Source organism: Eleutherodactylus coqui, chromosome 12, assembly GCF_035609145.1.
Source record: "Eleutherodactylus coqui strain aEleCoq1 chromosome 12, aEleCoq1.hap1, whole genome shotgun sequence".
NCBI lineage: Eukaryota > Metazoa > Chordata > Amphibia > Anura > Eleutherodactylidae > Eleutherodactylus > Eleutherodactylus coqui.
In genome coordinates, this window is record NC_089848.1 from 39,045,199 (window position 1) to 39,117,287 (window position 72,089).

At 46.9% G+C, this 72,089-nt stretch overlaps 1 protein-coding gene across 1 annotated transcript; it reads right to left on the bottom strand.

Annotated features, from left to right (window-relative positions):
• Positions 1-7,731: 7,731 nt before the first annotated feature.
• On the bottom strand, positions 7,732-37,224 carry UPP1 (uridine phosphorylase 1). Its single transcript, XM_066584786.1, has 8 exons — positions 37,108-37,224; positions 35,146-35,206; positions 26,626-26,746; positions 18,940-19,098; positions 16,102-16,216; positions 14,191-14,400; positions 10,830-10,976; positions 7,732-8,898 (listed from the first exon to the last, which is right to left on the bottom strand). Exons 2-8 carry the CDS (start codon positions 35,196-35,198, stop codon positions 8,759-8,761), a joined length of 945 nt encoding a protein of 314 aa, XP_066440883.1. The 5' UTR covers positions 35,199-35,206; positions 37,108-37,224; the 3' UTR covers positions 7,732-8,758.
• Positions 37,225-72,089: the final 34,865 nt, after the last annotated feature.

Consider the following 72,089-nt stretch of genomic DNA (forward strand, 5'->3'; position numbering starts at 1 on the left):
CCAGCTTCCTCTTCCAGAGCGACTGGTGTATGTATATAGTGGTACCTCCGCTTGCGAGTTTTTTTTTTTTTGTTTGTTTTTTTTTCGGGTAGAGTTGGAAGGGTCCTTCCAGGGTCATCGGGTCCAACCCCCTGCTCAGTGCAGGATTTACTAAATCATCCCAGGCGGATATTTGTCCACCAGCCTTTGTTTGAACACTTCCATTGAAGGAGAACTCACTACCTCCCGTGGTAACCTGTTCCACTCATTGATCCCCCTCACTGTCTAATCCGTGTCTCCTCCCTTTCAGTTTCATCCCATTGCTTCTAGTCTTTCCTTGTCCAGATGAGAATAGGGCTGATCCCTCTGCACTGTGACAGCCCTTCAGATATTTGTAGACCGCTATTAAGTCTCCTCTCAGCCTTTTTTGCAAGCAGGCTCTCTCCCGAATTTTTGCTCTAATTTACAAGCAAAAATTGGGGTTACAAGCCTGCTTGCAAGTCACAAAAATTGCAAGCTGAGGCTCAGGGAGGGTCTATACTCGCCTTTCGCTGGCGTTTCGTCCTCATGATGGTTTGTGGCGCTGCTGCAGGCTGTCGCAGCCTCCTCCACGCCGACAGAGCATTGCTTTCTGGATGCGGTGCTTGAAGTCATTGAATAGCTGTGATTGGTTAACCTAGCGCTGGCCTTCATTGGCTGATGCAGCACTGAGTTAACCAATCAGAGCATTAGCTTGCTGGAGGCGGGGCATTCAAGCCCCGAATCCAGAAAGCAATGCTCTGTCGGCATAGAGGAGGATGCAACAGCCTGCAGCAGCTCTGCAGACCATAGCGGAACGCCGGCGGTAGGTGAGTATTGATCTCTTTTTTTTTTACTTATAGTTAGTTTCCACATTGCAATGAATTGGGACGCATTAATGGTGTTTCAATTCATTTCAATGGGGAAAAGTGCTTTGACATACGAGTTTTTGGCTTAAGAACTCGGAATGGATTACACTCGTATGTCAGGGCACCGCTGTATGTATATATTTGTAATACACACACACAGACCCGTGGAGATTGGCTGGCTGGAGAACACCACACACAGCCAGCACAAACATGGAAATGTCCTCCTGAAAACCCGTAGCACTACAAGTCCAAGAAGCAAAACAGAAGCAGGATACCAGGCTGTATTGTCACAGCCATGGCACATGTGCACCTGCAGTTATGTGTTGGAGGTGCTGACTTTGTTTCTTATTGTGGAGTGAGGAAGAGTGACTGCCTCCACTTCTGCTATGCACTCCAATCACCCATCTGTCCCAGGCCTATATATACATACATATACATATATATATATATATATATATATATATGTGTGTATAGGTATGTATAAGCCCTCATCGACTGACTGACTCACCACTAATTCTCTAACTTCCCGGTGTGGTACAAGCGTGAAATTTGGCACAACTATTCTTTAGGTCCTAAATAGGAAACATAAAGGGGTCACAACATGAGAATTCAATGCTAATTGCAAAAGTAAGCACCCCCAATGTACCTACCCAGAGTCTAGATCTACCAAAGACAATATTTCCTGCCTCTAGTGATGTCATCTTCTTTATAATAGCACCAATCATAAACTGTTCGTTAGCCTTAATTATGTTAGGAATGAAGGCTTATCTAAAGCAGCGCTCATTAATAATACAGATCCAATCAGTAAGGAGATCCTTTCCTCTGTGGCGCTATTATTAACACTAGAGGAATACTTAAATGATAGGAGCATTGTGGGAATCTATTGTACCCCACTGCCCAATACATAGCTTTATATCTGTTCATTGATCTGGCTCTTATTAGGAGACATTATTAACCATTCGTTTGGGCATTATCGATGCCGGATAAGGTTTATGTTTGTTCGTCTATGTTTATTACAGTGGGTCCCACCATTTTAATGTAAGAAATAAAGGCTATATTTTAGCTTTATCATTTTGGAAGGTTCTATACAGCGATCTGCCTCTGTGATTAAAGTAGTAATATCGATCCTTATTACCAGTAGTAATAGGGCCCCCCATTGTAGTCCCTACATTGGCCACAGTAGTAAAGAGTGACCCCCACACATTTTTTATATATATATATATATATATATATATATATATATATATATATATATATATATATATACACACACTTTTGTATTTTTATACACAATGCAAACACATATGTGTGTATAACAGACAGACCAATCTGTATCCTCACCTGCATCCAATGTAGTCCCAATGGCAGGCATACTGGCTGGCTCTCAGTTCTTTTTGGGGCCCTCCCACATACTTGGGCCCCTGATATCTCCCCAGATCTGCTGCCATGAACCGAGGGAGGGCCAGTGAGAGCTCTCCTCCTGCAGCTCCTCCTCCTCAGTCCTGCTCTCCTTGCACCAGAGATAACGCTATCTGCAAGCTTCGTCCCTCCTCCGCGGTCGTTGTCAGTGTGCTATTAGCACTCCTCTATTACTGTCTGCTCTGCTAGACAGAACAAGTCGAGAGAAGATCACATACTGACAGCAGCACGGAGGGTGAGGGAACTTGCTGCACAGCAAGCGGGCCACAGAAAATGAGGTGGCGGTCTGGGTTCGGCCTGCCGGCCTTGTGTTTGACATGTGTGCTATAGTGCAATGCTCTGTTTCTATGGCTTTTTTTTCTAGTGCTTTTCCCACAGACTTCTCTATAGGATTTGAAACATGCCACAAAAGATGGCTGCAATTGTAAAAAAAATCATCAAAGAAGGTTTGTAAAAAATGCAATGAAAAACACTTGAAATCCATATTTTTTTAAGTGGAAAAAAAAGCATGTCAAGATGTCAAATTGGAATCTTACATGCAGGTTTGAGGCTGATTTTTAATTTTTTGGGCTCAAAAAACTGCTTTTACAAGTCCAATCTAAGGGCTTTTTTTTTTACAATTTGCTCAGTCTTTGGCTACTTACAAACAGATAAGATGACTGGCTGGGGTACGCGGGGTCCCACACATCAGGACCGCTCTATGATATGAATCTCAGGAGCAACTTTTTTTCAGTCCGTGTGCAAGTAGCCTTAGTTTGTGTGTTGTATCCGTTTTTGTTCCATATTGTTTTTCGTCTGTTTTTCATCCGTAATTGTTCCTTTTTTAGATGTAGCGCAAAAATTATTTTCATTGTAGTTTTTTTTTCAAATTTTGCTAAAATTCAATAACAAAAAGGGAACAAAGATGCATGTGAACTATGGAAAGGTGAGCTCTTATGGGCTAACATGGCAGCTATGCCGATCCGCTGGAACAGGGTGAGGAAAGTCGTGTATAAAGGAAAGAAAACAGAACGGGAAAGAAAATCATTTTAATGGATTGGGAACATTTCTTCAATGAAAAAATCTGAATGAGAATTTTTGATGTTCTTCCATCTTTCTCTGTAAGGGGCGACTGTTCATGGGAATAAACAGACTGAAATCTATCAGCTGCTCGCGATATGGACAGTATTATCCTGAATCTGCAGTTTTTAGTAATCTGGCACATGTGGCCTTAGTGCGCAGCATGACACAAACACAGGCCTCAAGCACAGGGGGGCACCTTGTTTATTTGGGGTCCTTTTTATTAGGATGGTTTGTAGGCACCATTAGCATTTCTGGCTTGCAGAGACCTTCCTGTTCTAAGACATAACACCCCACCCCCCATAGGACCCCATTAAAGAGGTTGTCCCGCGCCGAAACGGGGTTTTTTGTTTTTTTTGCATAGGCCCCCCGTTCAGCGCAGGACAAACCCAAGGGATGTGTTGAAATTAAAAAAAAAATTTTACTTACCCGAATCCCCTCTCTGCAACTTCTTCCTTCTTTTCCTCCTAGATTGCCGCCAGGATCTTCACCCACGATGCACTGCAGGTCTTCTCCCATGGTGCACCGTGGGCTCTGTGCGGTCCATTGCCGATTCCAGCCTCCTGATTGGCTGGAATCGGCACACATGACGGGGTGGAGCTACGCCATGACGCGTAGAAGGGGGCGGAGCCAGAACGCCGCTCGTGCCCGGACCGACCAGAAGGGAGAAGACCCTCTGCGCAAGTGCGTCTAATCGGGCGATTAGACGCTGAAATTAGACGGCACCATGGAGACGGGGACGCCAGCGCAGGGAAGGTAAGTATATAACTTCTGTATGGCACATATTTAATGCTCGATGTATATTACAAAGTGCATGTATATGGCCATACAGAAGTGTTTAACTTAACTTGTCATAGCAGGACAACCCCTTTAAGCAACAGAAGAAAAAGCTTCCCATAATTTCCGGCACAATTTCGAGCATAAACAGTGGGTAATGCCCACATATGGTTGAAGATTGCTGTTTGGACTCGCAGCAGGGTTCACAAGGGAAGGACTACAGAGTCTGCTAGAACATTTTTCAGAGTCCCTGAGGTACCACCACCATAGAAAGCTCCCAAATGACTACTTTCCTCAAGGAGTTCATCGAGGAGTATGGTGAGTGTTTGACCCCCCCCCCCCCCAGGTGGGGGGGCCATGGAAAAGAAAAAAAAATATTTTTTAAAAAATAGGTTGTTTTAGCCCCCAATGTTTCAGTTTCACAAGATGATATTGGAGAAGCAGCCTCCACAATTAGCTACAGAATTTCTATCCAGTACATAAATGCCCCATATGGGGTCAACAATTACTATCTGAACACAGAGCAGGGCTGAGAAAGGAGGAAGTGACATTTTGGATTAGCAGAGCCCCTGAGGTACCAGTAAACTGCAAACTACTACCCTCATTCAGTAATTCGGCTAGGAGTGTAGCGGTCGTAGATTTTATTAGAATTGCTCTGTAAAAATGAAGAATTAAAATATTTCCAATATGCTGTTTTAGCCCCAAATTTGCAGAGTATGGAAATGCCCATATATGGTCACACAATGCTATTTGGACCCAGGTCTCAGAAGGGAAGTAGTGCTATTTGGCTTTTGATGTGTATTTTGACACATTTCACCCCATAAACTGAAGGGGTTGTGGGGTGTAGTTTGATTAATGTCCAGGTCAAAATTCACATTAATTATTACAGATTTTACTGCAGATTTTTGTGCCGATTTTTGTATTATTGAAAATTCACCCCAAATCTGCTACATGTGAACCTTAAGGGGAAGCCCAGACCGGGCGAATTTGCTGTAGAATCCCGTGTGGAGGGTTCGCATGGAAGTCCTGCTGCATTTACAGTAGCAGCAAAGCAGATGCGATTGTGAGACTCTCATCCACAAGCTGCAGGAATAATCAGCACAAACCCTATTCGGTATCGGACCTGCGGGGCGGAATTCAATTCAAATTTGTCATAGAATTTGTTGCAGAAATGCTGTGGATTTGCACAGATTTCACCATTTGTACTACAAAGAGTGGAATCTACTGTAAAAACATGCGGCACAGATTGACCCGTTGGGTTTAACACCCGCACCGCACGCCAATTTCCACCTGAATTGTGTTTGCATTCTTTGCTGCTAGTGTAAACCACGCAGATTCCACATGGAGTATCCTCAGTGGACCCGCCTCGTGGGACAAACCCCAATGATGTTTAACTTTACAAAAATTGCTTACCTTTCTAATATACAATGAAAACTAAAACCCCAGCAGCCCCACAGAGCGCAACGCAGTTTAAGATGATTTCTAAAATATACCAAGTTCTCCTGACCCTCATTTGCTGCTGTTTTCAGACCATCTTCAGGGCGCCCGCGTGTAACAAGCCTCCATCCTTCCACTAGTTCACTGGCCTTCCTTGGTCTTACTTCCCATGTTTCCTTGCACAGTCTCTGGGCCAATCAGCAGGGAGGCAGGATGTGAATACTTTCCCAGTGTGATTTAGGCCTCATGTCCACAGGTACACACTGTTCCAAGTTTGAAATCCCGCAGCCATGAGGCCTGAAAAGACATTTAATCACCTGTCCGGCTGCCATGCGGGTCTTCTCCGTCGCAGCTGCATCTTCTTTCTTCTGCACTGCTATCATCCGCAATTCAATTTCACCCGCGGACATGAGGCCTAAGGCATTCAGAGAGCTTCTGGCCAAATGGTTAGTAAACCCACTATATTGTGTGCGCAGACACACAGATGCAGCCGGAGAGGCAGAGATTGTGGACATCATTGTTACAGTGTCTGCAGATCTGTCAGCCTGCAAGTGCAGGGGAGCTGCCTAAGAAGATAGCATCTCTCCCGGTTGCTATAGAAACGCCCCTGTCCTTGTTACTAAGGAAGCTCAGCATTTAACAACAGAGTGGATTGCAGAAAAGCTAGAAGGAAGCCCCCTAGTGGCAGCCACTTCAAACGTTTTACATCAACAACATTTTAAATAAAAGTATATTACAGAAATGATGAAACGAACACAAACTAGTAAATAAGCATACATTGCCAGAAAAGTCAGTGCCATTCTAATGCTAAAGAGTGCATAATCTAACTTAAGCCAATAATTAGTCAATATCCAAAGCTAACATTTTTCATCAGGAAGTGTCTTATTCAAAAGATACTAATTAACAAACATACTTAGAGCATACCGAACTTTTCAGATGGCTTTACTAAATAAGCTGCCGTGTGTAATAACACTATCCCTGGCCATTATAGGACTTGTATCCTGTACCGGGTGCATATCTGGTTCTCAATTCAGGCAGGGCTGGTGGGAGGACCTTGATGCTGTAATGCAGTGTGTGCGCTGTACTCTACAGACAGAACACAGAGAACTTTAGATTCTGGCCTCTAAATGTCTGTACCACACAGACATAACATCCTCATGTAGATCATCATCAGTGTACAGCATGGCTGAGCAGTGGAGATGTGATTTCATTAGATAAAACAAAGTAAACAGTGACTTACTATTAGTTTGCAGCGAGTATCTGTGTGATTCTCTCCTCCCCCTCCCCTCTGCTCTCAATGAGCATGAAGACTCATCCCTCGCCCCTACATCCTGTTCTGACATCCAGGGGTCTCCTGTAAATCATTTGACAGCAGACAGGGGACAGCAAGTTAGAAAGAAGACACCCCCTCCCCCACACACCACCCCCCTAGTGGCCAGCACTTTAGAGTGATTTTTTTTTAGCAGAAAAACATAATTTTAGGTACAGGTGGTAGAAAAAAAATGTACAAAATGCATGGGATCTAATCATTAGCACTGGGCTGCCCTTTTGACGCCTGCTTGTCTGAGAGCTTTCTGGACAAATTTGTGTTTACTTCACCTCTTGCTCTGCTCTGGGTGGCTTTCAGAGTCGGCTGGTTACAGCATCTTAGTGGCTCAAACCCCTGACCAATGGAACCTCGTTGCTCAGCTGATCACGTCTGACCGGCAGCATCTGTGTCATATTACCTCCACTTAAAATCCGTTGGAGTGGGGAGGGGGGAGGGGGGGAGAGAGGGAGGAGAGAGGGAGGGAGGAGAGAGGGAGGGAGGAGAGGGGGAGGGAGGGGGGAAGAGAGAGAGATATCCCCCCTGTTCCCCACTGCTACCCCCAGTCCACCCCGGCGCCCCCCGAATCTTTTCGGCCAAGTAGTCAGTTACTCGGAAAAAGCAGTGCTCGGGTCCAAAAACACCTGAACTGAGTACGTTCGCTCATCTCTATTTATAATCCCATGTAATGGAAGGCATTTCCATATTTTTGTCCGCCCCTGTAAATAGCAGTTTTTTTAGTCATCACACTGGCTAGAATATAAGCCCAAGTGGTTTGAAAAGTGAACGACCCTTTAGTTACTGTATTTGGGGGTTTGTATCATTATGTGATGGATTGCAAACAAAAGACACAAAAGACTATTCTGATGACATTTTGTGACCCGTTAGTTTATAGTCTCTTTAGATATAGTATAAATGATACACCATATATACCGCCGGCAGAGCAACGGAGCTACAGACAAATCCGTGTGGAACAGACAATAAAGTGATGAGAAAAAAATGAAATAAATAAAATATCACACTAAACGCAATAATACAATTAAAATGACAGACGGGTAACATAAAACCATGTCGATGTCTGACGGTAAGGGAGAACTACAGTTTTCATTCATTCATTTTATTTCTCCAGCCGATCTAAAAATTTAAAAAAGGGACTTTGCAAAAAAGTCATCATTAAAAAATAAAATCCTCCCTTTTGTGCATGCAGCTCCCATGCGGACATATGTGTCCTTCACAGTTAGTCTCCTTTCACTCAGGCGAGTGCAATATGGGGCCGTTAATCCCACCCCGTATCATGTTCACATCCATCATGTGATAACAGCCTCACATCTCTTAGGGGGTGAAGGGATCCTCCGACACGGCCGGCACAGCCGCAGCGGAGGATCGACCAGTTCTCCCATTGCTTTCAATGGCACCAGCGCCGCTGCCACCGGCCCCATTGAAAGCAGTAGGGCTGCGATGCGAGATCATGGAACATGCCGAGAGTCGTCTTTCGTATTGCATTGCATCACAATGCCATGCAGGAAAATATCGCTCATGTGTATGACCCCATTCAGAAGAATGGGGTTCACAGCTGGTAATGAGGCAGATCCTGCAGTCCTGTGTTACTACCCTCCACCGCCGGCTCCTCTACTGTTTGTAGATGGAAAGCAGTAACACATGATACAAAGTTTGTAGTCATGGAGACACATAAGTAGGCACTGGCGCCGCAACACATTCTGTCAATCATTAGTAATTGCAAAATTACATAGTTACTTTAGATATAATACCATTTGACCAATTAAAAAGCTGTAAAAGCAAACATCGCATCTAGAAGTGTGTGCATAACATGTAGACGCCGAGCTCCACAACATCCCGGGCGTCTAACATATCATGTGACAATCATCATCCAGACCTAAACTAGAGACATGTGCTTCTTTATAAAGTATCCGACCAACTTCTGGGGTCTCTGCTGATACTCGACCAGAACATCGTGAGGACTGCTGATCTGGTCTCCATCCAGACGGTTTAAGAGTGTGACACAAACCACTGCGGCTGAAATGACATGACGGTTAGCGATAGCGGCTCTACATGCAGATTGTGCGGCATTATATATGGATTTGTGAAGCATTGCAGAACATGTTGGCGCTACATATAGAAAGATTATTAGTAAATATGCTTCACTGTTTAACCCTTTCCAATCCACTGTCTGACATCTTCCTACGTTTTGCTTGAAGCTTGTACAGCTACAATGTCAGAAGACGTCCGACAGGGTATTCTTACCATCCATTGCCAGCCACTCCGCTGTCAGGAGCCTCTCTGGCGTGCACACACTGGCTTTAGCCAGCAGATGGCACCGATGTATAACCGCAAAAAGAGAAAGCCTTTTAGGAAACCCTGAATCCAAAATTGGATTGGAAAGGATTAACCCTGGTACCCAGGCTGGGAACCCCTTCACTGCTGTGGGGTTATGGACACTTGTACCTCAAGTAAACACTTTTGACATGTATAAATAAAACCTAATCTAAAAAAAAAACAAAAAAAACTAAACCTCCTTAGTCTGGGTTCACATCTGTGCTGCAGCCTCCGATCAGAGATTCTGTCGCAGATCCGGCACAAAATACCAGAAGAAATCACCCTGCATGCAGCGCTTCTTCCGGTAAAATGCCGGGCGGAAACCAATCGGATGCCATTCTAGGTAATGGCATTCATTCGGCACAAGACGGGCCGGTTCGGCCAGGGGATTCCACCTATACACATGTATTTTCTGAAAGCAGACACCTGGCATATTGTCAAAATCGCAAACCAGAACTTGTTGGGACAGCGCCTCACGGACAGTAGTCATCTTCCTACTACACACCAGCTGCCCCCACCCAGTCACAGGGCGGTGTCTCCCCAGCGGGACTGAAGAAAAGGCAAAGTGCATAGAAATTTTTTTGGGCATTTCATGTTGGTTTTTTTCTAAATAAAAGAACGACACCTGTAATCAAATATGTGCATGATTCCTAAAATAGGTTGCTCCGCCCTATCAGTTTTTTCCCCTATTCCTTCAACTTTTTTTTACATTTTTTAGTGCCTATAGGGGACAAGAACTTTCAATCATTTGCTCGCTCATACAGTATAATGCAATACCATAATATTGTACTATATTGTGTTCTAACAGCCACAGGCATGTCTTAATAGGCAACCAATCATGGCAGCCCTAGAGGTCTTAAGGCGGCCCAAACTGCTATGGCAACCAGACGGCACCTCACGATATCATGCGTGGAAGTCATTTTGGACCCCCGAACACAGATCAGGGCGTTTAAAAGGGTTAACAGCTGCGATCAGCGTTCAGGCTGATGGGGACTGTTGTGGGTGGGTGTCGGCTGTCTGACTGATTAAAATCTTTTCCTTCTTTCAGAAATGTAGTGGACCTTTCAATCCCCCGACATTCGTTACCGCTATGACTGTAGTATGTGATGGGTGCTGCTAGAGAAGCAGTCAGCATGTTTTACATTGAATATGGGCAGGATTGGGCAATTTAAAACGTCTACATTTTTGAGGTCTGTGGTGCGAGTTCACTTGGCGCCCTGATGTGAATGCTGGTAAACGTCTTGCACGTGGAGTCAGGATCTAGTATCTGCATATCTTGTAGTTATTATTTTACAATTATCCCCACAGACTTAGGTTTGATCCGTGGGGGTCTGACCTCTAGAGCCCTCACTACTTGTATGAATGGAGCAGTGGTCAAGCATGCGCACTGTTGCACCAATCATCTCTACGGGACTGTTGGACCTGGCTATCTCAGTCAGTCCCTCACAGATGAACGGAGAGGCTGCATGCATGCTCTACTGCTGCTCTATGGGGACAAGGGATCCCTATGATCATGGGTTCTCAGCAGTCGGACCCCCACTGATCATACATAGTCCCTACCCTGAGGAGAACTGTATAACTTGGCACAACCGCCTTAAAATCAATCTTCTAAGTAAATGAATGGACCTCACCTCTCAGACCACTTAAATTGCACATGGCTGCGAATACTGATGACTCCATCTCTATGTTCCTTATCCCAGCCTCATATGCGGCTTTCAGGTACTGGGTTTTCTCCTCTTTCGTGTAGGAACAGATTGCCCCATCAAGACGTGCTTGACCTGTTGAAAAATATTTAAAGACCAAAGTTGAGGTTCTCATCTGATAACGAACATCCTGATTGTAGGGCCGCCCCCCCGTATCAGGTAGGCTCCGATCTCCAAATATATTTATTACAGCTGCAGCCATTTTATTAGCATAAACCTCAAGCAGGAGAGGCAGCCGAGTGACCAAGGGGTCTACTTCCCACAACCAGCAGAAGTCGCTGGAGCCTCTCCTGTAATGGTACTATTATGCAGGTGGATAGGAACAATCCCGCACCAAGAAGGAGTTGTTGTTTTGCTGCAAAACTCGGCATGCAGTTCCATCTCAGGTATATATGCAAATATGTGTGTAGTGACCTCTTCTTCCGCTTGAAGAGCTTGTTGGCCACAAGACGCCTCTACGACGTAGAGAAGAGATTCCACCCCGTTACCAGAGTGGGGCGCATTATGGGGATGTGAGAAGCTGGATAGTCGTTTCGATGAATAAACCCCGCACCCGGACCGTTCTGACCAGACTGTTAGTGGGTGTTGGGACCAGTGGATGTGTGAGGGCACACAAAGTGACCAGGCTCAGGACGCCCCCTACAGACCACCAGTAGAGAGGGGCGTCTGACCAGACTGTTACAGGGTGTTGGGACTAGTGGATGGGGGGAAAACAAGGTGACCGGGCTCAGGACGCCCCCTAGAGACCACCAGTAGAGAGGGGCGTCTGACCAGACTGTTAGGGGGTGTTGGGACCAGTGGATGGGGGCACACAAGGTGATCGGGCTCAGGATGCCCGACAGACCACCAGTAGAGAGGAGCGTCTGACCAGACTGTTAGGGGAGGTTGGGACCAGTGGATGTGTGAGGGCACACAAGGGGACTGGGCTCAGGACGCCCTCTACAGACCACCAGTAGAGAGGGGCGTCTGACCAGACTGTTAGGGGATGCTGGGACCACTGGAAGGGGGCACACAAGGTGACCGGACTCAGGACCCCCTACAGACCACCAGTACAGAGGAGCATCTGACCAGACTGTTAGGGAATGTTGGGACCAGTAGGTGGGGGCACACAAGCTGACTGGGTTCAGGACGCCCCCTACAGACCACCAGTAAAGAGGACCGTCTGATAGCCCGACAAGCACCAGCAGCTCCAACCGTTTTGTTGTGAGCCTCCATGCCCACCTGTATTGCATCTTGTATCCAAGCTAGTGGTGGTACAATAGGGCACTAGAGCCTCCATGCCTGCCTGTTTCACATCTTGTATCCAAACTAGAGGTGGTACAACAGGGTACTAGAACCTCCATGCCCACCCATATCACATTTTATATCCAAGCTAGAGGTGATACAACAGGGTACTAGAGCCTCCATGCCCGTCTGTATCACATCTTATATCCAAGCTAGAGGCAGTACAAGAGGGTACTAGAGCCTCCATGCCCCCCATAACACATCCTGTATCCAAGCTAGAGGCGGTACAACAGGGTACTAGAGCCTCCATGCCCCCCATATCACATCTTGTATCCAAGCTAGAGGTGGTACAACAGGGCACTAGAGTCTTCATGCCCGTCTGTATCACATCTTATATCCAAGCTAGAGGCAGTACAACAGGGTACTAGAGCCTCCATGCCCACTCGTATCACATCTTGTATCCAAGCTAGAGGCGGTACAACAGGGTACTAGAGCCTCCATGCCCACTCGTATCACATCTTGTATCCAAGCTAGAGGCGGTACAACAGGGTACTAGAGCCTCCATGCCCCCCATATCACATCTTGTATCCAAGCTAGAGGCGGTACAACAGGGTACTAGAGCCTCCATGCCCCCTGTATCACATTCTGTATCCAAGATAGAGGCAGTACAACAGGGTACTAGAGCCTCCATGCCCCCCCATAACACATCCTGTATCCAAGCTAGAGGTGGTACAACAGGGCACTAGAGTCTCCATGCCCGTCTGTATCACATCTTATATCCAAGCTAGAGGCAATACAACAGGGTACTAGAGCCTCCATGCCCCCCTGTATCACATCTTGTATCCAAGCTAGAGGCGGTACAACAGGGTACTAGAGCCTCCTTACAAGGGGTCGTTTTCCACAATAAATGACCCTTTTGCTCCGATAGTGTAATTACTTATATCAGTGTTACAATCACAGACAGAAAGTTTCATTAAATTCTGACAACTCCTTCTGAGCTCCTGATTATGTTGACACTTAGTGTATATAACGCCCACTACACCCGGCTACTATGCCGGGTCTGAATCTCAGAATGCACTATACGGTTTATAGAAATACAATGCAGTAGTTTATTCACCTCGGATGTTCACTGGTGCAGGTGGTAAAAAATGCCAAACCCAGAGTGCGCCAAACTGATTTTGCATGCCAATTCAATTGGGGGTAATATGGGTAAATAATTCTCCATTCCGCTATACAAACTGTACAATCCTGAAATTCTCTGCACCTAATCTAATGCTTTACCCAAGACAAGATAAAGCAAGTGCTCCCAAATTATGGACATAACACTCAGGTCTCCAGTGTCGGGGCACGTTACAGAGTACATCCACTCTTCAAGAACTTCAACACGTCCAATGTTAAGCTGAGTGGGGGTCCGGGTGCTGAGACCCCCCTGATCGCTGAAATGAAGGGGCTCATATGAGGGCTTTGTCTGTTCAACTGTGATCGTTACTTGTCGGCTCTTCTTGGCAGCCCAAGACAAGCAAATAGATTTCTGTGCATTTATCTCTGGCTGCCGAGAAGAACCGACAAGTAACGATCAAAGCCCAAGGGGCACAGCCTTGATTGTATTAATGGCGGGCTCGCACGGGCGGACTGGATTCCGCATGCATGCCTGAATTTCTTGTATTGCGTATGACCGTGGCGGCTCGCCATCGGTCATGTGCGGTACAGTTTGTATTTCCCTCACCATTGCTAAGCAATGACGTGGGTACCCACAGCCCATAAGCAGTGTTGATTGTGTATGGGCTGCGGGTTGGACGGTCTCAAGTGATGTCAATGGAAGTCGTCTGCGGCAAAAAAGAGCACGCTGCGATTTTTCTAACGCTCACAGAATACACAATTTGTATCCACGAGTGTGAATGAAAAAGGGAAAGTACATGCTTTCCAATGCCTGTGTGATCCTCCGCCGATTGTGAATGCCCCGAATGGAATCCGCCCGTTTGAGCTTGGGCGAAGGGTCCATAGAACATATGTTTTACCAATGTATCAGATTAGTAATAATAAATAACAGGAATCTTCTGCAAACCTTCATAGAAGTCCAATGTGCACATAGTACGCCCAATGACTGTAGTGAACTCATCGATCTCTTGGCTGCACTGGGCCAGCTCTTGTGCCAACGGACCGTCCAACTCCGTACTACGGATGATGGTCTTCCCAAGGACTATCTGTTCAAACTCAGGCTTAAAACAAGGATTTACAGACTGGCTGGTAATCACCACAGATCCTGGATCAATACCTACAGAAGAACGCAAAACACACAAGGTGAGACAGAAAGGTCTGAAAGTCTGTAGGTAAAACCAAGAAATCTCACAATAATTGTGAAACATTTACTGGGATGAACTGATGACAAAAAGCCTAATAATAGCATAAAAAACCACCCAAAAGTAACATTGGTGGATGCAAGAAGCAGCAAAGGCCAAGAAAGTAGAGAATACTACAGCTGAGGAGAATCATCCCCATTATCAACATAATGCCTACGAGATGTCACAGGCAATGCACCTCTCCCGGCTCTAGTTGTGTCCTGCCCCCTGACGTGAGGTCTATGGGGTATGACAGGCACTGCGCCTCTCCCCGCTGCCGTTGTGTCCTGCCCCCTGACGTGAGGTCTATGGGGTATGACAGGCACTGCACCTCTCCCGGCTCTAGTTGTGTCCTGCCCCCTGACGTGAGGTCTATGGGGTATGACAGGCACTGCACCTCTCCCCGCTCCCGTTGTGTCCTGCCCCCTGACGTGAGGTCTACGGGGTATGACAGGCACTGCGCCTCTCCCCGCTCCCGTTGTGTCCTGCCCCCTGACGTGAGGTCTATGGGGTATGACAGGCACTGCACCTCTCCCCGCTCCCATTGTGTCCTGCCCCCTGACGTGAGGTCTATGGGGTATGACAGGCACTGCGCCTCTCCCCGCTCCCGTTGTGTCCTGCCCCCTGACGTGAGGTCTATGGGGTATGACAGGCACTGCGCCTCTCCCCGCTCCCGTTGTGTCCTGCCCCCTGACGTGAGGTCTATGGGGTATGACAGGCACTGCGCCTCTCCCCGCTCCCGTTGTGTCCTGCCCCCTGACGTGAGGTCTATGGGGTATGACAGGCACTGCACCTCTCCCGGCTCTAGTTGTGTCCTGCCCCCTGACGTGAGGTCTATGGGGTATGACAGGCACTGCACCTCTCCTGGCTCTAGTTGTATCCTGCCCCCTGACGTGAGGTCTACGGGGTGTGACAGGGTGTGTCGTACCCGTTGCTCCAGTCCGTCCCACAAGGGCTCGATCAGATGAATGAACAGTTATTACAAAATGAGCAGCTTTTTATCTTACTCATACTCTTCCCAGCATGCCGTTCGGCAAACTCAGGATTTGTATATTTGCAGATTTTCTGCAGCGTACAAATACTTTTGTCCTATAGTGTAAATGCATTCAGGACACCTTGAACCCCGTATCAGGCACATAAAGGTCATCCTAATGGGAATCTGTCCACTCAGATATGCTGTCCAATCTGAAGGCACGATGTTATAGAGCCGGAGGAGCCGAGCGGGCTGATATATAGCTTTACGGGGAAAGATTCAGCAGAACTTGTAGTTTATTAATTTAAACCTTTGCTCATTCTGAGCTGACTAGTCCAGTGGGCGGAGCTATCAGTGATTGACAGCTACCCCAGCATGTACACTCATACACAGATAGCTGTCAATCACTGATAGCTCCGCCCACTGGACTGTTCAGCTTAGAATAAGCAGAGATATAAATTAATAAACTACAAGTTCTGCTGAATCTTTCCCCGTAAAACTATATATCAGCCCGCTCGGCTCCTCCGGCTCTATAACATCGTGCCGGCAGGACAGACAGCTGATTCGAGCTGACAGAATCACATTACAAAGACTGAGACAGATTACATGTTTTTCAAAAGTACTTAGAGTGAAGGTTTTCTAAAAATGACAAAAATAACTTTACCTACTCCTCCTGATGTACCAATACGAATAACAGTGACATCACTGCATCTGGAATGATACAGTAATTTGATCAGTTCATGCAGCATAATGGAAATAGACGGAATACCCATGCCATGCTGGAAAAGAGCCAAAAGGAAAGTTACAATTAAGTTGGTTTAATCTGTAGAGGTTTTAGTAAAAGAGAAGAAAAGTAAAAACCAAAACTAAAGAACAGCAGAAGATTGGGAAAAGAAGAGTTAACAAGGAGATTAAGGAGTTACTGCATTTTTCTGACTATAAGTGCCAACAGTCTGCCCCTCTCCTGCCTGCTCCTTGTAAAGCCAAGCACAAAGCAGTGGTCCCCCTAACAGAGAAGAGTCATAGTCTTTATGCCCAGCGCGTTATTCACCGGCGGTTACCAAGGAACCAGGGAGAGGCTCATTATAAAACCTCCCAACACCTAGAGGGACAGCACTAGAACTTAGTTTATGGTGCTGTTCCAATGCGACGGCTTCCCTTTGAGTCATGGCAGGAAGCCCTGCTGTTTAGTAATGAGCAGTTATTGGGGCTGAAGCATTACTGAGGAGGGGGGTAAGCACTGGGAGATGATGTACAAGTGAATGGAGAGGACATGGACACAGGCCATCACTGCTACAATATGTCAGGAATGCAGGTGTTCACGTTTACAGTGACCTCTCAGTGCGCAGAGATGGCATAAGTGAACATACAAGTGTGCAGGAGGATATAGAGCAGTATGTGGTCCTCATGTATCAGGGAAAACTAAAAACAAGCATTTATTGGAACATCTGAAAACATAGAATTCAAAGAGAACATCCATGTGTAGACGTCATCAGTGCTGGAGAACTACATGGGGCTCATTCAGATAGTTGTGCCCCTTCCACCCCCTTTATTACTGAAGATTATAATACATGAACCCTCTTTCTACCCTACAACACAAAAAAACTGACACTACTGTGGGCAAGTTGGGGATAGGAGTCTAAAACATATTGTCCCTATTGCCTCTTGTTTTAAGCCTGGGTGGATCCTACAGTCAGGTCTGCCTTATAGTCCGAAAAATGCAGTACCTACCCCTCCATAGCCCATATTAAATAAGATTTGTTACATGGTCAAGTTCCCTTGTCGGACAAAAAAAAAAATGTACAAATGTTGTAAAAAAAATGTAAAAAAAACAAAAAAAACTTTGCTATAAAAAATGCTCTATTATGTTAAAAAAAATATTTAAAAAAATCAAAGAGTATGCATAATTGGTAACTTGACAACTAGAGATGAGCGAGTATACTCGTTTCGAGTAATTACTCGATTGAGCACTGCGATTTTCGAGTACTTCTGTACTCGAGTGAAAAGATTCGGGGGGCGCCGGGGGGCAGGGGGAGGCGTGGCAGAGCAGGGGGTAGCAGCGGGGAACAGGGGGCAGCCCTCTCTCTCTCTCCCCCCCCCACTCCCCGCTGCAACCCCCCGCTCACCCACGGCGCCCCACGAATCTTTTCACCCGAGTACGGAAGAACTCGAAAATCGCGGCGCTCGGGTGAAAAAGGGGCGTGGCCGAGTAGGTTCGCTCATCTCTATTGACAACCTCAACAACCAATGCCATAAAAATACATCCCGCAGGCTGAACACTGTAAATAAAAAAAAAAACGTAAATCACAGAATTCCTTTTTTCTTGTTTATCCTGCCTCCAGAAAACAGAATAAAAGGTGATCAATAAGAAGCCGGAGAACCCATCCTACAAGAACAGGCCTGCAGACAACTGCATCATGGGAAAAACAATCTTACGGGTCCTGCAAAGCGGTGACACAAAAACTGATCTTTTAAGGGGTTTTCATTTTGCAAAAGCAGTAAAACTCCATTCATTTGGTATCACTGGGATCGTAGTGACTCGCATGTAATTTATGGGTAGACACTAGAGATGAGCGAGTATACTCGTTTCTAGTAATTACTCGATCGAGCACCGCGATTTTCAAGTACTTCCGTACTTGGGTGAAAAGATTCGGGGGGCGCCGGGGGGCGTGGCAGAGCGGGGGTAGCAGCGGGGAACAGGGGGGAGCCCTCTCTCTCTCCCTCTCCCCCCCACTCCCCGCTGCAACCCCCCACTCACCCACGGCGCCCCCCGAATCTTTTCGCCCGAGTACAGAAGTACTCGACAATCGCGGCGCTCAGGCGAAAAAAGGGCGTGGCCGAGTAGGTTCGCTCATCTCTACTAGACACAGCAGGACATGATGAACATCGTAAAAAATGGTCGAATTGATGCTTTTTTTCCACCCTTGAAAAAAAATAAACTTGTGTAATACATATGTACCCCTAAATGGTGCCATTAACAACACAACTCACCCTGCGAGGGTCCGCATACGGCGCTGTCATTTGGCATGTAAAGATGAAAACCAAGAGGTCAGCGGCCCCCGTCAGCGGTTCAGGCGTATAGAGGCATTAGCCGGGGCGGTTATCGTCTCCCGCTATGTATGGCTCACTACTGCTGTGTGTCTACCCATCCTGTAACCCACTCATGTAGGTGTAAGTGGGCAGATCCTTCGTTTAGAACCATCTATCGGGTACAATGACATATAAACACTTTCTGCGCCGCGGTAAAATCTGCAGCACAATCCAAGAGTTACAGAAGGATTTGTCAAGGACTTTGCACAATGAGATTCCGCACGGCGGGCCCCGTTCTGCAGCATGTGGATGAGATTTGTTAAAGTGTCCTTCGGCTCGTTGCTACTGTAATAAACGGCCGATTTTCGGTCTGCAAATCTGAATGGGAACACGGCCATGTATCTGCCCCATGTGAAGACGCCTGGATTGTTGGAGATAACCCATGTACACGCGTGTATTGACGATAACTTACACTGATTGCCAGTACTGGTCCAACTTTGTACATGGCATAGCGGTCAGTTCCTGCACATATATTGGCAATATCATCCTTAGGGTCTCCCAATTTCAATTCTCCAGCAATGTACTGAGCGAAAGCCTTCATCCTCCATGCGCTTCCCCCGACACACACAAACTGAAGGTAGAAACATCAAGGTATTTAATCATTAAGTATATTTTGGAATCTAGCATTGCAAAGTTTAATTTGAGACTTAACACCTTAACCCCTTAAGTGACGCATTTTTCGTTATTTACAGGTTAAACGACGTCACTTTTTAATTAGCATTTTAAATTCTATGATTTTTTTCTGTACTTGTAATGTTTTTAAAAATATTTAGTGTAGTTTAGATTTGATGCAGGCAATCCCAGCAGTGATTTTTGGGGAAGGGCTTGAAATATAAGCCCTTCCCTGAAAATCATCCATATCTGGTGTAAAAAATAAAAAAATATATACTCACCTCTCCAAATGGTACCCTAAAAATCATCCCTAGCTTGTGTTAAAAATATATACTCACGGGGGGGGGGCGTGGCCAAGCAGCCGAACAGATCGGCCGCATGTAGCAGGAGCTCCCGCTAAAGCCGGTGGAAAACATCATCCTGCACTGATCCTGAGAGCCCTTTGAGCCGACCATACCTTCCCGAGGCGGGGAGAGAGGGAACAGAATCCTCTGCAGCGCTTCCGCGGCATCTCCGACGGGGATAGCATCGGCGGCGGACCCGCGGCACTGTGGACGCCGCCATCCTGCAGCAGCGCGGACCGGCATTGGTGGGAGTGGGAACGAGAGGAGAGGGCACAGAGAGGCTCCCCTAAACGGAGAAGAGAACGGCAGCGACGGCATAAGTACAGGCGAGTACACAGAGAAGGAGATCTGTGGGGCTGAAACTCCTGTACAGCTCTAATCACCAGAGCCGAACTTTCCAGCCATAGCCGGGGGGGACAGTCATAATAATCCACATCATAGATAGGAGTCATTTATAGGCCCCATACGTGGTACCTGCATAACCAACAGAACTCTCTACAAAGCAAAATATACAACGACTTTGCCATGGGTCCCACTAGGCAGAATTCATCCGTCGACAAGCTCAAAGCATTCGCTAGAGGGATAACACGTAAAGACCCTGGCCCTGAATCCACGCTATCCGCTTCAGCAGCAACATCAGCAGTGAAAGATACAAGCCAGGGCCCCCCTGAAGGTCTGGTCCAAACCCTACAACAGCTATCTGAACAGCTCCTGACGGCAATACAAACGTCCATGGCTACTCTCACTGGGAAAATAGATGAGGTCAAGATGGACGTAAGTCTACTGAGACAAGATCTCCAAAACCTGGGAGAACGAGTCACTAACACAGAAGAAAGAATCTCTACCTTAGATGACACTGTCTCACCAATGTCGGCTACAGTAAGAGAACTCACACAGAAAGCCGAATACTGGAGACAAAAGGCGGACGACCTTGAAAACCGTTCGCGACTAAATAATTTACGCATAGTGGGACTGCCAGAACGTGCGGAGGGACAAAGGCCTGAAGAATTCGTGGAACGGTGGCTGCGCGAACTTTTCCCCAATGCCAACCTATTGCAAGTCTTCGTGGTGGAGAGAGCCCACAGAGTGCCTACGAAACCACCTATACCAGGTGCCCCACCTAGACCTCTACTAGCAAAACTACTGAACTCCCGCTACAGAGATACGATCCTACAAGCTGCCAGAAAGGGAGGACCTCTACGACACGACAACGCTACAGTATCCATTTCCCCAGATTTCTCAGCGGATCTTCAAAAGCAAAGGGCTTCATTCTTCGGCATTAAACGACAACTCCGAGACCTGCAGCTCCCATACTCCATGGCCTATCCGTCGCGCCTGCGAGTGGTGGATGGAGATGGCACCCGCTTCTTTTCTTCACCGTCGGAGGCAGAAGAATGGCTGAATACCAGGCGTCGACCAGAATGACTGTAATGTATACATAACCACCCTATTATTTCCCTTTAGGTACTGGGACTCCGGCGCAACAAACGCACATATCCTTAAACCACCTAAACACAACCCAGAAACCTTATTATAGACATAACTCGACCACAGATGAACCTGAGGTTGACCGCTGGGATCGCTGTTATCTGTTAGAGGTCACCGCGCCTCTTCTCTCTCTCTCAAGTATACATTGAGATACTATTGCATGGTGTATGATAAAAACAATGTCTGGTGTTGTGGGGGGTCGCCTGGCAAACAAAAGCATATAGGAAAATCCATCTGGACTCGATTGCCTATGGCGGGGATAATTATGGTGTCCTGGAATGTCAGAGGCATGGGATCAGCCAGAAAGAGATCCATAATAAATTCCCTAGTACGCTCCTGGAGACCACATATATTATGCCTGCAGGAGACCCACCTCACACCCGATACTACGAGAGTACTGTCCAAACCATGGGTCCAGTGGTCTGCCCATTCATGCCACACGTCATACTCCAGAGGGGTATCCTTACTGATAGGGAGAGCTCTCAGATGGGAGGTGGAACAGCTAAAAAAAGACCCAGAGGGTAGATATATATTTGTGAGAGCCAAAATTAACAATGAACCCTATTGTTCTCCTATGCTACTATAACCCACCATCTACATCGACAACACTCCTAGCTGACGGTATCCTATTCGCCTCATTCTCGCTAGATGCAGTTGCCATCTGCATGGGTGATATGAACACGATAATGGACCCCCTCCTAGACAGATTTGGAGGTAGCGCCCAAAGGGAGAGAGACCCGAATACAACCTGACTGGCCTCCATGATCTCAGTGACAGGATGGCTAGATTTATGGCGGGTATTTCACCCACAACAACAAGAATTTTCCTGCCACGCAGCCCACAACCACGCTCTCAGTCGCATAGACTATATGTTCGGATCCCCCTCATTATTCCCAAAAATTAACTCTATAGAATTCCTGCCCCGAGGGATTTCAGATCACTCACCGATCCGTATGGAACTGAGAAACCCAGGCCCAACCGCCATTAAGAGAGTGAAGATACACCCATTCTGGCTCTCGCTGTTCGGCCCCAATGACCGAATACAGGACCAGATTCAAATATACTATGAAGCACATGAGGAACACTCCGATAAGATATTGGTATGGGAGGCGTTTAAACCCTACCTTAGAGGCTGCTTCAGGTCCTCAATCTCTCTTATTAAAAAGTCACAGCGCGAGAAGGAGAACACTTAGCGGAACAATGTCAGTCATTGGAAAAAGAATGTATTGCTGACCCCTCGGACGCTAAGAGAGACAGATGGCTACAGATAGGCAGAGGGTACCTGCTATGCTTAAGAGGAAAGGCCCAAAGGAACCTATTTTTCACCCGACAGTCATTCTTCGAATTGGGCAACCAATCTAGCAAATTACTTGCTTTTATGGCCAGACAGGAGACCGCTCCCCCATCAGTACTTCGGATCAAATCAGCCGAAGGAATAACACTTACAGACCCCCAAGATATTCTAGATAGATTCAAACTATTTTATAGTGATCTATACCAATCCCAAACAAACTATTCCCCTATAGAATTAGAAAACTACTTAACCGGCACAAAATTCCCAGTACTGCAAGAGACCCACAAATCCTTACTAGACTCCCCTATTACAGTAGAAGAGGCAATGGGAGACATGGCGAAAGGCAAGACCCCAGGACCAGACGGCCTGCCAATAGAGGCTTACCTACAGTACAAAGACAAAATTATACCAAACCTACTTACTTTGTATAGACATATATTCGAGGAAAGCCGCCTCCCAGAATCAATGTTGGAAGCTAACATAAGTCTTATACTAAAACCAGATAAAGACCCGCAGGACTGCGGATCATACAGACCCATTACTAAATACTGACTATAAAATCCTTACTAAAATACTAGCTACCCGTTTAAACCAGGTCATAAAGGACATCATACACCCAGATCAGGCCGGCTTCATCCCTGGAATGTCCACATCGGATAACATCAGAAGGACACAGGTGATCACGCAGGTGGGATGAAGGTGGAGGGCAGATTGGGCCTTGGCCTCGCTAGATGCTGCTAAGGCATTCGACTCTGTGGAATGGCCATACTTGATGGGAACCCTCAGAAGATTTGGATTTGGAGACTCATTTATTAAGTGGATCTCTATCCTATACAGATCTCCGACAGCCAGAGTAGTGGTGAACGGTCTGACCTCCACCTCCTTCCTACTTCACAGGGGGACTCAACAGGGTTGCCCGATTTCCCCCCTTCTATTTGCAATTGCAATAGAACCATTGGCTCTGAGAGTTCGGCAACATCCATTGTACAAGGGCATTCAGATAGGACCCAGAGAAGATAGGATAGGATTATACGCTGATGACATAATATTATACATGTCAGACCCTAGAGACACCCTACCATTGGCCATCTCTCTAATAGACGACTTTGGGAATTACTCAGGATTACGCATAAACTGGCAAAAATCTGCCTTTATGCCACTAAGACCAGAGAAATGGCGGACGGAGGAAGTATTTTGCAAACTACAAATTACCCCCCAATTTAAATACCTCGGGATCCACATTACCAGAGATCACACCCTAAGCCTCGACCTGAATATTACCCCGCTACAATCCAAACTAAAGACCTTACCGCTGTCTGTGGCTGGCAGAATAAACCTCATTAAAATGATGATTCTGCCCAAATATCTATACAGTCTAGAACATGCGGAAATAACCGTACCGCAGAAATTCTTCAAAAAAACAAACTCGCTGATAGTATCATTCCTCTGGGGGAAATCTAGAGCCAAGCTCCGTATGAGCACCTTACAACGACCTAAAGAGATGGCAGGAATGGCACTACCTGATTTTAAGATCTACTACTTGGCAGGACAGGTCAGATATATCCGTCACTGGCTGTCGGGCGCCCCCCTCCCAAACTCCGAACACCATCTGATGACTTTTCTCTCAGAGGTATCACTATGGATCCTCCTGGAAAAACCAGCACTACTGACCAGACAGATGCTACCCATCCATAAGCTTGTGGTTAATGTATGGCAAGCATGTAAACTACTAACTAAACAGGAGGGCACCCCACTGGAAACCCCCTTATGGGACAATAGAGCGCTACCACATCTGATGAATCTGCCAGACAAACAGTTCTGGCTGAATTTGGGAGTCACTACATTGGAGCACTTGTATATTGACGGGGTACTGGCCTCCTTTGAGCAACTACAGCAGGTATACCAAATCCCAAGAACAGGCTTCTTCAGATACTTGCAACTTAGACACGCCCTTACAACACAATTCCCGGAACCCAGGCGCCCCTTCTCCCTACACCCACTGATAGGTATACTGCGTACTCAAGGACCGAAAGGCCTGATATCGGTGCTATACACCCATTTATTACACGCCAAGATCCCTGATACACCAATGGCAGCAGTAGAAAGATGGAGAGAGCTTATTCCCTCCCTCACAATAGAGGACTGGTAATCTGCAATGGCCACATACACCACGGTATCACCAGCCGCAAACAATAAATTAACTCAATTATATATTTTACACCAATGTTACCTGACACCGACCAGGCTGCATAAAATGAATAGGGCAGTGACTAACCAATGTCATCGCTGCCGAACACCCAATGCAAACTTTAATATGGAACTGCCCAGACATTTACGCATACTGGGGAGAAATCACAGAATTCTTGAGTCAACTACTGGAGCTGCTGGTGCCACTTGAACCAGCCATGTGTTTATTGGGCATATTGGATGAAGAGCAGTGGCAGTTCCACGATAAAATTTTCCTTACCAAGGCATTATTCTATGCCCGCAAAGTGATAGCGCTACGGTGGATGGATAGGCGCCCTCCGACGGTGCTGAAATGGCAGAACATTATCAACTCTACCTTACCATACGAAAGAATAGTCTACAAAAACAGGAAATGCCCAGAAAAGTTTAATAAGGTATGGGGGAGATGGTGAGGGTCAACAAACACAATCTTTACACCAGGAATGTTCCAAAACTTATTAGCGGGAGCCATGTCCAGATCTACCCCCTAAAGAGAGTACTAAATACTGAATCATATCAACACCATGGATAGATGTATCAATACACAAAGCATGTATATATACATGATATGCAATGTACCTTGTTTTCATTACCTGACTTCAAAGAGCTTACGATGTATGCAATATTGTTTTATTATATATTGTACGAAACATAATTGTTCAATAAAACGAGTTTTAAATTATATATATATATATATATATATATATATATATATATATACACACACACACACACTCACCTCTGCGCCATTGTCGGGGTCCAACAGCTGAAAAGGCTGTCTCTGATTGGCTGAACGCTCTAAGGTCATTCCTTCTGTGACAGCTGAGCGCTGCCTGTGATTGGGCACAGCGCTCAGCCAATCACAGGCAGTGCTCAGTCCATTCATTGAATTCTATGAATGGACTGAGCGCTGCCTGTGATTGGCTGAGCGCTGTGACCAATCACAGGCAGCGCTCAGCTATCAGTCAAGGAATGGCTGAGGGCTGCCTGTGATTGGCTGAGCGCTCAGCCAATCAGAGACAGCGCTTTCAGCCGACAAGGATTTTTAAATCACCACCGCGGGGTGTCCCCTCCTCAGTGAACATTGTGGCAGCACTGTCAGAGTGTCCAGCGATGAGTGGACTGCAGCGGGGATGAAGGAATCCTCTGTCACTGCTGTTACATCGTCAGGCATGCGTCCGAGACAAATTTACAATTTTTCTCCCAAACGCATGTGTGATGACGGAGTCAGGCAAGGGGTTACGATAACTCGGTTTATTTGTCCTTTCAATCGTTTTTCAATTAATTTTGTCATGTAAGACAAGAGAACAAGAGCTTCTCACTGGCTTCAGATAAAATAACTTGTAGCAGAAAGTTATCAAACTCAAGTAAAACTTTGCTACATCTTGTGTGCTCAATGTTGCATTTGGCTGTGATTTGCCCACCTTTTTTTTACCACATTGCTTCTTACTGCAGTACTGCCACCATAACTTGTCCATCACAGCAGTTCTAAATGATTTCTTATAGCTGACTTTTTAAAACCTTCGTGTCCATTACGCTCTATTGCGTCATTGGCAGGCCTAAAAGTGAAATGCTGTACTATTGAGGCTTGCGGTGCGGGCTACGAGGTGCGGGCCTCGTAGCGGAGCTACGAGGAGCAGCTCTCCGGCACGAGCGGCCCCATTCAGAAGGGAGAAGACCGGACTGCGCAAGCGCATCTAATCGGGCGATTAGACGCTGAAATTAGACGGCACCATGGAGACGGGGACGCTAGCAACGGAACAGGTAAGTGAATAACTTCTGTATGGCTCATAATTAATGCACAATGTACATTACAAAGTGCATTAATATGGCCATACAGAAGTGTATACCCCCACTTGCTTTCGTGGGACAACCCCTTTAAGGCTTAAACAGGCCACGTCCTTAAGAAGTTGAACAGAAACCACAGCCACCAGTTTCAGACAAACCACAAAAGGCCCCGGATTTCTGAAGTTTTTTCTGTAGTCGTGTTGAGAACAACTTTATAGCTGTAGAATTTCATACTTTTAACGTTAATTTCCGAAATAAACTACGGATTACAAATATCAGAGGCCTGAAGAAAGAGAGGGTTACTTTATGTCTTTAATATGATGTTCGTTTACTTATCCCTTCTCACCTTAACGTCACCAAACAGAGCAGGAAAGTCATGTGTATTGGTTCCAAGATCAAAGTGGTATAAGATGTCTTCTTCCATCTTCTCCAGGTGTGGGTTGGACAGGTGAATGCGCCCGGGTTCTCTAGGAAACCAAACAAAAATATCAGTATTATTCAAAGGGTTTCCTCATCTTGGGTCAATAATTATTCAGAGTATAATGAACTCTTATGTGTCATTTGGGTATCAATTCCTCATCATTGTTACCTTCCAGAGAATGATCGCCTGATCTTGTGTGCTGCTCTCATATACCAGTATGTGCAGCTCACTACTCTGATGCAGTTAGAGGGGTTGTCTGCTTAGTGTATGGAATTATACGTTTTCACCCATCCACTGGATAATGGATCGGTGGGGGGCTAAAGTGTATGGGCCGCCACCGCGCATGTACCTGTTGCTCCATTCACTTCAATGGGACAGAAAGATATGGCTGAGCATAGCGCTTCCAACAGCGCCACTCAAATAAATGGAACGACACCGCTCCTCTCATTTCAATAGGGCTGACAAGAATAGCTGAGCATAGACTCGACTACTTTTCCGAGCCATTGAGATGAATGAAGAGTTGAGAAATTGGATCCCTAACTAGGAACGCTACTGGTGCATTATGTCTCCACCGGATGTATGGGTGGACACATGGGATAGCTGCTGTCTGTGAGAGGTAACTCCCAGGGCACTCAGGTTGGTCGGTGTTACTGACAGGGAAATTGCAGAGGATGCCCCACCCTCAGCTCCCGCATTCCCCGTGACATGGCCCTGGGCAGCTCATACATGTCCCTGGTAGACTGCCATATGAGCTTGCCTCCCCCCCTGCACTGCACTCAGACCTCTCCTCCGCTCCCGTTCCCCATGTAGCCGCTGCTGCTGTAGCTGGCCCCACTGTCACTCTCCCTATTTCCGCTGTGGCTGCTGCAGCCGGCCCTGCTGTGACTCTTGTCTGCGCTCCAGCGCGTTCCTCATACCTGGCCTCCGCTATGGTTCCCCCTGTGGTAGCTGCAGAGAGGACCACTGTCCCCATCCATGGCGCGTCGGTAGAAGGTGGGGGGGGGGGGGCTTTGATACAGTTGCTGACCAGCATCAGTAACGGCCGCATCTTCAGGGCTGGTACACAGAGGGTAGATTTATGGAGCAAAATGGCTAGAAATCTACCACAAATTGCACCAAAAGACTCTTTCACTCTGCAGAAGTTTGCACCAGTATTTATAATTCCAGAACAATGTAGAGATGCAAGTCTCACCGATATATGAATATACACTACCGTTCAAAAGTTTGGGGCCACCCAAACAATTTTGTGTTTTCCATGAAAAGTCACACTTATTCACCACCATGCGTTGTGAAATGAATAGAAAATAGAGCCAAGACATTGACAAGGTTAGAAATAATGATTTGTATTTGAAATAACATTGTTTTTACATCAAACTTTGCTTTCGTCAAAGAATCCTCCTTTTGCAGCAATTACAGCATTGCACACCTTTGACATTCTAGCTGTTACTTTGTTGAGGTAAGCTTGTGAAATTGCACCCCACGCTTCTAGAAGCATCTCCCACAAGTTGGATTGGTTGGATGGGCACTTCTGGCGTACCATACGGTCAAGCTGCTCCCACAACAGCTCAATGGGGTTCAGATCTGGTGACTGCGCTGGCCACTCCATTACCGATAGAATACCAGCTGCCTGCTTCTGCTGTAAATAGTTCTTGCACAATTTGGAGGTGTGTTTAGGGTCATTGTCCTGTTGTAGGATGAAATTGGTTCCAATCAAGCGCTGTCCACTGGGTATGGCATGGCGTTGCAAAATGGAGTGATAGCCTTCCATATTCAGAATCCCTTTTACCCTGTACAAATCTCCTTACCAGCACCAAAGCAACCCCAGACCGTCACATTACCTCCACCATGCTTAACAGATGGCGTCAGGCATTCTTCCAGCATCTTTTCATTTGTTCTGCGTCTCACAAACGTTCTTCTTTGTGATCCAAACACCTCAAACTTGGATTCATCCGTCCACAACACTTTTTTCCAGTCTTCCTCTGTCCAATGTCTGTGTTCTTTTGCCCATCTTAATCTTTTTCTTTTATTGGCCAGTCTCAGATATGGCTTTTTCTTTGCCACTCTGCCCTGAAGCCCAAAATCCCGCAGCCGCCTCTTCACTGTAGATGTTGACACTGGTGTTTTGCGGGTACTATTTAATGAAGATGCCAGTTGGGTACCTGTGAGGCGTCTGTTTCTCAAACTAGAGACTCTAATGTGCTTATCTTCTTGCTTAGTTGTGCAACGCGGCCTCCCACTTCTTTTTCTACTCTGGTTAGAGCCTGTTTGTGCTGTCCTCTGAAGGGAGTAGTACACACCGTTGTAGGAAATCTTCAATTTCTTAGCAATTTCTCGCATGGAATAGCCTTCATTTCTAAGAACAAGAATAGACTGTCGAGTTTCAGATGAAAGTTCTCTTTTTCTGGCCATTTTGAGCGTTTAATTAACCCCACAAATGTGATGCTCCAGAAACTCAATCTGCTCACAGGAAGGTCAGTTTTGTAGCTTCTGTAACGAGCTAGACTGTTTTCAGATGTGTGAACATGATTGCACAAGGGTTTTCTAATCATCAATTAGCCTTCTGAGCCAATGAGCAAACACATTGTACCATTAGAACACTGGAGTGATAGTTGCTGGAAATGGGCCTCTATTCACCTTTGTAGATATTGCACAAAAAACCAGACATTTGCAGCTAGAATAGTCATTTACCACATTAGCAATGTATAGAGTGCATTTGTTTAAAGTTAGGACTAGTTTAAAGTTATCTTCATTGAAAAGTACAGTGCTTTTCCTTCAAAAATAAGGACATTTCAATGTGACCCCAAACTTTTGAACGGTAGTGTATATATAGTCCCTCTGTGTTGAATCCACTGCTGGTTTGGGTTTAAAACCAGAACACTGCTGTGTGTACGTAGCCGTAGAGTGCTAGCAGTGTGCCAAGTTTATCAGAGGAGTTGTGTCAAGATGGCATCCTTATTCATGTGCCGTATTAGGGCACAGAGTGGTGCCCTCTGCCTCTATGACCCTAAGTTAGAGCGCTCCTGTCCTGACTGACCTTCTACCGTAATGATATCACCGTCATTCATGAGAATGGCTGTCCACATAAGGGAGATGGAACAATACCTCTGTAGCGCCACTTACTGGATACCAGCTTTGCTGCAAATCAATGTCCGACCCTTTATACAGGTCTTTAAAACAATGAACGGGAATTGAAAACCAAAGCAGAATCCATACACAGACAGCAGTTTCGAGGATTTTGCCCCTCAGCTGTGTGCAGTTAGATTCTGGCTTAGCTAGTTAGAGGCCTATGACGTCAGTCGAGAGGGGTATCATTACTCCTTAAGATCTCCTTTAAGTCTACTCACTCACCTTCTAGGTGCTCTCCTTAAGGAGTGATGATACCCCTCCCGACCCACATCATAGGCCTCTCACTAGCCAAGCCAAAACTTACTGCACATTGATGAGGAGCAAAAACCCTGAAACAGCTGCCTGTGTATGGATTTCTGGCTTGTTTTCAATTCCCAATCATTGTTCCAAAGACAGGTATAAGGCCTCCTGTCCACAGGCGATATGTCACTGCGTAATCCGCGGCGGTAATCCGGCTGCGGGTAACACAGTGAATGCTTCCCATAGATTTAACTATGGAAAGCACAGCCCGACGTTCACGAGCGGAGCATCATTCTCCGCGGTGAGCTATCAGTTCTCCCGCCTGCTCCCCCGCGGCAGAATATCACTAGCGATATTCCATCATGGCCGTGGACAGGGGGCCTAGAGGGTTGGACATTGATTAGCAGGAATGCCGCCATCCAATAGGTGGCGCTGCAGAGGTATTGTTCCATCTTTCTTATTTGCATATAACAGTTGTCCTGTAATACGACATTTGAGAAATGTTAGGCGGCCGTGGCTGTTTGTCGGGGAGGTGGAGAGCAGCAAGTGTCTAGGAAAGCAGCGTGGCCATCAGGAGTCCTAGAACGCACGGGACTAATTGTGTCCACCATGATTGGTGTAAAACCTGCCAGCCAAGAGGTGCTGTAAAGGAGAAGGAACGTGTCTTGCAGGATGCAACAAATGTATCACTCTGTGTTCACTTCTCTGATGGCGTCGCTTCTGCCTGTCCGGTCACGTTTTATCCTAACGTTTCCCAGTATTACGCCCCACAGTACGGTAACACGTTGCAGAACTTCTCCTTGTTAAGGCGAGGGCTGCTTCGCAAAATAGAACTGCCGAAACCTGTGGGTTTACTTCCATTGTGGAAGAGAAAGTTGTAAACGACCTCGTAAAAAGGTCACAAAAAATAGTCGTTTTCAGAGCTGCCATAATTGTACGGACTGGTAGAACATCATTACAATCTTCAGACTTGGCAGAGTGAAATGTGCTGAGGACATCTCCATCTACTCCCTGAGCTACAAGTCCACAGCGGAGCGACCCGTGATAGCGGCTGATTCTACCCCTGCTCTATCCGTCACTCACACCGCTGTCCCATACCCCTGATGACGCTGCTATGGATGGCATGGGGGGGGCATCACTGTTTGAGCCCACTTACTGGAGATCATGTGTCCAGAGGCTGCTCTCCTCAACGTTACAGTCAGCGACCGACTGTCCAGCCCATTCATCAATATGGAAGCAGCGCTGGGAGTTTGTACTATATGTCAGTTTCTACCAGTTTTCTAGACCCATTTCTATTTGAATCTGACATAGATAAATGGTTTTCTAGCCGGTTAGTGGAAGGCGGGTCACTAGCGGGGCATTGTGCCCTACTGTAACCCTTTCCTCCCACAGGCCAGCTCTTTCCATCTTGTATCTTCAACTATTAGGAGTATTTCTACAATGAAAAAAGGCAACAGGTCTGACATCCGAGCCTGAGGACACCGTGCGGACTCTCTGTGTCAACAGGTTCTCTTTAAGGGCTCACACCCACTTCTGCGATATCGTTGCTTTTTTTTTTTAAACGAGATTGTCAATGGGACTTTCTAATGTTAAACGCATCGCACAAAAATCACAAAGCGCAAACCAGCGATGCGTTTTTAAGGCCTCATGTCCACGGGGAAAATTAGGCCCACTATGGATTCCCCATGGAGAATCCGTAGCGGGTTCCTCCTGCCCCGCGGACATGAGCGCTTAAAATAAGAATTAACTCACCTCTCGCCCGCTCCGGATCTTCCCTTCGCCGCGGCTTCATCTTCTCTCCGTCGCGGCCGGATCTTCTTTCTTCGGCCCGGCGGATGTGCATGGCACATCGGTTGCGTACCGCGTGCATGCGCCGGCCGCGACGGAGACAAGATAAAGCCGCGGTGAAGGGAAGATCCGGGGCAGGTGAATATATCATTATTTTTGGTCTCACGCGAATCCGGACGGCTTCCATAGAAGCCCGTGGGAGACCCGCACGAAAATGGAGCATGGTCCAGATTTTTTCATGCTCCTTTTTTTTTAAAATCACTTTTATTGACCATCCGCGGGTATTTATCTACCCGCAGGGGGTCAATGCATCCCTATGGGGTGCGGATCCGCAGGCAGGCAGAAGAGTTAAAATCCGCTGCGGATTTTCATCCTTCTTTTGCCCGTGGACATGAGGCCTAAGGCCTCCTTCCCACGAGCGTGACGGGCTCCGCAGCGTAATATTACGCTGTGAAGCCCGTCACGGCGCCCCCCAGAGCCCCTATACTTACCTGCGGGAGATAGCGTGAAATCGCTTCCCCGCCCACCGCCGCCCGTCACCGCCCGTCACCGCCCACCGCCGCGCGTCACCGGCCGTGTCACGTGACGCGGCCGGCCGTGTCACGTGACGCGGCCGTGCGCGTCATATGGCGTCATATGACGCGCGGCGGTGGGCGGGAAAGCGTTTTTTCACGCTATCTCCCGCTGGTGACAGCGGGAGATAGCGTGAACGGACGGCTTCCATTGACTGCAATGGAAGCCGTCAGTGCGTACAGCCCGTCCTCACCCGCAGAAAATAGAGCATGCTGCGGGTGAGGACGGGAGAAATCGCGGTGCGTAATTCCGCGGTGGAATTACGCATCGTGAGCATTGTGCTATTAGGTTCAATAGAACCTAATAGCTGCGGGCAACGCAGCGGATTTTCGCCGCGAATTACGCGGCGGAAATCCGTTCGTGGGAAGGAGGCCTAACACTGCAAAGTCCCAATGACAATCACCTTAAAAAAAACGCAGCGATATCGCAGTGTTAAAAAAACCCACAGGTGGGTGTCCGCCCTAACTTAGATCACAAAGTGAGACAAGTTCACACCAGCGCTGCAGAGTCCTGTTTTACTTCTTCGTTATGGAAGGAGGAAAAAGGCGGCCATTGGCTGTAGGGAACCGTCATACGATGGAACCGAGGACCACCGAATGCAGCTCAATGACTATAACCGGCTCCGTTTGGTTCCCGGATGGCTTCCAGTATTCTACAGGAGGGGTCTGCATCGTGTTCTGAGGGAAGGTCTGACTGAAGTGAACTCGCCCTAAGATACGCAATATGTAGTCACGGGTACAATATTGTCGCTGTAAACCGTTAATGTGGACTTTAGTAGGCGTCCGCAGCAGATTTCACCCTTCGGAGGAAAACTCTGCCAAGTGTGAACGCACCCAAAGCAAACAGTGGAGTCTACCAGGGAAAGGCTAGGTGATAAGAGTCTGATGGGTGGGGGTCTAACTGCTGCGATGCCCACCTCTGAGAAAGAGGGTCCCGTGTGCCGTGATAAGAAGATGGGGACCCCTGTTCTCGGGATTGAAGGGGGGTTTAACTGCTAGACCCCCCTGATCAGACTTCTCCCCGATCCCTAAGTCTATGGTGGTGCGAGCTTTAAGTTCTCTTACTCCAACAATATAGAAACACAACAGAAGCACGTCGTACAGTAACTCCTTGGCTTGGATGCAGACGTGAGGCTCCAGGACATGACACAGCTTAACCTCTGACTTGTACTACTTGGAAACCGCTTCACAGGAAGAAGGAGTTCAGACATTTCCCATGCTTAACATCCACAGTCAAGGAATCTATTAAAAGCGGCAGAGCTCATTGGCGCAACCCATGTCCTGTGGAGACGTCCGGCACTGCAGAGCCAACTACTTTGTTTCCACTCAAGGTCTTGTTTGGTTCCTGTTAAGACTTTGAGTTTTCTTCAATGTCTATATCCATAAGATATACAATGTTAAAGAGCACCGCAGATCTTGGTGACACCTTGACCGCCCTCTACTGGACACCCCAGCCACTGTTTCCAACCAGGTTCGTAACGAGCCCTCCTGGTGTCCTAAGGTTTCCAGCATGTACTCCTCCGACCTCAGTCACTGAAATCAGCCGAACCGTTGGCTGATGGGCAATCATTTATTTAATGGGAATCCCCTCGTAGCTTACAGCATCACCCGCCGTCCAGACACGGGGTCCGAGGAGCTGTACGAAGACATTCAGAGGTAGAGGGCTCTTGGTTTCTAATTCATACATTGCACCCCCTCCCTGCACAGGTGATGAAACTTCTTGACTCACTGACTTTCAATGACTCTGTTTCACAACTCGGAATCTGTTTAGGACGTGACATCATTTTTGAGACCTTCTGCCGGCTTCACATTTCCCAACAGGTTCTACTTAAGTGCCTTTTAGATTCCCCAGCTCTCTGGTCATCATGCCTGCGCATGGCTAGTAAAACTGAATCCAATGGGCAAGTGTATTTGCTTAACTGCTGATACCCAAGTGTTCGTGGCAGCCCGGTAATTAGCGCTATAACATGAGTGTTAATGGAGCTCATGTAATACTGGTAGCACTGAGGGTCCTTTTATGAGAGGAGTTCTCGGCCCAATCTAACGACGCCGATCAACAGTCATGTCCTCCAGGAAAACCAGGGGAATTACTAGCTGACTTGTGTAGTCTTCTCAGCTCTCCGGGGTTTTCCATCAGGCGGTTTTGGTCTCCCTGCTGAGCAGAAGGTCTTCTTTTGCAGCACAGCTATTCCCGTTTACAGCCCTTTGCCTAAAAATGTGCAGCACAACAAACCCCGCTCTACAACCAACTCCTGCTGAGGTACCCAGATTTTTGGTGCATCTTACCATCTCTTGGTGGGAGGGCAACCAGTGGATCAGAGTGAAGCACATTCGCTGGCAGTCTCATCGCTGGCAGTGTATCAGATTGAATTACGTTCGCCTCCATGACTGTCTTCATCGGACCGCCGCCTCCGGAATCTGACCGGTAACTGTATAAGACCCCCAGTAACATACAGCGCAATTGACAGAGATGCTATAAGCCAGCGACTCCTCCTCTGCCACTCACAGCTGCTGCCACTTGTGCCCATCACTGCAGGAGATGCCCGTATGCACATATACCTACACTCTTCACTGATATGCCTCCTTTAGACTCTCTGACAGAATATGGATTTTCCCATAGAAAGCCATGGTTACAGCACACACACTGCAGAATCCATCACCAATTACTCTATTGATTTTTCCCACAATGCAGAGCAGCACATGGCGACTGCGCACTTACCCGGACTGCGATGGCTCAGACTGTCCCTTTTTGTTTTCTGTAACCGGTGCCATATTATAACCTTGAAGAAAAACACAGAAAAAAAGAAATATCAGTTGAAGAAGAATTCTCTTGAATGCCCCATAAATCAGCGAGTCTTACCTTGTTTAGCTATACCTTTCTATCAGTTGGGTCATGTGATCTCATGATGCCCCCCCCCCCCCCCCCTCCCCACAACCCTGGGAATTACTAATCTTTATGTTCTCTGCAGGGGTCACTACTGGGAACCTCCAGTACGATAAAATTACATGGACTGTACCACACATTCTGTTCTCAGGGGGAATAGGCTAAAGGCTCCTGTCACACAGTTATAATGAAGGAGATGACAATTTATCCTCCATGACTGTGTATGTCAGGAATTGAACAAGGGACGTCCTGCGCTCCAGTCGGTAGCTCTCACAAGTGATCCTTCCAGCCCTTGGACAGTTCCCTTGCATGACTCTCAGCCTTGTTCCATGATCTCAGTTATCTAGTTCCTGCCTCCTGGTCCTGACCCCACCTCATGGTCCTGACCTCGCCTCTGTTCCTGATTGGGCTTATTATAAAAGCCTGACCCTGGCACTTCCCTAGTGAGATTATACTGCCCTACAGCAGTGGTCAAGCTCCACTTCTGCCTGCTTCTCTGCTATTGCTACAAGACCTCCTAATGGCTTCCCTTCTGACTACGTTACCTGCCTCACCCATCTGTACTGCAATCCAAGTAGCTGACTCCTGGCTCTTCCCTGACTACTCTCCAGACCTGCGGCTATTAACACCTGAGGCTCCAACCCAGTGCCTGAAACCGCTACAGTATACTTATGGCGAATGTAGAGGTTAATGATATCTACACTGTACACCCAGCAGACAGAAACTGTGTGGCCACCAGCTAATGCATCATGGGATTGATGTGACAAGGAGACTAACGTCAAGCTGGTGCCTGATAAGCATCAGACATGGGGCTGCACTGCATGGAGGACAGTGCAATCTACAGAGCCCTCCAGACTGTGGCAGGCAATCAGATGAGGGGTTCAGGCAGGGAAAATGGGTTTTCAGGGGAGTTCTATAAAGTAACAAGCGTTATCTAAAGTGTCCCACAGGTGTGCTCCTGTACCCGGATGGCAGCGGGCAGTCTGTCCCACAGGTGAGCTCCTGTACCCGGATGGCAGCGGGCAGTCTGTCACACAGGTGCGCTCCCCGTATCCAGGATGGCAGCGGGCAGTCTGTCCCACAGGTGCGCTCCTGTACCTGGATGGCAGCGGGCAGTCTGTCCCACAGGTGCGCTCCTGTACCTGGATGGCAGCGGGCAGTCTGTCACACAGGTGCGCTCCTGTACCCGGATGGCAGCGGGCAGTCTGTCCCACAGGTGCGCTCCTGTACCTGGATGGCAGCGGGCAGTCTGTCACACAGGTGCGCTCCTGTACCCGGATGGCAGCGGGCAGTCTGTCCCACAGGTGCGCTCCTGTACCCGGATGGCAGCGGGCAGTCTGTCACACAGGTGCGCTCCTGTACCCGGATGGCAGCGGGCAGTCTGTCCCACAGGTGCGCTCCTGTACCTGGATGGCAGCGGGCAGTCTGTCACACAGGTGCGCTCCTGTACCCGGATGGCAGCGGGAAGTCTGTCCCACAGGTGTGCTTCTGCACCTGGATGGCAGCGGGCAGTCTGTCCCACAGATGTGCTCCTGTACCCGGATGGCAGCGGGCAGTCTGTCCCACAGGTGTGCTCCTGTACCCGGATGGCAGCGGGCAGTCTGTCCCACAGGTGTGCTTCTGCACCTGGATGGCATCATTGAGTTTCGTCAGCTTTCTGACAGGTTTCTCACATATGAGATGAGGTCCTCCCTGCCTGCATGTGTATAAATAGGGACCTCTATTGCTCGCTGTTGTCACCCTAGAGGCGATCAGAAGACAGAAGGGGCAGTCATGTATATAATGCGGGCCACCTACCTCCTGCTGTACGTGACCTTGTGTTCTCCTCAGCGCCGCGGAGAGCTGTGGTGGATGCCGGCCGTCCTGACCCGCCCAGAGGGATGTGCCAGGAAGCCGCCGCCCGGCCGGAGGCTCCATGAGTATCCCCAGGTATGATGGAGCCGCCGCCCTCCGCCGCTTCCTCTTCTGTGAGGTGACGGATGTGATATCCGGCGGCACTTATTACTGGACATGTCGTCATGTTGTCACCGTCCCTCACCGCCCCATGACAGGCCATACAGAGGGTGTACGGGGGACACGGTATAATACAGAGGGGTGTACGGGGGACACGGTATAATACAGAGGGGTGCACGGGGGGACACGGTACAATACAGAGGGATGTACGGGGGGACACGGTATAATACAGGGGGGTGTACGGGGGACACGGTATAATACAGAGGGGTGTACGGGGGACACGGTATAATACAGAGGGGTGTACGGGGGACACGGTATAATACAGGGGGGTGTACGGGGGACACGGTATAATACAGAGGGATGTACGGGGGACACGGTATAATACAGAGGGGTGTACGGGGGACACGGTATAATACAGAGGGGTGTACGGGGGACACGGTATAATACAGGGGGGGTGTACGGGGGACACGGTATAATACAGAGGGGTGTACGGGGGACACGGTATAATACAGAGGGGTGTACGGGGGACACGGTATAATACAGAGGGGTGTACGGGGGACACGGTATAATACAGGGGGGTGTACGGGGGACACAGTACAATACAGAGGGGTGTATGGGGGGACACGGTATAATACAGGGGGGGTGTACGGGGGACACAGTACAATACAGAGGGGTGTACGGGGGGACACGGTATAATACAGGGAGGTTACGGGGGGGACGCGGTATAATAAAGGGGGGTGTACGGGGGACACGGTATAATACAGGGAGGGTGTACGGGGGACACGGTATAATACAGGGAGGCTGTACGGGGGGGACACGGTATAATACAGGGGGGGTGTACGGGGGGACACGGTATAATACAGGGGGGTGTACGGGGGACACGGTATAATACAGAGGGGTGTACGGGGGACACGGTATAATACAGAGGGGTGTACGGGGGACACGGTATAATACAGAGGGGTGTACGGGGGACACGGTATAATACAGGGGGGGTGTACGGGGGACACGGTATAATACAGAGGGGTGTACGGGGGACACGGTATAATACAGAGGGGTGTACGGGGGGACACGGTATAATACAGAGGGGTGTACGGGGGACACGGTATAATAAAGGGGGGTGTACGGGGGACACGGTATAATACAGGGAGGGTGTACGGGGGACACGGTATAATACAGGGAGGCTGTACGGGGGGGACACGGTATAATACAGGGGGGGTGTACGGGGGGACACGGTATAATACAGGGGGGTGTACGGGGGACACGGTATAATACAGAGGGGTGTACGGGGGACACGGTATAATACAGAGGGGTGTACGGGGGACACGGTATAATACAGAGGGGTGTACGGGGGACACGGTATAATACAGGGGGGGTGTACGGGGGACACGGTATAATACAGAGGGGTGTACGGGGGACACGGTATAATACAGAGGGGTGTACGGGGGGACACGGTATAATACAGGGGGGTGTACGGGGGACACAGTACAATACAGAGGGGTGTATGGGGGGACACGGTATAATACAGGGGGGGTGTACGGGGGACACAGTACAATACAGAGGGGTGTACGGGGGGACACGGTATAATACAGGGAGGCTGTACGGGGGGACACGGTATAATAAAGGGGGGTGTACGGGGGACACGGTATAATACAGGGAGGGTGTACGGGGGACACGGTATAATACAGGGAGGCTGTACGGGGGGGACACGGTATAATACAGGGGGGGTGTACGGGGGACACGGTATAATACAGAGGGGTTTACGGGGGACACAGTACAATACAGAGAGGTGTACGGGGGGGACACGGTATAATACAGGGAGGCTGTACGGGGGGGACACGGTATAATACAGGGGGGGTGTACGGGGGGACACAGTACAATACAGGGAGTTGTACAGGGGAATACGGTATAATACGGGGGGGACAGTACAATACAGAGGGGTGTACAGGGGGACACGGTATAATACAGAGGGGTGTACGGGGGACACAGTACAATACAGAGGGGTGTACAGGGGGACACAGTAAAATACAGAGGGGTGTACAGGGGGACACGGTATAATACAGAGGGGTGTACAGGGGGACACGGTATAATACAGAGGGGTGTACAGGGGGACACAGTACAATACAGGGAGGTGTACAGGGGAATACGGTATAATACGGGGGGGACAGTACAATACAGAGGGGTGTACAGGGGGACACGGTATAATACAGAGGGGTGTACGGGGGACACAGTACAATACAGAGGGGTGTACAGGGGGACACAGTACAATACAGAGGGGTGTACAGGGGGACACGGTATAATACAGAGGGGTGTACGGGGGACACAGTACAATACAGAGGGGTGTACAGGGGGACACGGTATAATACAGAGGGGTGTACGGGGACACAGTACAATACAGAGGGGTGTACAGGGGGACACGGTATAATACAGGGGGGTGTACGGGGGACACAGTACAATACAGAGGGGTGTACAGGGGGACACGGTATAATACAGAGGGGTGTACGGGGGACACAGTACAATACAGAGGGGTGTACAGGGGGACACAGTATAATACAGAGGGGTGTACAGGGGGACACGGTATAATACAGGGAGGTGTACAGGGGAACACGGTATAATATGGGGGACACGGTATAATACAGGGAGGTGTACAGGGGAACATGGTATAATACGGGGGTGTACGGGGAACACGGTATAATACAGGGAGGTGTATGGGGGACACGGTACAATACAGGGGGGTGTACAGGGACACAGAACAATACAGAGAGGTATACAGGGGGACACGGTATAATACGGGGCAGGGGACAGGGACACAGTACAGTGAGATGTACGGGGGACAGTACAGTACGGTGAGGTGTACAGGGGGGACACAGTAAAGTGAGGTGTACGGGGGGGACACAGTACAGTACAGTGAGGTGTACAGGGCGGACACAGTATAGTACAGTGAGGTGTTCAGGGGGACACAGTACTACAATACAGTGAGGTGTAGGGGGGCACAGTACAGTGAGGTGTACGGGGTGGGGGGCACAGTACAGTGAGGTGTACGGGGTAGGGGGCACAGTACAGTGAGGTGTACGGGGTAGGGGGCACAGTACAGTGAGGTGTACGGGGTGGGGGGCACAGTACAATACAGTGAGGTTTACAGGGGGACACAGTACAGTACAGTGAGGTGTACGGGGTGGGGGGGACGACAGTACAATACATTGAGGTGTACAGAGGGACACAGTAAAGTGAGGTGTACGGGGGGACACAATACAGTGAGGTGTAGGGGAGCACAGTACAGTGAGGTGTACGGGGTGGGGGGCACAGTACAGTGAGGTGTACGGGGTGGGGGGCACAGTACAATACAGTGAGGTTTACAGGGGGACACAGTACAGTGAGGTGTACGGAGGGGGGACGACAGTACAATACATTGAGGTGTACAGAGGGACACAGTAAAGTGAGGTGTACGGGGGGACACAATACAGTGAGGTGTACGGGGTGGGGGGCACAGTACAGTGAGGTGTACGTGGTGGGGGGCACAGTACAATACAGTGAGGTTTACAGGGTGACACAGTACAGTACAGTGAGGTGTATGGGGGGGCACACAGTACAGTACAGTGAGGTGTACAGGGGACACAGTACAGTAAGGTGTACGGGGGGACACAGTACAGTGAGGTGTACGGGGGGGGGACGACAGTACAATACATTGAGGCGTACAGAGGGACACAGTAAAGTGAGCTGTACAGGGGGACACAGTACAGTGAGGTGTACGGGTTGGGGGGCACAGTACAATACAGTGAGGTGTATGGGGGGCACACAGTACAGTACGGTGTACGGGGGACACAGTACAGTACAGTGAGGTGTACGGGGGGACACAGTACTACAATACAGTGGGGTGTACGGGGGGACACAGTACAGTGAGGTGTACGGGGTGGGGGGGGACACAGCACAATACAGTGAGGTGTACGGGGGGACCCTACAATAGAGTGAGGTGTACAAGGGGGATACAGTAAATGAGGCGTACAGGGTGGGGGGGGGCACAGTACAATACAGTGAGGTGTACAGGGGGACGACAGTACAATACAGTGAGGTGTACAGGGGGACACAATACAGTACAGTGAGGTATACGGGGGAACACAGTACAACAATACAGTGAGGTGTACAGGGGGACACAGTACAGTGAGGTGTATGGGGGGACACAGTACAATGAGGTGTACGAGGGGACACAGTACAATACAGAGAGGTGTACAGGGGGGACACGGTATAATACAGCTGGGTGTACGGGGGACACGGTATAATACAGTGAGGTGTACAGGGGGACACGGTATAATACAGGGCATTGGACAGGGACACCGTACAGTGAGGTGTACGGGGGGACACGGTACAGTACAGTGAGGTGTACGGGGGGAACACAATACAGCGAGGATTATGAGGGCGCTACACAGTACAGTACAGTGAGGTGTATGGGGGTACACAGTACAATACAGAGAGGTGCACGGGGGGGATACAGTATAACGCAGTGAGGATTACGGGGAGATACAGTACAATTCAGTGAGGTTTATGGGGGGGGCACAGTACAATACGGAGGGCTACTAAGTACAATACAGTGAGGTGTGCGGGTGACTACATTGCAATACAATGAGGTGTTTGGGGGGTTACACAGTACAATGCAGTGAGGTGTACGGAGGGCTACTAAGTATAACACAGTGAGTTGTACAGGGGGGAATACAATACAGTGGGATGAATGGGGGTACACACTGTACAATACAGCGAGGTATACAGGAGGGCACAACACAATATAGTAAGGAGTACAAGGGGGACACAGTACAATACAGTGAGGAGTACAGGTGGGGGGCACAGTACAATACAGTGAGGAGTACGGGTGTGGGGGGGGGGGGGTGGAGGGCGCAGTACAATACAGTGAGGAGTACAATTGGAATCCAAGGCTTGAAGTATACAACTTGTTTATAAGACCTAATAAGAGGGGAGGAGGTGTTGCATTGTATTTTAGGAAAGCGTACATCTTCACAGAAATTCAGGGGGGATGATACCTATCGATCCCGCCTCTGTTCCTGATTACTCACGGATCGACTATTCCGACTTACCACTACCAACCGTTACTGCAGAGCCTTGATCGATCACTCTAGAGAGATTGAAAGCTTGAAGATATTGGAATACAGGATGATTTGTATCCAGCTTTCTCAGGCTTCTGCCACATGCAAATCGAAAGCACAAATCACCACCTCATCCGTTCCAGCGCTCTACAGTGCCGCTCACAATACACACGCTGACACCACCAGCTTGTTACAATATCACTCATAAACTGGAACCCAGATTTATGAATTATGAGCACAATCTTTGGAGTTATGATTCGTTTTAAAACGGACAAGGCTTAACTGATAAATTGTAGATTTATTCTAGAAAAACAAATAGCAATGCAGAATATATACAAAGGATTACAAAAAAGGTTGTTACACGGGAGTATAAGGAAATACAGGTATATACACCTACTGCTGCTAATGCAACCCATCCTTCTCCATCATTGGCAACAGGTAATACACTAGTACAGTATTGTACAATTGCACTCCAATGTAACAGCATAGAGAACACAGTGATAACGCTGAGGACAGATGATGTAGTAGATATGACCTGCAGTCCTATGTAACACCACAGATAACACACAATAACAAGTTAAATGGTCATTTATTGTTTACAGTAGTCTTTTATATTCATTACTAGCTTACCCGTCGCGCGTTGCTGATAAGACAGACATACATACATACATACATTCGTTTTTATATATATAGATAACAACCAATCACAGCGCAGCTTTCAAGTTACCTCAGCGGTATAATATATAACAACCAATCACAGCACAGCAGCTTTCATGTTACCTCAGCAGTATAATATATAGCAACCAATCACAGCACAGCTTTCATTTTACCTCAGCAGTATAATATATAGCAACCAATCACAGCACAGCTTTCATTTTACCTCAGCATTCTCAATATCCAGCAATTGTCTTGCGAAACGTTCGGCGGATGCATCATTTTGTAGTTGAACACTCATCCCGTTGCTCGTAATGCCTTTTGCTTTCGTGCTTGAAATGGAAATCAAACGATCTTTGTCTGGGGGGCATAACTGTCGACGACGCTCGCACGCACGCCACCTATCATAGGATAGTTGTACTATGCCAGTAATCTTCCCAGGAGTGTACTCAACAACTTCCCAAAGTCTCATGGCGATCGGATGAATGGTGAAGTAATACATAAAGGACAGACACACAGACAGACATTCATTTATATATATCAGGAAGTGAGAGAATTAGTTTCCGTACGTAAAATTTGGACGCTAATTCTTTTGCACTTAGAATTCAATAATCAAGTTGAGACCCATTAACTTTTCCTATTTATGACATAATCAATGCTCGTGCCAAATTTCAAGTTTCTACAACATCGGGAAGTGAGAGAATTAGTTGCAGTGATGGAAATCAAACGATCTACGTGGGGGGGGGGGGGGCGTAACTGTCGACGACGCTCGCGCACGTGCGGCATTTATCGTAGGATAGTTGTACTATGCCAGTAATCTTCCCAGGAGTGTACTCAACAACTTCCCAAAGTTTCATGGCGATTGGATGAATGGTGTAGTAGCGCATAAAGGACAAACAGACAGACACACACACACAGACAGACACACATGCATACATTCAATTTTATATATATAGATTGGTTTTGGTATTAAAGGAGATGTCCCGAGGCAGCAAGTGGGTCTATACACTTCTGTATGGCCATAATAATGCACTTTGTAATGTACATTGTGCATTAATTATGAGCCATACAGAAGTTATAAAAAGTTTTATACTTACCTGTTCCGTTGCTGGCGTCCTGGTCTCCATGGTGCCGACTAATTTTTGGCCTCCGATGGCCAAATTAGCCGCGCTTGCGCAGTCCGGGTCTTCTGCTGTTCTCTATGGGGCTCCGTGTAGCTCCGTGTAGCTCCGCCCCGTCACGTGCCGATTCCAGCCAATCAGGAGGCTGGAATCGGCAGTGGACCGCACAGAAGAGCTGCGGTCCACGAAGATAGAGGATCCCGGCGGCCATCTTCAGCGGTAAGTATTGAAGTCACCGGACCGCCGGGATTCAGGTAAGCGCTGTGCGGGTGGTTTTTTTAACCCCTGCATCGGGGTTGTCTCGCGCCGAACGGGGGGGGGGTTTAAAAAAAAAAAAACCCGTTTCGGCGCGGGACATCTCCTTTAACCCCTTAAGGACACGGCCTATTTTGGGCTTAAGGAGGCAACGATTTTTGGCGGATTTTCATCTCCATTTTTCAAAAGCCATAACTTTTTTACTTTTCCGTCTAAGCGGCCTTATAAGGGCTTGTTATTTGCGTGGCGAACTGTAGTTTTTTTATCGGTGCCATTTTTGGGTACATTGACTATATTGTAAAACTTATTTTTTTTTTATAATAACAGGAAGAGAAAGCGTGGGTCGGTACGGTTACAACGATACTAAAATTCTTCAAATTGTTTTAGGTTTTTTCACTTTTCTGCAATAAAAACCCTTTTTTGGAATTTTTTTTCTAAATCGCTGCATTCAAAGTCCTGTAACTTATATTTTTCTATGTACGGAGCTCGGTGAGGGCTTATTTTTTTGCGAGACAAGCTGTAGTTTTTATTGGTGCCATTTTAGGGAATATACGGCTTTTTTGATCACTTTTATTGCATCTTTTAGGAGGCAAAATGCTAAAAATTAGCATTTTGCCTCTGTTTTTTTGCGTTTCTTTACGCGTTTTGCAGTGCGGAATAAAAAGCATGTGCAGCTTATTGTACACGTCATTACGGACGCGTCGATACCAAATATGTGCCATTTTAATTTTTTTTGACCTTTTTTTATGCCAATATGAGAAAAAGCATAAAAAAAGGGTTTTCTTTACATTTTTTTTTACATTTTTCTTTTTTTACATTTTTATTATTATTATTTTTTTTACACCATCTATGTCCCTCTGGGGGACTTAACCCCTTAGTGACGGCCCCATCGGGATTCTACGTCCTCAGTAAGTGGGCTTTAATCCTAGAGGACGTAGAAACATGCATCCTCTTAGGATTAATGCCCACTTGGCTGAGGACGTGACAGCTCCTTGCTGTCCAGTGGATAGCGGCGATCACGAAAAAGTTCAAAAAAGTTTTAAAAAGTACAAGTTTCACCTCCCCTCATAGATCCGATCCACGAGGGGAGGTGAAAATACTCACCTCAGTTCCGCTGATGTCCCCAGTGTTCCGGGACCCGAAGTCCCCGTCTGGGCATGCGTGCCCAATGGGGCTCGAGCCCCGGGAAATTTAAAATCCCTCTGCTCCTGGCTGCCATGTGTAGCCAGGAGCAGAGGGATGTCACTGGGGACACCATAGGATAACAGTGATCATTTCAAGTTTAAAAAAAGTGTAAAAAGTAAAAAAAAAAGTGTAAAAAGTAAAAAAAAAAAGTTTTTCAAAGTTTAAAAAAAGTTTAAAAAGCTTATGTTTCATCTCCCCCCACGGACCTTATCCGTGAGGGAGGATGAAATGACGTACCTAAGGCCCGCAGATGTATCCGCGGACCATACCCCAGCTTCTGCGCACGCGCCCGTCGCCAAAATGGCGGGCGCATGCGCAAAAGCCGTGGATTGCCGGGGTAATTTAAAATCTCCCTGCTCGTGGCTACAAAACTTAGCCGAGAGCCTGGAAATTTCACGGGGGGCCGCGGTATGCGGTTTCTGATCACGTGTTTGCCGTTATCCAATGGATAATGGCGATCACGTTAAAGTAAAAAAAAGGTGAAGCTTCATCTCCCCTCATCGATGCGATCAGTGAGAGGAGATGAAACTTTTTACCGGAGGCCTCCGTATTTGCACCCCGACGCGATCTTCCTCCGTGAACTTTCCCGGATTCTGCACATGCGACCGCCGGCAAAACACCGGACACATGCGCAGGAGGCGAGGAGCCCAGGAAATTTAAAATCTCCTTGCTCCCAGCAACCAACGGTCACCAATAGCCTGTAACAGTGACCTTGTTGAGTGGTTGCCAGTCACGTGATAAAAAGGTAGCGATCTACCTTAGGCCGGTCTCACATGACCAGATAGGAATTACGGATTCCACATGCGTCTGATCCGCGGTAATACGCAGATCAATCGCATTGGATTACACAATTCCGCTCACATTAGTGGGTTGGAATTGCGTAATCCACTCGCAGAAAAGAGAACGCAGCAGATTCTATTTTACCCTGGATATCCGCAACATACAGCCCATTGTGCTCCATGGTCATGGATATACCCGCAGCCCATACGCAACTACATTGTATACGCGCTGCTGGTACCCGCGTCATCACTAAGCAACGGCGCAGGAAATACAAGCAAAAAAAAAAAGTACTGCGCATGACCACCTGTGTGAGTACGCAGTTATGCGCAGTACATTATGTGACCGTACGCAGGGTCACAGCTGGAATCACTGCGGGCCTCCGCAAGCGGATTCCACCTACGGCTGCGTGAGCCTGGCGTTGTTCAGACCGCTACCTGGGAGGACACAGTACAGTACAGTGAGGTGTACAGGGGGACAAGGTATAATACAGGGGGTGTACGGGGGGACACAGTATAATACAGGGAGGTTACGGGGGGACACGGTATAATGCAGGGGGGTACAGGGGGACACAGTATAATGCAGTGAGGTGTACAGGGGGGCAGGGGACAGGGACACAGTACAATATGGTGAAGTGTACGGGGGGACACAGTACAGTACAGTGAGGTGTGCAGGGGGACACTACAATAGAGTGAGGTCAACAGGGGGGTACAGTATAGTGAAGTGTACGGGGGACAGTACAGTACGGTGAGGTGTACAGGGGGGACACAGTACAGTGAGGTGTACGGGGGGACACAGTACAGTACAGTGAGGTGTACGGGGAGGACACAGTACAGTACAGTGAGGTGTACGGGGGGACACAGTACAGTGAGGTGTACGGGGGGGGACGACAGTACAATACAGTGATGTGTACAGAGGGACACAGTACAGTACAGTGAGGTGTACGGGGAGGACACAGTACAGTACAGTGAGGTGTACGGGGGGACACAGTACTACAATACAGTGAGGTGTACAGGGGGGACACAGTACAGTACAGTGAGGTGTACGGGGGACACAGTACTACAATACAGTGAGGTGTAGGGGGGGGCACAGTACAGTGAGGTGTACCGGGTGAGGGAGGGCACAGTACAATACAGTGAGGTTTACAGGGGGACACAGTACAGTACAGTGAGGTGTATGGGGGGGCACACAGTACAGTACAGTGAGCTGTACAGGGGACACAGTACAGTAAGGTGTACGGGGGGACACAGTACAGTGAGGTGTACGGGGAGGACACAGTACAGTGAGGTGTACGGGGGGACACAGTACAGTGAGGTGTACGGGGTGGGGGTAAAAAGTTTTATGTACGGAGCTCTGTAAGGGCTTATTTTTTGCAAGATGAGCTGTAGTTTTAATTGGTACCATTTTGGGGTACATACGGCTTTTTTGATCACTTTTATTGCGTTTCTAGGGAGGCAAAATGCTAAATTTTTTAAACACTTTTTTCTGTGCAAAAACATGTGCAACTTATTGTACACGTCGTTACAATACAAAATATGTGGGGTTTTAAATTTTTTTACCTTTTTTTATGCTTACATGAGAAAAAGCATAAAAAAGGTTGTTTTTTTTACTTTTATTTTTAGATTTTACTTTTTTATTCATTTTTCTTTTCTTTTTTTTTTACACAATTTGTGTCCCTCTGGGGCACTTACAGTACAGCACTGATGATCGCTGTGATAAGGCATGGCTGGGCTACTGCCCTCTCATGCCTTATCGCTTATACAGCGATGACAGGCTATGGCAGTACAGGACGCCAGTGTCTGGCATCCTGTTGCCATGGCAACCAGCCAGGCTCTCTGCGATTATATCGCGAGAGCCCGGTGACGTCAGAGAGGGAGCGCGCTCCCTCTGTGAACCCCTCCCATGCTGCTATCTACATATATCGTGGCAGGGAAGGGGTTAACAGTGAGGGGGGGGGCGCATCTCCGATGCACCCCCGCTGTAGCAGTGGTAAGCCGGCTATGACTGACAGCCGTCTCTCGCTGCGGGATAGCGCAAGATCATAAGTGATCTCGCGCTATCCCCAGGATGTAAGTTTATGCCCTGTTGTGGGAAGTACCCCGCTGCCAGGATGTAAACTTACGCCCTGGAGCGGGAAGGGGTTAAGGAAGGATACATTGTGTATAGAGATGAGCGAGCATACTCGCTAAGGACAATTGCTCGATCGAGCATTGTCCTTAGCGAGTACCTGCCCGCTTGAAAGAAAAGGTTGGGCTGCCGGCGCGGGTGAGGGGTGAGTTGCGGCAGTGAGCAGGGGGGAGCGAGGGGGAGAGGGGGGAGAGAGAGAGATCTCCCCTCCGTTCCTCCCTGCTGTTCCCCGCCGGCAGCCGAATCTTTTCTTCCAAGCGGGCAGGTACTCGCTAAGGGCAATGCTTGCTCGAGCAATTGTCCTTAGCGAGTATGCTCGCACATCTCTAATTGTGTACTTACTTTGACTTAGTGTTCACAAATGATGAATGCAGGCCCCAAATGTTCTTCAAGGAGCTTGCTGTTGAGTTTTAGCTTGATGGAAGTTCCAAAATTTCTTCTAGTATCCAAAAGCTACCCAGAACTCTTATAAAATTGTGGGATTTCCCCAAAAATTATTTACACATAATAACTGAAATTTTTTGATCCGGCATCTAAAAATCAGCAAGAACTTTGTAAATATTGGTTCTAGAGCTTCGAGCATTAAGAGTTTTCTTCAGAACTCTTGAGGTGCTACCCAGAACTCTTACAAAATCACTGAATTTCCCCAAAAAAGTATTTACACATAATAGCTAAAAAAATTTATGTGTAAATACTTTTTTGGGGAAATCCTGTGATTTTATAAGAGTTCTGGGTAGCACCTCAAGAGTTCTGAAGAAAACTCTTAATGCTCGAAGCTCTAGAACCAACATGTACAAAGTTCTCGCTGATTTTTACATGCCGGATCCAAAAATTTCAGTTATTATGTATAAATAATTTTGGGGCAAATCCTGCGATTTTATAAGAGTTCTGGGTAGCACCTCAAGAGTTCTGAAGAAAACTCTTAATGCTCGAAGCTCTAGAACCCATATTTACAAAGTTCTCGCTGATTTAGTAATATCATTTTTGGAAGTTAGCACCACAGAGATACATTTGTTGATTTTTTTACTTAATTCGCTAGAACTATTTTTAAAATTAATTGGGAACTCTAGAACTCTTTGGGGTGCATCCAGAACTTATGAAAAAGTTAACTTTTTTGAAAGATGGGGTGCTGACTTCACAGAGGTGTGTTTTTAAACTTTTCCCATTTGTTGTCTGTACTGATATTTTTGAGGATGTTAGTACAGTTCTAACTGTACTAACCCTACCCCTTGCTCGACCCCCTTTTCCATTACTTGGACTCAGGTCGCTAACTAAACTGTCTACCCCCTTGTTTCTCTTTTTGCCCTCCTCCCCCAGTCTCTAGTTTAAACACTCCTCCAGCCTTCTAACCCTCTTCTCCCCCAGCTCGCTGCACCCTCCCCATTAAGATGCAGCCCGTCCCTACGGTAGAGCCTGTAGCCGACAGCAAAGTCAGCCCAGTTCTCCAGGATCCCGAACCCCTCCTTCTTACACCAACTCTGGAGCCACTTGTTTACCTTTCTAAGATCGTGCTGCCTTTCTAGTGTTGCTTTTGGTGCAGGTAGTATTTCCGAGAAAACTACCTTGGAGGTCCTCGCCTTAAGCTTGGATCCTAAGTCCCTGAAATCGTTTTTGAGGGCCCTCCATTGACCTCTAATTTGTTCATTGGTACCAATGTGCACCACAACTGCTGGATCCTCACCAGCCCCTCCCAGTAATCTGTCAATCTGATACATGATGTGTCGAACTCAAGCGCCAGGAGGACAACACACTGTTCGACGATCCTGATCTTTATGGCAGATTGCTCTGTCCCCCTTATAATTGAGTCCCCCACCACTAGGACCTGTCTAACCTGCCCTGTGCTTCCCATCCCCTTCTCACTGGAGCAGTTATCTCCCTGGCGCTCAGAGGGCATATCGTGCTGCAGCGGTGCTGGCTCTCTAATGGCATTCCCCTCATCTGCCAACTTTGCAAACTTGTTGGGTTATGTCATTTCAGTTCAACATGTCCCGGTGGTCAGGATAAGCCGGCTGAAGCTCTTTCTCGTTTTTTAAGATGTAGACGTTCAGGGAACTTAACCCATTGGTGGATGCTGAAGGGGTACGTTGCCCTCCTATCTTATGGATGATAGAGGACAGCTGCTAAATTGGTGTGGTCTTTGGTAGCAGAGAGTATTAGGAAGAGTTATAACATAATTTGGCTGTTTGGTTGTCATTTATCGGTGGGGTCATCCCTGAGAGGGAGTAAACAAGATATGTGACACTGGACATGTTGGCTGGTTGGCGGACAAGGCACGCTTTGGTGGGGGCAGAAAAAGGTATTGGGTGGGCCTTGAAATTTCTATACTTGCATTTTTATCCTTGCATTTTTTATTGCGCTTGCAAACGGGCATGACAAAGGAGTTGGTCATTGGTCAGATCATCGAAGGTTGGTAGTAGTAACGGACGCCCAGTCTCCTTTTATTTATGATGTTGGATCTTGGGTTGAGCAAGATGTGTGTGAAGGCTCGGGAAACTTTGTGGTTTAAGGCGGTTTTCCTGCTGGCGTTTTTCACGGCACTCAGGAGAAGCGAGTGGGTACTGGGTAACAAGATTAAGCTTGGTGGTTGGACGTGCGGGAATGTGGTAGTGCTGGATAGAGTGCAAAAGGTGTGTGTGGGGAAGTGTGAAACGGATATTTATGGGAGAAGTGAATGGCTATTGATAAAAGCCTTGGGATCCGAGTGTTGCTCGGTCAGTTTTAGCTGAAAGGATGTTGCACAGCGGTTAGTTGGGGAAGCATTTATTTATTTTTTCTTGTCCCATTCCTCCGGTTTTCCATTTACATGGTATCAATTTTTGCATTTGTAGGCGCACCAAGGGTGTATGCATGTGGAGTAAGCATGGAAGGAGTTGAAAGCTTCGTAAGCTTATAGGTCCTATGTGAGGCTGAATTTAGTCATAAGTGAGGTTGGATGGTGAGGTATGTTGGCTGTGCATGGTGGTTTTGTTTGGGTTGGTGTTGTGGCAGGAGATGGTTGGCATGTCTGGATGGTCGGCCACTCCTTCATGTATTGAGCCGAGAGAAGAGCGGAGGTTTGGAAGCAATGTGGGACTAAAGAACATGGTGCACCGGCATGGGATAAGGGGGATTTAACGGTCCAGGCTGCTACTGTAAAATATAATGTAAGGAAAAACTGTTGTGTAAATAATTGCAAACCAATGTTCCATAAAATAAAGTTTGGGGGCATCTGAGGTGGGAATGTCCTAAGAGCCGTATCATTGTGTCCTGAATACTGCATTCACAGAATAAGTACCCTATTCTCTCTAAGGCTGCCTGCACACAAACAGATTTTTGCTTCGGCGTCCGCACCGCGGTTCCACAGTAAGTACCATCCGTAGCATGCTTTGCGAAATCTATTCTTCCTTCACACGAGCGGAAACTAATTGTGGTTTCCGCTTGCAGAGGAAAAATCATAACACGGTCCATTTTTCCGCAGATTCCGCGCGCGTGGCTTCCACTGAAATCAATAGAAGCTGTCCAACCCATGGTCCATCCACAATTACCATTATGGACAGGTGGCGGATTACACGTCATCACCTAGCACACATGGGGGTTGCTCCTCTTGAGCTTGAATGCAGCAAAACAAAAAAAAACATTTTTTTTCAACAGTGTGAAAAAGTAGCAACATATTAAAAAAAGCTCTATAGATTTGGTATTAATGTAATCGTACCGACTCGCAGAATTAATTTGATATATTATTTATGTGGCGCACGTGAATGCTGTAGAAAAAAAAATCGGCCAGAATTGCAGATTTTGTTAATTTTGCCTCTAGATAAAGGGAAATAAAGTGATCAAAATGTTATATTTTCACAAAAATTTGGATAATTGAAGACAAGATTTAATCCCGGAAAACAAGCCCTCATTCCACAATAACAAGTTATCCCCTATTCACAGGCTAGTGAATATCTGGGTGATCATGTGGGTCTCACCATTGTGACCCCCGTTGATATTGAGAAAGGGGGTCTCGTGTCCCCTGGCTCTTCAGTGCGAGGTTACTGCACCCCCACAGAGAGGAGATTAAATGAAGCGTTGGTCGCACAAGGCCACTAGCGCTCCATTCACTTTCAATGGGACTGCAGAGTTGCCGCAGCGGTAGTGCATGCTCGGCCAGCGCTCCAATCACAGTGACATCACTGAGGGGGGAGGAGTGACTTCTGCAGTGAAAGAGTGGGACTCAGCAGTCTCGTTCTCGAGATCAGCGGGGGTCTCAGCGGTGAGACCTCCACCGTGCATCAACTTATCCTCTAGACTGTGGATAGAGTGTGGATAGCGGATAACCTGTAATTGTGGTACAACCCCTTTAAGGTGGTGGATGTGAAGTGTCATTAACTCATTATGCCATGATTAAACGCCCATTCAGACACAACAATTATCGTTCAAAATTTGCTTAAAAGTCATCTTTTGAGAATTATCACTGTGTGTAACTGCACCGACATCGTGCAGTTTTCGTTATATCGTCGCCCATCGTTGTTTTTCAGGATGCTGAATGATGAGCCTTATCAGGGATTCACAGCGGGATACAGCTGATACTATTGTTTCAGCTGTATTCCGCTCCCTGATGACAGGCTGGGTATGAAGAACAGAGAGGTCCAGCTGTTCTCCATACCCCGCATGGAGCGCTCAGCTACATAACAGCCTGGTTATATAACAGCCTGGTGCTCCGAGTGTAGAACTGGATGCAGAAGACAAGAGATGACACCCCGCTTGTCTTCTGCATCTTCCACTCGCAGCGCAAGGTCATTGCTCATCTTGCATTGTGAATGACACGATTATCGCTCAAAAGACATTTTTTGAGCGATAATCGTTGTGCCTAAACGGACCTTTAGAGCGCTACGTGCGCTTGAAACGTGTAAGAAAACTTTGGATGGCTTGTGAAGGTTTTAATGAGTTACACGTGGCTTAAATAAAGGTTCACATGTACATCTTCACTTCATGAGCCGAATTTTTACAACCCTTGGGCTCTTTCACACGAGCTTCGTTTTCATGCCCAGGTAGCCACACTAAACAATGCGGCTATCTAAGTGTTAAATTGGGTGAAAGAATAGCAGCTGCGAGCGCGTTGCGGCTGCTATTAGCGAGTATATTGGCGCTGGTGAGTTTTATCCTTCACTCGCTGACATCACAAGTGATATTTTGTATCTGTGTACATGTATAATAATAATCTTTATTTGTATAGCGCCATCATATTCCGCAGCGCTTAAAAAGACGGGGAATACAGAAGGACAAAAGTACAAAAATTACAGAACCACGGTTACATGTAGTAATCAGTTGATTGATATAGTAGGGGTGCGGGTCCTGCTCCAACGAGGTTACATATTACAAGTAATGGGGTGATACAGAAGGTAAAGGGGTGGAGATGTGCAGGGTATGGCGAGGAGGAGAGTGAGGGGTGATATACACATAGACAATGGTCAGACATTTAGCCGTGTGACGGCAGAATCGGTATGACTGCAGGGGCAGTTTATGACAGCTAGCAGGGATTACAGTCAGTAGGTCAGGGAGCATGTTATCAGGCGGAGTACAGAGGGGTTTGTTTAGGGAATGCGGTATGCCTCCCTGAAGAGGTGCGTTTTTAGAGCACGCCTGAAGTTCTGCGAGTCCTGGATTGCCCGGGTAGCCTTTGGTAGTGCGTTCTAGAGGACCGGTGCTGCTCTGGAGAAGTCTTGGAGGAGGGAATCAGAAGTTCGAATTAGATGTCACAGGCTTCTGCAGCTAATAACAGAACTCAGTGATTGAGCGCTGAACTCTGTCTTTGTCTGCAGCAGCCTGTGACATCCTGTGGCGTTGGACACAGTGGGGAGCCGGGAGAGCTGAGTATATGACTGTTTGTTATGTTATTGCATGGGGAACATCTCGGACAACCCTTTTAAATAGTTTTTAGAGATTGACAGTAATTACAATCAAGATTTTAGGGATTTTTTAAGCAGATATGTCTGATAATACCTGAATATACCTGTGTTACGTGCAGACCCAGTACTTTCGTCTGTCCTTGGTGATGGATACAACTGTGTTACAGATAGGGCTCCTACCATCAGTCAATCCTTGTCATCAAGTTTGTTTGTGGAGAGTATCAATCCCCTACCTACTTGCTTATGGTCTCCAGGTTCGCACCGATGAGGTCATTCTAGGTAGTTTTGCTGCTCAGTAATGACAATATCTAAACATTTTACATCATGTTACTGATAATAAGTGTGATATCAAGCAATCCAATAATTGTAATACTGCTTATGTTATTTATCTAGTCACTTGTGTCTCCTGTAAGATACAATATGCGGAATGTAATTTACAAGTTCGTATTACACGCCATACTGTATATCGGGTTTATAAAATGGGGCTGCAAGAAATGTGTTTGCAGTCTCAGTGCACTTTTTTTTACTGTAGTTAACGTTAACTTCACACGGGTGAACGCAACATGGGGCTGTCTCGCACAATTTCCTCACTCGTGTGAAGGCAGCCTAATGCTGATTAGTCATCCCCACTTGTTTTGGGCATTGAAAGAGTTAAAGGGGTTGTCCCGCGGCAGCAAGTGGGTCTATACACTTCTGTATGGCCATATTAATGTACTTTGTAATGTACATTGTGCATTAATTATGAGCCATACAGAAGTTATAAGAAGTTTTTCACTTACCTGCTCCGTTGCTAGTGTCCTCGTTTCCATGGAGCCGACTAATTTTCGGCATCTAATGGCCAAATTAGCCGCGCTTGCGCAGTCCGGGTCTTCTTCTCTTCTCAATGGGGCCGCTCGTGCAGGATGCCGGCTCCGTGTAGCTCCGCCCCGTCACGTGCCGATTCCAGCCAATCAGGAGGCTGGAATCGGCAATGGACCGCACAGAAGCCCTGCGGTCCACCGAGGGAGAAGATCCTGGCGGCCATCTTCAACCGGTAAGTAAGAAGTCACCGGAGCGCGGGGAATCAGGTAAGCGCTGTGCGGTTTTTTTTTTAAGTCCCTGCATCGGGGTTGTCTCGCGCCGAACGGGGGCAGGGTTGGAAAAAAAAAAAACCGTTTCGGCGCGGGACAACCCCTTTAACCTCCCGTTTGGAGGTGCAGACCACCATCATAAATTGCTCAACTGAGTTACTGGATGTTCATTCTAAAAGCTTGTTCTCCCCAAGGTCTTCACCAAACAGGGCTGGGGCCTGATTGATCCAGCCAGCCAATCCCCCAGGTCTGCTGCTCATATATATCAGTTAGAGACTGCTGGGCTTTCCTCTGTTTGTTCAGTGTGAACAGCGTCATGTTCCTGTGAGCCTGCGCAGGGTGCCGGCTGTGTGGGGTGAACAGTCCTGTTCAGGGTGCATGGTGTTCGGTGTTGTATGTAAATCCCTGGCTGTTGGTGTCAGCTGTGTTCAGTCCTGCTGTGTTTTGTTTGTCATCGTTTGCATACAGCACTGAACACCATGCACCCTGAACAGGACTGTCCGCACCTCATGTCCGGCACGCTGCATCGACATGCAGGAACATGACGCTGCTCACACTGAACAAACAGAGGAAAGCCCGGCAGCCACAGCAGAGGAGCTGGTATATATGAGCAGCAGACCGGCGGTGATTGGCTGGCTGGGGAAATCCACACCCAGCCAGCTCAATCAACCCCCACCTGTGGAGCTGTGCTGCTGCGCTGCTGGAAATCTATCTAGTACAACAGATTCCAGCAGCACACCCTAGCTACAGTTTTGTATGGCATCTGTGTGCAGTCCGTGTGTTCAGATTTTTACTTCAGTACGTCATCCAATTTTTATGTCCGCTAAAAAAATAAAACAGACCCAATTTTTTATGCATCTCCCACACACTTGCGGTTTTTTAATGCAGCCTTTTGTCAACGCGAATGTCAATGTGACTTTCTAAGGTTAAAAACGCATCGCAAGTTTTTGCTTTGCGATTTTTGTGCAATGTGTGTTTAACGTTAGAAAGTCACATTGACACATTAACAGTGTGTGGGAGCCCTTATGTAGCACTCATGGCCATTCTTAGCTACGTGTGAATCTGCCAGAACATAATATACAGTAAGTGAAGGAATATGTAAAATTAGTTACTATTTGGTTGAGCATATACTGGGTATTGGGTCGGGGTGTAGCTAAGAGCTGATGGGCCCTGGTGCAAAAGTTCAGCTTGACCCCAACTTTCTGCAGCTCCTCTTCCTGGTCTTCAGTCATGATCTGCCTGGAACTTTCCGCTGACCCACTTACAGTATGTATCACTCATGGCCATCCTTAGCTATGTGTGAGCCGTGCAGTTACATAGGGGACTGGCCACCAGCCTGGGCATATCTCCCAAGTGTCCCTCTTTTAGAGGGACAGTCCTTATTCTTGACCCAACTCCATCTGTTCCTCTTTGGCCCTTAAATCTCCCTCCTTTATACCTTGGAAATAGATTTACATTAATGAACTTCCCTTATTGCTCCATAAACTATCTATATGGTTCCTTACTGTATCTGAGACCCCCAATTTGCATTATATTCCATCATATGGTGCAATTTGGATGGTAAAAATGTCAATATTTTGATGATTTATGTGCTAATATTTGAAACAAAAGCCTTCAAGTGTGTAGATATAAATGGATATAAAAGATAAATGGGAGCTATGTTCCTGTGGTGAGAGCACCAGGGGGATTTAAGGTGGGCAATCACCCTCCTTAGGTCTGCCTGGCCAGATCATCATCTTCCACTGTGTGGCAGCGCCTTGTGGAGCTACGTGAATCATCCCCTTCCGTCTCTGTCTCCTCCCCTTTGATATCCCGAGGCACCGCTGTCAGTGCAATGATGCCCCTGCAACATAATTGCTTATTCTGCTACTGTATCTATGTTATAAGCTTGGTTCTGGGCCTGGATTTATTTTAAGAGATTGGTTCTGGTATTATATCTATGTACTATGGTTGGTTTGTGTTGTATGCTATGATGTACTGAATCAGTCAGAGGTATCTGCCAGTATTCCTTGGTTAGGTCTAAGAAAAACCCCTTTTTATTATTAATAACCAACTATTCAGCCTCTATCTTTGTACATCAGAATGATACCGGCTTATCCGGGATAAGCGAAGCCAGATCCGCAGCTAGCCGGTCTTTTCAGGGTTTTATCAGATTCACATATATGATACAGCAGCTCAGCTCTAGTATCTCTCTAAATAGTACAGTCATCAAATAAAGGTTGGATATCAGTTCTACACATGATAACCATGCTAATATACTGAAATAGACACATGGCCCCCAGCAGGATTGATTCATTGTAACCTCTTTTGCAGTCCAGCAATGCGTTTGCACACAGGTGTCTGTCACATGTACAAACTCAGCAGCTTGTGCCAATCGTTATGTTGGGCCAAGGATTTGGCCAGTTTACAAGGACTCTTAGAAATGGAGAATGCCAACAAATTTAGGATTTAGAACTGATGTTTTGTTTTTTTTTCTTCAAGAATCAGGCCCTATATATAAGATTAAATAGCCATCATGTCGCCCCCCAGACCTAATCTCTGCAGTGAATGGTAAATGGTCCGTGTTCTGTGCCGGCGTTTATACTGCGGGTTACATTCCCAGCCGGATGTACCTACCTGCTCTAGTTGGGATGTGTGCTGCAATGCAAACCCTTCTCCATAGTATGTGATTGGATGTTTGACTACAGAGCAGATATATGAACTTGTAGCTACATACGGACAGCGCTGTCCTCCATAGTAACATTGTACCCTATAGATATGTATTATTCACCCCTTTCTCGCTCTCCTACAAGACATGGATGGGAACTTTACTACAGACTGACTATCTTATGTCAGTCTTTAGTTACGGCGTTCCGGATTAAGGTGTAGTAAATCTATTACGGGGCGCCTACCTCATAATAAGTTTGGCGCATCCCCGGCTGTCCTGTACATCAGAATGTCAAATCTACACCCGCTAATCCAAAGCAGCCCTGGAAAACATTGTAATGTGGCCCCTGTTGTCAGTGAGCCCCAAGCAACAGCAAGTGGGATGACCACCGGCAGCAGACCACTAGCCACAGCCACATCGGCAGCAGAGGAGTAGGAGCCTGTGTGGTGGACGTGGCTTGCAGGAAGGTTTGTAGGAAGCACAGAACATGTCTGCCCGTTGTAGCGTGGTCCAGAGGACGGGAGAAGTCTAGAAGACGGGAGGGAGGTAACAGGCTGATTTATTTCGGCATATAACTTGCATAGAGCCCCCTTTTGAAAACTCTCGACAACACTGGAAAATCCCTTTAACCCATTAACGACCGCCGATGCGCCTTTTGACGGCCTGTATCAGCGGCCTATATATAAAGAGAGATCGCGCAACCGATTGCAGCTATTAACCATTTAAATGCTGCTGTAATTTCTGACAGCGGCATTTAAATCTCCCGAACGATGTTCGAGGGTCCCGTACGGCCACCCTGCGTGAGATCATAGGCAGCCATACAGGTGTCATGGCAGCAGGAGTCCTTCTTAAAGGACCCAGGGCTGCCTTAGTAGACTGCCTATCAAGCGGTCCTCATGGGGACAGCTTGATAGTATCCCTGTCAGATTGCAGTATGATGTAATGCTATGGCATTACATCATACTGCAAGAGCAATCAGAGCATCTTGGTGATCAAGACTCACTTGTGAGTCGAAACGTGTCCTTTGAGACTGGCATATGTGGAGCACTTGAGATTAGCTGCATTACTGTGAAAAAATCTTATAGCCTTTATTTCTTTTTTTTTGGATGTACCAATCAGAGCATCGCTAGTTGTGGTCCTCCGAGGGGCTGAAAAAAAAAGTAAAAATAAGATCAATAAAGTTTTACTAAGGGCTCAGTCACACATGCGGCGATCGGCGTGTATTTCAAAAATCCGCATGAGCAGCTCCATTGCCACCCATATGTTCTTTTTTTGACAGCTGCAGATGTTTTTTCATGCGGAAATACGCGCGTATCGCCGCTTGTGTGACTGAGCCCAAACTGTAAAAAAAAAAAAATGTAATCAGAGTTAAAATCACCTTCCTTTTGCCATATCTATAATAAAAAAAATCTTAACCATAAAACAAAAATACATATTTGGTATCGCCGCGTTCGTAAATGTCCGATCTATCAAAGTAGCGCATTATTTAGTCCACACGTTGAACGTCACCTGAAAAAAAAAAAAGAATGCCAGAAATGCACTTTTTTAGTCACCTTGTCTCCCAGAAAAAATGCAACAAAAAGTGATCAAAAAGTCGTATCTATTCCGAAATTGTACCAACGTAAACTACGGGACATCTCACAAAAAATGAGCCCTCGCACAATTAAGTCGACGGAAAACTAAAGTTATTGCAAGCAGAAGATGGCGGCAGAAAATAATTTTTAAAAATTAAATGTCTTTGAAAAAAATAAAAGTAGTGCAGCAAAAAAAGAAACTATACAAGTTTGGTATCGTAGCAATCGTACTGACGCATAAAATAAAGTTATCATGTCATTCTTGTTTAAGTTGGTGCGCCTTAGAAACAAGACGCACTGAAAGATGTCGGAATGTCGTTTTTTTTTGTTTTTTTTTACTCCACTTAGAATTTTTTTTAAGTTTTTCAGTACATTATATGGTACTTTAAATAGCACCATTGAAAAATACAACTTGTCTTGCAAAAAACAAGCCCTCATACAGCGACGTCGATGGACAAATAAAGGAGTTACGATTTTTTAAAAGGGAGGAAAAAATGAAAATGGAAAAAAGGAAAAGGGCCGCGTCATTAAGGGGTTAATAAAAGGGATTGTTCTGTAAATGGCTACACTTGTGTGCGGCCCCGTTCTGTGGATGTGTAATATTGGGGACACAGGCAGTGTGACCCTCTGAAGCCCGTATCACTTGTGGGACATTCATATGTGTGCTGCCACCTACTGGTCTGAAATCTATACTATTTGTTATATTACCGCTGCAGGAGGTGCAGAGATAAGGTTACTGTGTGTAATGGTACGATCCGCTTACCGTTGTGTATATAAAAGCCCCGTGTGCTGATTGGTTAGTCCCTGAAGCTTCAGCCAATGGCATTCGCTAATGACAAAACTCCTTTAACTTATTAAAGTGAAATGGGTTTTCCCAGCTGACATGGTGCTGCTCACTTAGTTAGGGTGTTTTGTAGAGTGCACAATTGTAAAAAAAAAATAAAACAAAATTTATTTTCAGACCCTCATTGAAAAGACACAAAATACAAGTAAATGTTTGGATTTAGGATGAAACAAGTCAGAGCCCATGCTGTTAATGGGAGGGAAGCCTGATAGAAATTGTTAGATATTTGGCTTCAAATTAGTGAGGTATGGTCTTAAATCTCCACTCAGTGATTTGCAATAATTTCTTTTTTTTGTAAGAAGATTGGTGAGCACTAGAGATGAGCGAACGTACTCGCCCGAGCTTGATACTCGTTCGAGTATTAGGGTACTCAAGATGCTCGTTACTCGAGACGAGCACCACGCGGTGTTCGAGTCACTTCCATTTTCTTCCCAGAAAAGTTTGCACCGTTTTCTGGCCAATAGTAACACAGGGAAGGCATTACAACTTCCTCCTGTGATGTTCCAGCCCTATCCCACCCCCTGCAGTGAGTGGCTGGGGAGATCAGGTGACACCCGAGTATATAAACTGGGGCCGGCCGCGGCTCGCCACAGATGCATGCTGAGAGACATTGGGGAAAGTGCCATCCTGCTGTAGCTGCTATAGGGAGAGTGTTAGGCTGTTATCTTCATCTTCAAGAACCCCAACGGTCCTTCTTAGGGCCACATCTGACCGTGTGCAGTACTGTTGAGGCTGCTTTTTGCAGTGTTGCACATTTTTTTTTTTTTTTTTGTATATCGGGCATGCAGACCATAGCGTCCTCAGTCTGCAGTCATTGTACAGAGTATAGGGCCAGTACTGGTGAGGCAGGGACAGTGCTACAGGGAAAGAGATATAGTGGCTATATAGGCAGTGGGCTTTTTAAAAAAAATTGGAAAAAAAAATCTTTGGGCTGCCTGTGACCGTGTTCAGTTTACTGCATGTCTGCTGGGGGTAGTAGTCGCTCATTAATACCCTAGACTGCTACTACTACTGAAATGGAACTAATACTGTGCTCCCCCTATACTGCTGCTTCGGAATGGTTACCGGGGCCTGTCTTGACTGCTACTATTACTGAAATGGGCGGTTGGGCAGCATGTAACCCAGGAGAAGTGGCAGCGGAGTGTCATGCAGGCAGTGATTGTGCTTTGTTGGAGGTAGTGTGGTGCTTAGATAAGGTATGCATTGCTAATGAGGGCTTTTCAGAAGTAAAAGTTGTTGGGGGGGGGGGGGCACTCTTGCCGGTATTGTGGCTTAATAGTGGGACCTGGGAACTTGAGATGCAGCCCAACATGTAGCCCCTCGCCTGCCCTATCCGTTTCTGTGTCGTTCCCATCACTTTCCTGAATTTCCCAGATTTTCACAAATGAAAACCTTAGCGAGCATCGGCGAAATACAAAAATGCTCGGGTCGCCCATTGACTTCAATGGGGTTCGTTACTCGAAACGAACCCTCGTGCATCGCGGGAAGTTTGACTCGAGTAACGAGCACCCGAGCATTTTGGTGCTCGCTCATCTCTAGTGAGCACGCTAAAACCCCTTTCCATGAAGTAGGAAGAAGGAAGAGCTATCAAAAGTGTTCTTGCGTTAGTCCATAATGTAGGATAAGCAACAGGTCCGTGCGCAATGTGTTTCTGCCGGTATGAAAACTTGTGAAGACTTGCACATGAACATACCACACCCTGAAGCAGATAGGTATAGTTTGCGCAAAACCTTTTGGGCTCTGGCAGATCACTTGAAAACGATGCACAGTAGAAACTTTATAGGTAAATTAGCTACTGTGCAGGTCTGTCTTGTCCATCGCCAGAGCCCAAGAAGTTTTGCGCAAACTCTACATAAACAATGTTATGAAATACCAAAGAGGTAAGTGATTTCTATGTCTATTAGAAGCATTATGTACCCCGTCTATGTAAGGTGCACTATGTCATTTATAGAACACCTAAATGTTGATGAGCTGCCTAAATGGAGTCCGCTCACGTGGACCCCATTTACATCTCGTGTACCCCCATTTTTTTTTTCTTGCGGACATTGACCCCCAGCAAGTCAGAAATCGACTTCTGGGGGTCAACATAGACCACTATGGGAACCTCTGGTGTATACTAACAATACAAACAAAAAGTTGCATGATGTTTCTAGATGTTAGTAAATAAAGCAGCATTGTATAAACTGCCCTTTTGATGCTCCGGTCGCATGTGTGTCATGGCTCCTATTCCTAACAGATCCATCCTATGAACCCCATTGGCTTCTAATATGATGTGTTCCATTTTAACAAAAGCAGCGATGCATACATTGAAAACTGACAGAATAGTCGGTGGAGCCTCCAATGCATATGTGATCAGAGCCTTGAGAATACATTAGTAATACGGCATTTCAGTTTACATACGTAAAGGTAAGAGCTAGAATAGAGCCAGTTGCATGGAAATTACCATGTAATGCAGTTCAACCTTTTTATTCACTTAACAGGAGCTAAGCTCCAACGCCAGGCAAGCAATGGCATACTTTTCTGGAAGAAAGCAAGGTTACCATAATCTCATTTAGCCATGTGCTGGTTTAGTCCTCTGGCATTGGTGGGCGCTGGACGATTACAGTTTCAGGGCTCAGTCAGACGGGCGTTTTTTCGCGTGATTTGCTCATGCGCATGTGTCCGGCGATTTTATAAAACCATTGCTTTGCAATGGTATCGGACACATGAGCGCTTTTTATGCGCTCGTCCGATAAATTATAGAACAGAAATCGCAGATCGCACCTATCTGCGATCTGCGATTCCTGTTCTCTTCTCTATATGCGCTCAATGGGGCCGGCGGCAGCAGCGCCGACCCCATTGAGAACATATAGAAGACAAATCATTCTCCTCTGCCACAGCTGTAACAGCTGTGGCAGAGAAGAATGATGTTTGCCCATTGAATTCAATGGAGGCGGCAATACAGCCGGCTCCATTGAAAGCAATGCGCTGCGGGCGAGCGCAGAATGAATTGTCGGGAAGGGCTTAAAAATATAAGCCCTTCCCTGCAATTCATCCAGAAATGTGTAAAAACAAAACAAATATATACTCACCTGGTCCCGGCAGACGGAGTTCAGCCGCAGCCAGCGGCAGTTCTCCTGAACTGCTCTCTGTAGCATTCAGCAGCCGGGGATTTAAAATCCCCGCCTGCTGAATGAGCTGCCTCTGATTGGTCACAGCTTGACCAATCAGAGGCAGCGCTCACTTACACCCATTCATGAATTCATGAATGGGTGATTGAGTGCTGCCTCTGATTAGCTCAGCGCAGGGACCAATCAGAGGCAGCTCTCACTCACACCCATTCATGAATTCATGAATGGGTGTGAGTGAGAGCTGCCTCTGATTGGTCAGGCTGTGACCAATAAGAGGCAGTTCATTCAGCAGGCGGGGATTTTAAATCCCCGGCTGCTGAATACTACTCAGAGCAGTTCAGGAGAACTGACGGCTGGCCGCGCTGAACTCCGTCTGCCGGGACCAGGTGAGTATATATATTTTTTTTATTTTTACACATTTCTGGATGAATTGCAGGGAAGGGCTTATATATTTAAGCCCTTCCCGAAAATTCATCGTGAGATCGCCTGCAGCGCATTGCTTTCAATGGAGCCGGCTGTATTGCCGACTCCATTGAATTCAATGCGCTGCACTGCTCCGGCCCGTTTCTATTGAAACGCGGCTAGGAGCAGTTTTTTCGTTTTTTGCAATCCGCAAATCGCGGGAAAAAACGCCCGTGTGACTAAGGCCTCACCCCGTAATTCAGGTAGTTTAGTCAGCGACTGCTCTCCTTGATAACAACAGGATTGTCAGAATCCAGGCAGATATTCCAAGCTGGAATGAACAGAGTCCTAAAATGCTGATATCCACTTTGTAGGTTAGTGCAACCTGTAATAAAATAGTGAAAAGATCTTTTTACATTCTTTTCAAAATGTTATCCTCAGGAAGATTTCTTTGTAACTTATCATCCTGCTTGCCATCTTTAGATCTGTATGCAGTCGGTATAAGGCTGCCTGTCCACAGGCATCATTGAATTGCGTTCCCCACAGCGATAATCCGGCCGCGGGGAACGCAATGCACGCTTTCCATAACGTTGTTATGGAAAGCGCACTTCCCCGCTCGCGGATGGCAAATCGAAGCATGCTGCGAATTGCAGCGATTCTCTGCTGTCAGCCTGTCTGTCAGATAGGCTGACAGCGGAGATCCATCTGCTGGCTCCTGCTCCTGGACGGCAGAGATCCGTCGCGGGATACCGCAACGTCTGTGGACAGGCAGCCTAAGGCAGCGATTCCCAACCCGGGTATTGCAGAGGTATTGTTCCATCTTCCTTATTTGCATAAATTACCCAAAGGCAAGTGCATGGCCTTATAAGTCTCCTCAATAACTCTTCTGGTGTCTTCTCACACCCCTTCTGGGTGCTCTTCTTGGGGAGAGATGATTCCATCCCCCGGCCCACTCACCCCCCTAGGTGTCTCCACACACTTTTTGGGTGCTCCCCTTAAGGAGAGAAGATACCCCTCCTTGTCCTAAGTTGGGTTTCACTCAGCCAACATTAAATGGGTTATCCCTGTGGGGATACACCGGAGTCTGTAATTGCAAGTGCAGCTCTCTTTGAAGTCATTGGGAGCTACACTTGTAATTGCAAGCACAGCATTGATTTCAATAGGTGCTACACAGGGGTAAGAGCAATGTTTCTGCTCTGACCTCGGTGTATTCTGGCAGGCGCTGCATGGAAAACCCCTATATTCTGGGTCCACATGGGGGGGGATTTGCCACAGAATTTCTGTATGGACGATCCGCCATTATTTGCAATTGGTGTATTTACATGGTCAATTAAATTCTTGCAGTGATGCGAAAAGGAAAAATCATAGTATGTTCTATGTGCGTTTGAGCCTTACATGAGAATAGAAAAGGCAGATGTGCGGACTCCTGCACATTACACAACACAAGGGACGGGGTTTCTGTGTGCTGTGCAATGAGAGTCGCTTTGAGAATGTTGGACACACCTGTCGCTCATGTGAGACATAATATAAAATATTGTTGTGTGTAGGGAAGACGTCAAGGCCACCACCATGCAGAGTGTGCAGGCTTCATTCCAATGATAGCCAGGCCTTCAGTTACAAGCGCTGGCCACTACCCAGAGGTCAGCGCAGAAACCGCTTCTGCTTCCAATACCACCTCTGTGTACTTGCGGCGCTAACAGCATGCGCCTGCTCAGCTGATTGGTCGGGATCCCGAGCGATGGACCTCAGCCGATCAACTACTGAGGATAGGTCATCAATAGTATTCCCCCTGGAAAACCCCTTTAAGGAAGACCAGGAACCATCTGTTGCATGCATCCATTTCTTTCTAACAGAGCGCTTTAACAGTTTAATCCCTTAAAGACTAAAGGATTGCATTAGAATAAAGACCCTTAATGGTCACCATCAAAAGATGTATAGGTGGCCGTTAAGGGTTAAGAAATCAACTGATGTGGCAGCCAATCGCCTCACCTACAGGTCAGCAATTTATGTGTGTTCCTCATGGCTGTCCATTACTATATTCATGAAACCGTGCCCCCATTGGACGCAGCCAGCACCCCCTGCGTTACGGTGCCTAGACACGTGCCCCAACTGCCTCCCCGGCTACACTTGTCCATCTGAAGTCATTATACTTTGGAATATGAACAGTAATTAGTACCTAAAAGCAATACTCAATTAGCATTATTAATAATGTGTTAAGTGGGAGCTTACATCACTTTTGCTATGTGGAAAAAGCTTTGGGAAGGAGAATTCTAGTGAGTAAATGACGATGGCGACCAGAGAGGCCGTGATGCTTAATAACGTGGTCACATTACAAGCGGTTTCCTGTAAGACAGAGAACAGAGTTACCAGAAGTAACTGAGATAAAGCTAACTTACAGCTGAATGCTCAAATCTCCGAATACAAAAGTATTAATGTATATTGGCCAAATCATGCAGTTCTTTTTGGCATCGAAGTGATAAATAGGTAATGTATCCAGTGGCACAGCTATATGGGTTGCAGAGGTAAAAATCCCAGCATCTTTATTGACTTAATAGGGTCGTCCAGGGTTAGAAAAACATGTCTACTTTTTTCCAAGCATCCTTCCCCATAGGATTGTGTGTGATATTGCAGCTCAGCTCCACTGAAGTGAATGGCAGCTGAGCTGCAATACCAGAACCAACCCATGGACAAGGGTGGCGCTGTATCTGGAAGAAAGTAGCCATGTTTTTCTTAGGCTGTTTCCACATGGGCGACAACGATATGGACGCGAGAAAAATCGGAGCAATAACGCAATTGTGGTCTATGCACTAACATTGCATTTTCTCGTGGTTATATCGCGATTTTGTGTCACTACAAAGCTGCGCACGGTGCTACAAAGTCACGCGACTTTGTAGCAGTCTTTTGCCAGGATTTTTGGGGGATCTTAAAATATAAGCCCTAGCTGCATAAACAAAAAAAAAATACATACGTCACCTAAGAAGTGCTGTCAGCTCCGCCGCATCTTCTCTCAGGTCCCCAGCACTTGTCTTCAGGCATCTCTTCCTGTTCAGGATTTAAAAATTCCTGCCTCCATGGAGCGCTGCCTCTGATTGGCTCTCAAGCGCTGTGGCTCCGCCAATCAGAGCCAGCACTCAATGGACCAATCACAGCCATTTAATGTATGGCTGCGATTGGTTTGTGGAGCACTGGCTCTGATTGGCTGAACGCTGCGGCACTCAGCCAATCACAGGCAGAGCTTCCTGGAGGCGGGGTTTTCAAAATCCTGACAAGGAAGCTATGCCAGAGAACTTCAATCAAGTGCCGGGGAGCTTCGGGAGGCATGTGCCGGAGCTTGACAGTGCCTCTTTTTAGGGCTTTCATGTGATGCGATGCAACACAAAGGAAGGCTCCATAGGGAAACATTGGCTACAAAACAGCACAAATCGTGGCTGTATAGAGCATGCCACGATTATGTAGTCTTGCAATGTCGCAGGCTACAAAACGTCACTCGTGAGGAAGAACCCATAGGAAAGCATGTGATTTGTAGCACTGTCGTATAGTGACAAAATCACACGATTTGGTCGCCCATGTGGAAGCGGCCTAACTCCGGACAACCCTTTTAACAAATATTTTGCATTACCTTCTTTGTACTATTTTTGAGTTATTTTGTATTATTTTCTTCATTCGTATACGGTTTAGAGCTATGTAAAAATGTATTTGGCTTTAGACATGAAGAGATTGAAAGATTGTGTAAATCAAGATCTGTACTGAGTTAACTGGCGGGGGTCTGGACTCCCGCTGCTCGACTGTTCGTCAGACCACTGTATCAGTGTAGGAACTGGTAGCAGACAACTCCTTATAGTCTGCAGCAGCTGGGCTGGTATTGTGGGCATTGCCATAGCCTCCCTGTAAACAGCTGATCAGTGGGGGTTCCATGTTGTTTATGCCCGCCGATACACTATGGATGACCTATCCGGGGAATAGGTCATCTACAGTTTAAAGGTGGACGACCCCTTTAACCCCTTGAGTGGCGGGTTTCCTACCACCCTGTCGTGCCCACCAGGGCAGGTTTTTTAAAATGGTCTAATCATTGAATTTCAACTAATTTTGCAGTTGCGTCTCATTTTTCCATTGACATGGCCATATGAGGGCTTGTTTTTTGCGGGACAAGTTGTGATTTTTTTAAACAGCGGGGAGGAAAAAAAGAAATGGGGGGGGGGGAAAAGAAAAAAAGGGGCCATGTCATTAAGGGGTTAAATAATGTATTAACTTCCTTCTCTGGCTCATTACGACACATGGATACCACATGTGTGATTGTATTTTTGATTTTTTACAAAGTAAAGGGAGACAAGTGTTTTTATAATTTTTTTTCTAATTTGTTTCCTTTTTTTTTTTTTTTACATTTTTTTTTTTTGTTCCTTTAGAGGACTTCCACAGGGACCCATCAGGACCCCGTGATCACATTCCGGGGGTCCGATGGTGACAGCCCTTTACATGCTGCAGTGACAGCCCTTTACATGCTGCAGTCACATAGACTGCAGCATGTAAAGGGTTAACACAGCAGAGATCAGAGGTTTTCTCTGATCTCTGCTGTAAGAGCAGGTACCTAGCTGTCCTCTGACAGCCAAGCACCAAGCTCTCCCTGCCACAGAGACCATCGGCTTGCTTCTGACAAGCCGATGGTCTCTATGGCAACCTATAAACAAAGCAGGAGACTTATAAGCAGGAGATTGATGGCAGATCGGCAATATCTTCTGCTGGTTTTTCAAAGCCCTTGCTTTGTTCTCTGTGGGACTGTGCAGGCAGAACACACTGCCACAGCTTGTGGCATTGTGCTCTGCAGCTCCCATAGTGATACATAGCCCGGAAATCTTCCGGGCTATATCACTATCGGCAGTGGAGCTCGTCCCGGAAAATTTCCAGGCGTGCCACTCACAGGGTTAAAGGCAAGTCAGGCTCTATTCACACGAGCATTGTATATCCTGCATGATTTCAGTTTCTATGTTCCATCTTTTGCTTCTGTTCTGTCAGGTTTACATTTTTTTTAAATAGAACTGCGGACTACGCTATTTTTATAGTTTCTGACGGAATGGAAGCGTTTATTTCTGTTTTTCTGTTACTAAAGATGGAACATAGAAAGATAAATCATGCTGGACACACAAGACTAGTGTGAAGCGAGCCAACTCAACTTTTATGTCAATTTCATGTGGAACTGCAGAATTGTTGTTTTCCTTAAAAATATCATAACGTCATCTTTCATTATTACTTACCAACTTAGTGAAGTGCCGGGTATATAATAAACACAGAGAAGCCCCCGACAGAATATACTACAAGAGGAAATGATATCATATTAAATGCATGTTGAGAGCAAAGTGGCATCAGCAGCCTACGTTATAATGGAGCGCTAATCCTCACCGCATGCATGTTATTCACTGACTTATCTGTCAGCACACAGGAATCCATTTGGCACAAATGCAACTTAGTATAAGCAACAAGCACAATAGTTTTTCTACATGCAAGAAAAGATCTGGCAGCACCTAACTTCCTGCTTCTTTTTTTTTTTTTACCCGTGCGCAATAGTAACAGTAAAAGAAAATTGCATAGTGGCGAGCGTATTAGTGCATGCGCCCGTCTGAGGCTGCTGTATGTCAATTTATGTATGAATGAATTGACTTCTCTTTTGCACCATTCTTTTTGAACCACCCTGAAGATTATCTGTATACAGGCTTAGTCACACGGGCACATCAGCACCCATACCGATGTGACTGTGCCCTCACTGCAGGAAGAAGACGGCCGCACTTCAGGACAGACGACTCCCCGCAGCGCTGAAGAAAGAACACATGACCGGCAATGAAGCCGCTCACATGTTCTTTCCTCCGGCGCTGCAGAGAGACGTCCGTCCTGAAGTGCGGCCGTCTCCTCCCTGCTGTAACACGGGCGCCGATGTACCCGTGTGACTAAGCCCTAACTGTTCATTAACCCCTTGAGTGAAATTTTCCGGGACGAGCTCCACTGCTCATAGCGACATAGCCCGGAAGATTTCCGGGCTATGTATCACTATGGGAGCTGCAGCGCACAATGCCACAAGCTGTGACAGTGTGCTCTGCCTGCACAGACCCACAGAGAACAAAGAAAGGGCTTTGAAAAACCAGCAGAAGATATTGCCGATATGCCGGCAACCTCCTGCTTTGTTTACAGGTTGCCATAGAGACCATCAGCTTGTCAGAAGCAAGCCGATGGTCTCTGTGGCAGGGAGAGCTTAATGCTTGGCTGTCAGAAGTCAGCTAGGTACCAGCTCTTACAGCAGAGATCAGAGAAAACCTCCGATCTCTGCTGTGTTAACCCTTTACATGCTGCAGTCTATGTGACTGCAGCATGTAAAGGGCTGTCACCATGGGACCCCCAGAATGTGATCAGGGGTCCTGATGGGTCCCTGTGGAAGTCCCCTAAAGGGACAAAAAAAAAAAAAAGTTAAAAAATTATAAAAAAAAAAATTATAAAAACACTTGTCTCCCTTTACTTTGTAAAAATCAAAAATACAATCACACATGTGGTATCCATGCCTTGTAATGACCCAGAGAAGGAAGTTAATATATTATTTAACCCCTTAATGACATGGCCCCTTTTTTTTCTCCCTCCTGTTTAAAAAATCACAACTTGTCCCGCAAAAAACAAGCCCCCCATATGGCCATGTCAATGGAAAAATGAAAAAGTTATGGCTCTTGAGACGCAACTGCAAAATTAGTTGAAATTCAATGATTTGACCATTTTAAAAAACCTGCGCTGGTGGGCACGACAGGGTGGTAGGAAACCCGCCACTCAAGGGGTTAAACATCATGTACAGAAAACCCTTTTAATGCATACATATCGTTCTAATTGTTCTAATATAAGGTTTAGTTAATAAACTTTGTGTTACGACTTAAGTGACCTTCTCTTCATCTCCCAGCAGCCTGTAGTCCACCTACCCTGCCTGTAGAATCTGTCTGCAGAGCTAGTCTGTATTTAATGGGAGCTCTCTCTGCAATACCAACCCTGGCCACTGCGATGGGTCGGAAGCCGCGGTATTTGTTCCATGTTGAAAGTGGAAGTGAAACACAACAGAATCAAACCAAAACATTTCCTTTTAAAAAACAATAAAATCAGGCAACTCTTGCTAGGACAAATAGGCTTCTGGGCTGCATCAAAAAAAGGTCTAGGGGCACATGACGAGACTAAAGTAATAAATGGAATGGGCGGACTACAATACCCAAAGAGGTTGGCATTATTTGAGCGATGAGCGAGTTTAACTGACAGTGCAGTGTAACTAGCAGCCACTACTAACGGCCGCTATGTTAACTGAATGGAGAGGGGCGGGGGGGGGGGGGGGGGGGGGGAGTGAGAACTGAAATCTGCTCCTGCAGCCCCACTGTGAGCCAGCAATACAAGCCCCCGTGTATGTGCAGGGAGGAGTGTTGGGCATCGTTTACCCGACATTCGCCCTGTCTAAATGGGGCTTAAGAGAGCAAGTCCTGGAACTCTGTAGAGGACTCATTCTATCCATGGCTGCCATACTGACAGGAATTTATCTGCTTTTCTTATTATCTTATATTATATGTTTGTAAGAATAAAATAAAAATATTTAGTTTTACTGTTTTTTTCTTTATTTTACTTTGGCTTTGTTATATAATGCAGTTTTTTCCAGTCACCATTTGGTTGCACTAAATGTTTTATTTTTTATGAAAGTCTTACCAATATTCCAGACCACCACGGTGTTCCCACATGGATTTCTCCAAAGCATCCGACAATAATTATCACTATGGCTGTGACAAGCTGTATAACCTATAAGAAAAACACATACAAAACATTAACCCCTTTTTGCTGCAGCCCTTTTTTCTCCCATTTCTATTTTTCTTCCCCACTTTCAAAAGTCAATAATTTTTCTGTTTTCCTGGTGACATAGCTACATGAGGGCTTGTTTTTGGTTGTATTTTGCAGGGGTACCACTTAACATACCATACGGTGTACAGTACGGAAAACTTTTAAAAAATTTGAATTGTGGTGAAATGCAAAATTAACATAATTGCACTATTTTTGACTCGGATTTGTTTTTACATCGTTCACGGTGCAGTAAAAATGCATTTT

Bases quoted from the DNA above. Each gene is read 5' to 3' on its own strand.
- UPP1 (XM_066584786.1), bottom strand. From the start codon at position 35,198: ATGGCACCGGTTACAGAAAACAAAAAGGGACAGTCTGAGCCATCGCAG. The intron at 19,099-26,625 runs GTGAGAAGGGAT...TTCTACCTTCAG, and splicing joins CTCTGTTTGGTGACGTTAAG to TTTGTGTGTGTCGGGGGAAG. The intron at 8,899-10,829 runs GTGAGGTCCATT...ATGTCATTTCAG, and splicing joins CAATTTAAGTGGTCTGAGAG to CCGCAGTGGTTTGTGTCACA.